The following is a 72089-nucleotide window of genomic DNA, read 5'->3' as shown; positions in this document are numbered from 1 at the left end:
ACATTCATAATACCTATACAAATACCGAGCAATATTAATTGCAGAATCTCCCGGAATCCGAGAGACCATTTACTTTCCGCATTCTTACTCACTCAGACGTATTCTAACTTGATCGTCGGAGGCAGAACTCCAACCAACTGGAGTCTCCGTGCTTTTGCAGGTACAGACGGTCAGCTACCAGTTCTGATGTTGTAACTCTCCCGCAGGATACATTAAAAACCCCGAAACAAATATAGATCAAATAAGTGATAAAAGAACATTCATCATAATTAAAAGAACACCATCATCTTCAACCTCAAAAAATAATACAGAAAGAGTTAAAAAAGAACTCCTTTGATTACAAAATCCATAAATTATGAAATTTATTAAAAAAAAAAAAAAAAAAAAAAAAACCATCTCCTTTGATTACGAAACCCACACATTATGAAATTTAATAATTTAAGAGAGAATTATCATTATGACTAACTTCATAACTATAATTATGAACTTTAAATACCCCAAAAAAAAAAAAAAAAAAAAAAAAAAAAAAAAAAAAAAAACTTAAATGTTCATTCTCATTTGATTACAAAATCCTCAAATTCACCATCATTATTATCAAAAACTTCATTCTCATATGTATTATCAACATATTTACAATTGAAATCAAGTCAAAATTCATACTATGCTGCCATTAATTCTCTGCTAAAAAATTTCTCTCTCTAAAAATTCTCTTTGTATTTTGAAATTGTAATTACATCTCTCCAAAAATATCAAATCTAATTTTGAAAACTATTAATATAGAAAATAACTAACAGATCGCTTATATTACGGAGGTAATTATTTGATATTTTTTTATTAAAAGTCAAAGAATATTGTTATTTTCAGCAGGGTGTACTATTTAAATTTCAAGTCAAGAGATTGTAAGGTATATGTGATTAAACTTTGACAATAGTTTTCTAGTAGCATATGAAAAACAAGTTTTATCATAAATTAATATGTTATTAAATCGGTATTAATTTAGTATTTTATAATATAGACATTTTTATTTATTCTTTCTAGTATTTAATTAAATAAATTTAAGGTTAAACTGATGCATTGGAATGTGTGCAAAACTTTTATTATTACGAGACGAGTGAGTAAACTAGTTTATTAATTTTCATGTAATACACTAATATCTACTCCCTCCGTTCCCTTTCATTTTTGACATTTAGAATTATGCGCTATTATTAAGAAATTGTATAAAATTGAGGTATATTAGCATAAAATCAATAAACGAAAGTACAATTTTAGTTTAAAAAAAATATTGTACATGTGGGGTAACAAAGGTAGGAAGAAAGTAGAAGGGAGAGGAGAGAGAAAGTATTAATAAGTATTTGAAAATCTTAAAATAAGACAAAAAGTTCAATTATACATGGAAAAGTAGGGATAATTGAACATTTATATGGTAAAGCAAGGGTCATTTTGTCCATAATTTATGACTTAAATAGGAAAGAAACTAAATTTAAAGAATAAAAAGGAACACCCTAAATAGAAATGTTTAAAAAAAATAAAAAGAGAACGGAAGGAGTACAATTTTTCATCGTAAGAGCAAGAAAATTTTTACAAAAAGAATTTGAAAAGAAAGTTTTAAGTTAAAATTTTATTGGACTTGTATTTGGTCAAACCCTTCAAATTTAGATGGCTAAATTCTTTGGTATAAGAGTTTGACCACAAACAAGCCCAATAATATTTCATCATAAATCCAACTAACAATAGATGGAGTACTTTATAAATATATACTAGTCACCTTTCAACTCTTTCTTCGATGTGAGACAAATTCATATGTGATGGTCTTTTAACACAATCATATATTTTTGCCTTTTTAGTATGATTTACTCTTTGAATTTAATGCTAAGAAGATTCTAGGCATGCTTGCAAAAGGATATGAAGATTTAATGATTATTCTGATGAAAATATTAGGCAGTTACTAATTCAAATGACAGATAACTATAGTAACCTTGTAATGTATAATGTATATGGTTGATAAGGAAATTAGTATGAAAAAGTACAGTAAACTTTCATAAGAGTTTGACCACTTAGAGCAACTCCAGTAGTTGGCTAATTTACCTTATTGCTTGACATGTCACATCAGATTCTCAAGCTACACCCATTTCCAGCTACAATATACTCCAATGGTTAGCTCTGGCTTTTCCTTTTTAAATGAGTCCCACTTACCAATCAACAAAACACTTGAAGCTAGTTCATTTAATTTATTGCGTTAGAACATCAATCTCCATTTTCCTTTGTTGTGGTGGGCTTCACGCATAAGCAAAGAGTAAGCCTTTTGGCTTCTTCAATTTCTGAAGCTAATTAGCTTGGTTGAGCGAATTGCTTGGTTCAGCTATAGCTTCACAATTCCCTCTAATGGTTGGCTATTAGCTCCACGTTGCAAGCTACTCTCCAATTTGCACCGTTGAAGTTGCTCTTACAAGCCCAATAATATTTTGTTATAAATCCAACTGACAATAGATGGAATACTTTAGACAAATATGTTTTGTCATCTTCAACCCCTTTTTTCAACGTGAGACAAAATTCACATGTGAATTTATTTTTAAAAGATGATAGTTTTTTTTTTGTTGATATGATTTACTTGCTCAATTGAATGCTAAGAAGAAGAATCTTAGATACATGGATAGCCATGGATAGCCATCCGAGGGACGAGTAGATATTCATGATTAAGCTCTGTTATATTCACGTTTTTTTGGTGAAATTATTATTTTTAATGAAACGAAATTATTTTTTATTGAAATTAAATTATTTTTATTAAATTGAAATTATTTTACTGATTAAAATTTATTTTATTGATTCTCTATTATATTTTTTATTTAAAGTTATTACTCATTTTTACTAAACTAAATTTATCTTTACAGATAAATATTATTTGAATAAGGTAAAGAGAAAATGACCCTATATTGACGGTCGTATTAGATAGGTAATTGCTACTTTACATGAAGGATACGTTCTTATGTTAACCCTCCAATGTATGTAATTGCAAAGTGAAAATGGTGGTGAGTACGTACTTAATAGTAAATATAACGTACGTATATTAATTTTAAAAAGACTTAAAACGTCATTAATTAATAAGTTTTAAAAGAAAGAATATTTTGATATGGTCGATTTCCACTTTAATTTTTAGATATGATCGATTTCCATTTTATCTTTAGGTAGAAAAATATTTCTTAAATATGACAGTTTTTCAATTAAAAATAAATATATGAATTATAAAAGTAATGGATAAGTCTTGATTGTGGTAGAATTTTAAGATGGGATTTCGACCTCTTACCTGTTAAAGTGGAGAAAATGAGAGGGATATTTATACAAAATGGGGGTTATGGAGCCCAGAGTTCCAGACTCCCAAACTCTAAGTCGGTCATGTAGGACGTGTGCATGAAACACATAGGTAGCACGACGAGAAAAGTGTGAGCTGCAATTGTGCACCAAGTGCATATAAAGGCTAGTTGCGTAGGGCACACAAAGTTGCCAGCCCCCTATGTGCTCAAAGACGAAGGCTTTTTCTTAACTCTAAAGTATTAGGGGTACGGTTTTAACAGGTTCAAGGAGATATTCTAAGAGTTTAGAGTAGATCGGGTCCACATAAGAGCCGTTTAGCTAGGGGTGAAACTAATGCAGTTTAAAACCGAATCAAACCGCAAATCACACCGAATTAGAAATGTGGTGCGGTTATTTTTCTAATATGGTTCGGTGCGGTTTGAGAATCCTAGAACCGAATTAATATGGTTTAGTTTCGGTTTTAAGATTTGAAAAACCAAAAACCGAAATCCAAACTAAATTATGGCCCATATCCAAATTATAGCCTAACCCAATAATAATTTCTACCTTACATATATAAAGCCAAAAAATAATAAAACTTAGTGTTTTTTTAGGTCCTAGAATGTCAACCAATGTGGGTCATGTTGGAGTGAAGACCAGTTAGATGGAGCAAAAAGGAAGAGGATAAAAAATTTCGGTGTGGTTCAATTTCTTTTGAAAAACAGAATTTAAAACGGTGTGGTTTGATTCGATTTCAATACTAATATGGTGCGGTGTGGTTTAAAAAATCCCAAAATCGAATTAATGTGGTTTGGTTTCGGTTTGGGCTATTAATCACACCGCAAACCGAACTTCCACCCCTACGTTTAGCTAGGCAAGAGAAGATAATGGTCTGATTTATCATGAGCCCATCATAAGCTCGACACAGCTCAAGAGGCACTCTAGTACCCCATGGGCTTTATTAACAAAATTTTGCACAAACCTATATCATAAACATGACAAGTCAACCCGTGTTTCGGCCCACTTATTTTTAACCAATTTACCAAAAATATGTACGGTATATAAAATAATATAGCTTACTAAATCGTAGCATGTTAAATAGGGAGTCACTTTTTGGTATCTATGGAAGCCCTCACTTTAGAAGAAATCCTATGAAGATAATTTAGGGGTTTTTTTATATCTTATATTAAAAAAAAAATCTAAGAAACCGTATTAGATTGATATATGATTTCTTATTTTTAACCTATGAAAACAGATACCTCTATTATAAGGTTTTGTATCTAAGAAATTGGATTATAGTGATATATGGTTTCTTAGTTTTCACCCACAAAATCGGATATCTCTCTTATAAGGTTTCTTTATTTAAGAAATCATATAAGTGAATTTTATGGTGTCTTAAGACTGGTTCCTTAGGCCTTTTATATGGTGTCTTAAGACTGGTTTCTTAGGCCTTTATTACAGTACTCCGTAGCTAAGTTTGCCTATAGTGGGGTTAGCCTTGCTTTAACCAGGGCTAATGGCAGTCAGATTTGCTGGTGACGGTCAATCTGCCTAGAATGGAGTTAATGACAGTTTATTCTTGCCTTGATTTTTATAGGGACATCATGCTTGCTAATTTTTCTAGGGAAGTGGGGACTAGATCCCAAATTTTTTATACTTGGCTTAGCTTGGGAGGATGTTTAACCTTTAATTCAAAATCTAAGAACGAGTGTAAGCCCTCAATTCTGGTAAGCGCTTCATTTACAATGGAGTTTCTACCTTTTCTCTAGGATAGAACAATCTGAGCTTGATTTTGACCTAAAAACGATTCTGAGACCTTAGCCTTGCATCAGGATTGAGGTTTAGAAAGCTAGACCCTATGGCTTGATGTTCAAACTTGTGTGCGCACGTACGTGTGTGTGTGCGCTCTAATACATGAAAGGATTATGCTTTGATATGGACAATGAATACCTAACTTTAGCATGGTTAGTGGGGTCAGCCTTGCTTTAACCAGGGCTAATGGCAGTCAGATTTGCTGGTGACGGTCAATCTGCCTAGAATGGAGTTAATGACAGTTTATTCTTGCCTTGATTTTCTTGCCTTGATCTTTATAGGGATAGCATGCTTGCTAATTTTTCTAGGGAAGTGGGGACTAGATCCCAAATTTTTTGTACTTGGCTTCACTTGGGAGGATGTTTAACCTTTAATTCGAAATCTAAGAACGAGTGTTAGTAAGCCCCCAATTCTGGTAAGCGCTTCAATTACAATGGAGTTTCTACCTTTTCTCTAGGATAGAACAATCTGAGCTTGATTTTGACCTAAAAATGATTCTGAGACCTTAGCCTTGCATCAGGATTGAGGTTTAGAAAGCTAGACAGGCTTGATGTTCAAACTTTTGTGCGCACGTACGTGTGTGTGCGCGCTCTAATACATGAAAGGTGAAAGGAATGGTGTCCTTCCAACAAGTGTATTATTCCGATAGAGGGTTCAGAATTATCGGAAAGCTAATTCTTTAGTAAGGTCAAGTGATCGGAATGTCTAGGTGGAGGCCGCTTCCGATCAGTAATATTAATGTTCAATTAATATAACAGCTTAATCTTGACTGAACCCTTCGGGTCGAACCCAATCGAACAACCGATCCGAGACGACGAATCAATCCAAAGGATATGATGAGTCGTCGGATTTTTACGAACAAATACGTCGGATATCGAGCTTAGAGCGTCGAGATCGAGCGTCGCAAGTCAAGTCGAATTTAGAATTTGACGAGACGCAAAATCAATCGAGTTACAAGTACGAACCTAGTCGTAGCCTCGCTTTGGCCTAGCCGTGTGAGTATTAGGCTAGGCGAGGTCCAACGCAAGCCTAGCATGCTAGGCGTGCTAGGACATGCGCGCTAGGCAAGGCCTAGCACTGCCCAGCACCATCGCATGTGCGTGTGGATGTGCTGGGAGCTTGCAGTAGGCAAGGCCTAACACTGCCCAGCACCATCGCATGTGAGTGTGGATGTGCTTGGCGCTGGCAGTAGGAAAGGCCTAGAACTGCCCAACACCATCGCACCATCGCATATGCGTATGGATGTGCTGGGCGCTGGCAGTAGGCAAGGCGTAGCACTGCACATCACCATCGCAGCATGTGCGTGTGCGTGCGTATGCGTTGCTAGCACAGCACCATCTCTGCATGTGCGTGTGCTCGTGCATCGCTAATACAAGACCAAGCAAGCAGTGCTCTAGTATGTGTGTGCGTAGCAATGCAGCGCCCAGCATGCGTGGCTCGCTAGCAGCACGCATGCTGGCAGTGGATGGGATGCTCCCTGGCTTGCCGCACTATGTGTGCTGGCTTGCTAGCATAGCCTAGGCACCAGGCGCCAGCAAGGCTGCCTTGGTAGCCAAGGCTAGCTGGCAGCCAGCTGTCCCAGCAGCATGTGGGATACGGTTTTGTGTGTGTGGGGGCCAAGGGTGGTGGTCATTGCCTTGGGCACCAAGGCTATGGTCCCCCCTTCTTGGAATGGTCCTCACCTAAACACTCTCCCTCCATTTGCCACTTGTAACTCATTGATTGCATGGTTTATTAATTTGTTTTGATTAAAATAAATTAGTAGGAAAATGCAATTCTCCCACATTGATGGGAGAAGGGAGAATCAAGTCTCCTTTCCCTATAAATACCCAAGTTTTGGGTTTGGGAAAAACCACTTGAGTAGAACTAAATGAGGCATCTCCCATTAGGTGAGAAAACCTCTAAGTTTGTAAAACTCCAAGTTTTTATTGGTCGGGTCCCGACTAACCTTCGGGACGTGGACCGTTCGGGTCAGGTTCGTGGGTACGAGCCGTTGGAGGCGTTCACACTAGTGACGCTCGAGCTTTCGAAGTAAGAGCTCGATTTGCGAGCGAAGCATGCATCGAGGGTATAACTTCTTTCACTCTTCTTTTAATTATTGCTTAATTATGTTTATGCTTGTCTTAATTGCTTTAGTTATCGGGGCGGGTCTTGGGGGTTTCCTTTCCGCGTAGTGAGGGTCACTACGAAACCCAACAAAAGGATTAATTTCTGGTTTTGCCTTTTCCAATTATTGATTAATTAAGGTGTTTTTAAGTAAGATTTAATTTCTGGTTTTGCTTTTCTAATTAGATTAGAAGCTCGTTTTAATTAATTTTAAAACTCGTATTTTTCTATCGATTTGGCTGTCGAACCCAGATTTTGCCTCAAAAATAGTGATTTTTGGGTGGAATCGACATTGTGGAACAGATTCAATCCTTTCAGCGCTGTCCAAAAGCCAAATTCGAACCAGAAACCCAAGTTTTTGGGGTTTTTTCGTTTTCAACGAAAGTTTTAAATCTTTTAAGCCTTGATTAATGCAAGCATTACAAGTTTAGATTAAATGCATTATTGCATCCCTAATCTACAACTATTTTAATTATCTTTGAGCATAATTATGGAGTTTTAATTAGTGCTTGAGTTGATATGCTATTTTTCACATAAACTTGTTTTTTCACAATTATGCAAATAAATTGCATTAATGTGTGAATGTTTGATGTGAATGTGTAATTTAAGTTCCCAAGTATGTTAAAGATCAAATCTTTAAATGTTTAATTGATTGGAACTCTAACCCTAAATTCCATATTGAACAAGTTTGGATTTTTTCATTTTGGTTGATTAAAATCCATGAAGTTCAAATACTTGTGAGTAAAATTTTGATTAATCTTTATATTGGAAGATGTAATCTTGGTATTTTACACAAGTATGAAAGTTGGAAATTTTTTTTTTTATCATTAGATGGTTAATTTTTTTTTTTCAACTCCCATTTGTCAAATCCATTATTAATTTGCATATTGGCTAAATTAATTATGGACATAGCTCTTTCAATTTTAAGCATCGAGAAAAACCTAAAATGTTCCAAAGTAATTTTGGAAAATTAAGCTTGTGTACCATTAAAAATTGAATTTAATTAAGTTGGACTTGTTTTATTTTCAATTTTGCCCTAAATTAGTTCTAAAATAAATTTAGATTAATTTTACGTCGCACGTAAATCGGGATTAAAATTCCGAGACAAATGCACGCAAAGCGAGGCAAAAACCCCAAGCGTCACCAAGGCCAGCCGGGCTTCCCAGCAGCCCGCATGTAGGCTGCCTATGGTGCGCATAGGGGTTATGCCATGGTGCTGCTGTGCAATGTGTAGCGAGGGTTGTTGCGTGCTGTTGCATGATGCTGGGTGTGTGGGCCTTAGGCTGCTAACGTGCTTGTGCTGCTGCTGGGCAGCAAGGCAGCAAGCCCCAGCCAGCCAGCCCACTACTGCCTGCTAGCTAGCAGAGCAGGCTGCGCTAGGCGTGCTTGCTAGCAACCAGCACCACACGCACAGGCCATGGGCTGCCTAGCAGCCATGGTGCACAGCCCACTAGGATGCAAGTGGGCGGTTTTGGCTTAATTTCGGGCTATGTAATTTTGCGAAAATTTTACCGTTTTAAAATTATTTATGTAATTATTTTAACGAGGTTAGACCTCGGTTTTTTCCGGCCTTTGCAAAATTTTGATTTTGACAAATTATGGGTTATGCCGACTTAATTAATCGGATTAATGCGGAATTTAGTGGGAGCTTAGTTGATTATTTAAGCCTTTTAGAAATAATGGATTAAACAACTTTGACTAGTTTTAATTAGGCGCGTTAATTGGATTAACCACCTAACTTAGTTACTAGTTTTGTGTGTTTAATTATGTATTTTGTAATTTGCATGGGCCATTCACAAATAGTGAATGGAAGATTGTCTTCAAAACAGGTTATTGAAAAGGCAACTAGTGGGGCCCGACTAGGATAGAAAATACGGACTGCGCTCCGTTATGTATTTTTGTAAATCTAAATACGGTCTGCGAACCGTTAAGTATTTTTGTACTATTAGATTAATCTTAGTCGTACTAGCTAGTTATTTTATTTTGGCCAAGATGTCTCAAGACGGCGTTTCGATGAAGACGAGCCAAGATGAAGACCCATGGAAATTGAAGATTTTAAGGGGTCATTCTAGTTGCCAAATGCATCTATTTTATGCTTTATATATATTGTGATTATATATATTTGAATGTTAGATGCATGTCTAGGATTTCAAATGTTGCGGTGATTAGTTAAGTTCACTTAAATCAACCGACATAGAAACCCTAGGTCCCTTAATAATATTGAGCTAAAATATGCCATTCCAAGAACAACACTTACCGAACTAATGCGCGTACGTGATGGACTACGCCAAAGCAAGACATCACTACTTCCCTAGGAACGTAAGGTATACTAGGTATACAAGTTGTCTTGGTTAAGGTCAACGATATCAGTAAGGAGTCCTTAGATGTTGTGGCAATGGAGATAAAATGTCACGGAAGCATTAGATGCGACGTTTTATCGAACCAAGAGTAGCTTGGAGCTCTTAGCAATTGGATTGCTTACCCTAAAATATTAAGTGTTAAGACAAGCCAAAGCATGCTTAATCACTTTCTGATTTTTGGGATCTTGGAATCGCTTTATTCTCGCCTAAAAAGGGACAATTTATAATGCGTGGATAAGACGCGTAATAAGATTGAAAGTTTACATATATGCTTTGAATTTCAAACTTATTATGATCTTGATAAATGGTTAAACTTTGCACTTATATATATTAGTAGAATTCTTAATCAAATTATATTGTTTCCATTGATTGGTAAAATAAATCTTTTGAGAATGGTTCTCAAAGAATGGAAAGGCATTTCTAAAATACAACCTCTCATAATTGACTTTTATGACTTAAGTCTGAAAGGACGGTTGGATATCATGTATTCAAAATACTAGGTAGTTTTGATAAACATGAAATATTGAGTTGAAAAACTCAAAATTGTCAATAGTTGACAACCAACATATCTTTTCATTTAATACACAAATGAGTAGGACTCATTGATGTAGCAATTCAAGTACGAATTGAAAGAAAAGATGGAACTTTGTTTCACAGCGCATTAGATGCTTAATCATGCCTAACAAAGTATAAAAGTCGAAGAACTTAAAGAAATGATTCTTAAAGTTATGAGATGATGTACTATAAGAAATATAGGAAACAAGGAACAAAGAAAAGAATGAGATTCCTTTTCTACCCTTGAGTTCATGGCCAACTTAGCAACTCGTTATCTTCACAAGTATTGGATACTACTTGAATGTTCCACTTTGAAAGTGACCTCAAACCGTTGAAGACAAGCTAAGTTATTGACTTACAAGCTTAGAATGAAGCAAGTAATGCTACATCAGTTGCAAGGTCACTTGTTTTGTTTAAAGTCCTTTTAAGCCAAGGCTGGAACAAATAATGGTTATTGTGTTCCATAATCAGCAAACGATCCGTTTACACACGGAAAGACTCACATTCAAAAGTAAAAGCAATAGTTGTTAGGTTTACTTGAATGACATGGTCGCATAAGCCATGAGTCAAGAATGCTTGATTATAAACAAACATTTCCCAACCATGAAACTCACAAAGTTCAAGTTATGAACATGATTCGTGTTCCGAACATTTTAGAAATATCACAACAACAAGAACATACTCAAGGCTCTATTCGATAGACTCTTGATAGATGATCGATTTGGAATCGTTCTAAGACAAGCAAATCTTACTTGTTGAAATCGACAAACAAAGGAGCCATTGTTCTTGGTATAGACAATTGACTCCGAAAGCTAAAAGGAATTCATTACTTCAATGTCTCACAAGAATTTGCAAGAATATGGCTATATTCATCAAATGTGAGCAAACTGGACCTCGAGTAGCTCAAATGTTCAGTAAAGTATAGAATCGACTTGGCAAGATATCAAAACATCTAGATTAGATCAAGTGATGTTTTCTTGAGCCAAGTGTGATCATATCAAACTTATGAAATTGAAATTTCATAAAGAGCTCCAAAAGAACATAGTGTGTCTTGACGGAGAACTCGATGCCATTTGGAAATGACTCGAATGATGATGGATCACATCCCTTCCTATAAAATTCTTAAAGATTTGCACAAATGACTAAATGTTACACTAAACAAAAGTGTCGAAGCTAAGAAAGGACACCATATTTAGTTATGGATAGAAATAGTTTCTAGCGTCTTTTCAAGTATATGTCTAGGGCTCTTAGCTCAATGGGAGTTCATTAACTCAGTGGGAGCTAAGTGGCTCAATAAGGGCTAAGTTAGATCGAGAAGGAGCTAACTGTTTGTTTCACAACAAACTTTTACCCGAAGACAATATACATGTCTCTTTGTAAACATTCAAGTGAGACTACGGGCATTACCTCCACAACCTAATTAAGGACATAGTATTTGTTGCTCTAAATGGTGTCTTTTTGGAAAGTAACACCTTTCCAAAATGACAAGTGGGAGGAAAATCGAACTCGGACGAAGTTCGAGAGGACGAGCAACAGTGTCAACCTGATAAAACTGACAATCAAGATGCTTTAGAAGCAGTTGATAAGATTGGTCAGAATCAAACAAACAATGTAAATGCTCAACCTATTATCCCGTATAGGTATAGAATTCACCAAAGGCTTGGATTGAATCCTATAAATTTCTATTAAGTTAGAAATAAACCTAAGACTTACAAGCATGCCATTCACCATTGGACGGTGAGGGAATAGTGTCTTGTAAACTAGCTACAACAAATCCAAATTCCGAATAATGGCTAGAAGCCATAAAATCCGAAATAGATTCCATGTTTGCAAATCATGTTTGCAACTTGATTCATTTGCATGAACGGTGACAGACCCATCAATCGCAAATAAGTTTTCGAGAAGAAAACTGACAAATGTGGAAATGCATAAGCATACAAACCTAGATTGGTTGAAAAGGATACAATTAATTCACGGTGTTGATTTTAATAAAAATCTATTCACCAATCGGAACGCTAAAGTCTTTTCGTAATTGTTCTAGCAAAATTGCGCATATGAAATATGGCTAAGTACAAAACCGCCTTCCTAAAATTGGATTTTGGAAGAGACCATGGAAATAGTCTAAGGGTTTTGTAATTCTAAATAATGCTAGATTTGAAAGCAAGCTCAAGAAATCCATTGTGGGATTAAATGAAGCATTGCATGAAGGAATTGGAATATGTATTTTCATAAAGCCAATAAAAGGTTTGGCTAATGGAGAGTCATAGAAATAAAAAAGAAGTTTAGTGGGAGCAAGAGTCAATCTTGTATGGTCCAACAAGAAGTTTGTGAACTCCATTGTGAAATGACTATCAAATGCTAAATGCTTAGATTTGAAAGGATTTTTGACAATGGATCAAGCAAAAGGCGACACTTAGTACATATGGGAATTAAGATCTATTGGATAGACTTAATGAAACGTTTAAACGAGTAAGGGAATTTACCGTGTTAAACATGAAGGACTTGAAAAGGCTTTCGACCCATGTGTATAAAGCTAAGTAAATGTTTGAACTAAGTATAAGCTGGGCAAATACTAAGTCAAACAAGAAAGACTCTGGTAGATACTTTCAACCATGTCACATAGCAAACGATTTAGCAAGACTCGGTGAAACTGGATGAGCTAAAAGTTACATGGATGGAATAACATTGGAAATAATTCTGCAATTAAAACCATCATGTACGCTATGATATGTAATCGCCAAAAACTTACATGCTTAAAGCATGAAAAGTATAAAATACCAATCAATCTAAATCTAAGAGATGAATCGTTAGATTATGGTCAAGAAAATCCAAAGTACTTTGATAAGTAAAAGGGCATGAGTTCTTGACACGCAGAAACAATTATAATTTGAGAATTGATGTTGCAAGCACATATTTAAAAAGGATTAGATCCTTAATAAGGAAGCCGTTTATAAGCACGAGCTAGAATGCATCGTGGCTTTAGAATGGTAACATGGACACGGATCCATGTATAGTGTGCGGAGATTTAAGGAAAATTTCCATAATCACAAGTGATTAGGGCCTCCCAAATCTTTGTGAGTTGTTCGGAATAAAATCCGAGCAAAGCAACATCAGAATGATTGCTAAAATATACGTTGAGAATATTATTGCCTGGAAGGCAATAATAAAAGAAAGTGTTCAATGGAAAGTTCGTTTTTGAACGTTGATTGTAGGTTGTCAAGATGAAAGATCTCAAGTCATGAAAATGAGTGGGAGCCATCACTTGGACAATAAACCCTAAATCACATATAATCCATAACACTCTCAAAATCTTGTTGTCTTATTATGAAATTATTCGATAATGAAGATGCTAAGATTTGCAAAGTAATAGTGGCTAAACCTTTGCAATAAGTGAACGACAACATTCGCAATTGCATGAAAGAAATCAAGCATATTAGATATGGGTGTGATTTCTATAAATGTTTTATGAAGAGTATTACTCTTGAAACATTTGAAGAAAGCCATTTGTCATAAGATGAAACGTTTGGAAGTTTCATAGTGGAATAAAATTTTACTAATAAAATTCCACGAACTATTTAATTGTGGTTTAGAATTAAATAATGAGTCCATTCGATTTATGGAAATATTCAAAACAGGGTATCAAGACCATGTCTTGGATAAAGAAACACCTTTAAGTGAACATTGAATATTTAAATCGAAAATTATCCCTAATCGAGGTCATCTAACTGATGGACGATTGATGACCACCAGAGATTAGTGTGTAGAATGATTTACAGCACCGTTTCTTGTGCTGGAAGGACATGATGGTCATAAATCATTTGCACAGGTGCCAGTTTGGAACTACACTGGATCGACCTATGAGAGTACTTTAAGAGATTCAAAATTGTCATAAGTACATTTCTCATTATAGCTATCGGAACTCGTTTCCTCGACCATGAGTATTGTGTAGTTTTCTTATTTGAGAACTAGTCTCTTTGATGTTGCCTAACGTCTGCCGTAACTGGGGATCACAACGAGAATACTCGGGAGATTAGGTCCTATTAGTAAGAGAAACTTACAATGCAAGACTGGGAATGTCCCCCTATTAACAATAGGGAACATGTCTTTGTTGTTTACAAGGCCACTCGAAGAGCAAGACTGTGAAAATGCATGGTCGTGCTCAGATGGATTTTAGAAATCATCTGCTTATTGACAGTCGAACTCAGAGATCGAGAAACACTTCTGAACGTAATAAGGATGATGATGAATCTTACCTTATAGTTCACGAAGAGACATTCAGCGACATAGGAAATGGGCTATACACTATATGCACACTTGTCCGGAAGGACAAGTGGGAGATTGAAAGGAATGGTGTCCTTCCAACAAGTGTATTATTCCGATAGAGGGTTCAGAATTATCGGAAAGCTAATTCTTCAGTAAGGTCAAGTGATCGGAATGTCTAGGTGGAGGCCACTTTCGATCAGTAATATTAATGTTCAATTAATATTACAGCTTAATCTTGACTAAACCCTTCGGGTTGAACCCAATCGAATAACCGATTCGAGACGACGAATCAATCCAAAGGATATAATGAGTCGTCGGAGTTTTACAAACAAAGACGTCGGATATCGAGCTTAGAGCGTCGAGATCGAGCGTCGCAAGTCAAGTCGAATTTAGAATTTGACGAGACGCAAAATCAATCGAGTTACAAGTACGAACCTAGCCGTAGCCTCGCATTGGCCTAGCCGTGTGAGTATTAGGCTAGGCGAGGTCCAACGCAAGCCTAGCATGCTAGGCGTGCTAGGACATTCGAGCTAGGCAAGGCCTAGCACTGCCCAGCACCATCGCACCATCGCATGTGCGTGTGCATGTGCTGGGCGCTGGCAGTAGGCAAGGCCTAGCACTGCCCAGCACAATCGCACCATCGCATGTGAGTGTGGATGTGCTGGGCGCTGGCAGTAGGAAAGGCCTAGCACTGCCCAGCACCATCGCACCATCGCATGTGCGTGTGGATGTGTTGGGCGCTGCAGTAGACAAGGCGTAGCACTGCACAGCACCATCGCAGCATGTGCGTGTGCGTGCGTATGCGTTGCTAGCACAGCACCATCGCTGCATGTGCGTGTGCTCGTGCATCGCTTTTACAAGACCAAGCAAGCAGTGCGCTGGTATGTGTGTGCGTAGCAATGCAGCGCCCAGCATGCGTGGCTCGATAGCAGCACGCATGCTGGCAGTGGATGGGATGCTCGCTGGCTGGCTGCACTATGTGTGCTGGCTTGCTAGCACAGCCTAGGCACCAGGCGCGAGCAAGGCTGCCTTGGCAGCCAGCTGTCCCAGCAGCATGTGGGATACGGTTTTGTGCGTGTGGGGACCAAGGGTGGTGGCCATTGCCTTGGGCACCAAGGCTATGGTCCCCCCCTCTTGGAATGGTCCTCACCTAAACACTCTCCCTCCATTTGCCACTTGTAACTCATTGATTGCATGGTTTATTAATTTGTTTTGATTAAAATAAATTAGTAGGAAAATGCAATTCTCCCACATTGATGGGAGAAGGGAGAATCAAGTCTCCTTTCCCTATAAATACCCAAGTTTTGGGTTTGGGAAAAACCACTTGAGTAGAACTAAATGAGGCATCTCCCATTAGGTGAGAAAACCTCTAAGTTCGTAAAAATCCAAGTTTTTATTGGTCGGGTCCCGACTAACCTTCGGGATTTGGACCGTTCGGGTCGGGTTCGTGTGTACGAGCCGTTGGAGGCGTTCACACTAGTGACGCTCGAGCTTTCGAAGTAAGAGCTCGATTTGCGAGCGAAGCACGCATCGAGGGTATAACTTCTTTCACTCCTCTTTTAATTATTGCTTAATTATGTTTATGCTTGTCTTAATTGCTTTAGTTATCGGGGCGGGTCTTGGGGGTTTCCTTTCCGCGTAGTGTGGGCCACTACAAAACCCAACAAAAGGATTATGCTTTGATATGGACAATGCATGAATACCTAACTTCAGCACGGTTAGATTGACTTCATTGACTCATTGAGACATCTTTGAAAACTTAGAAGAATTATGATAAATTTTTATCCCGATTGATCTGCTAATTTGGTGTTGAAATAAAAAATAATTCTTGAAATAAATAGTGCTAGCTAACTTGATACTATTTTTCAAATTGGTGTCCATTTAGTATTGGATATCGCAAAAATAAATAAAAAAAAAATCTTAGCTTTGATTTAAGTGTAAAAAAAATATAGAAAAACAAAATTAATAATAGATCAAAAGATGTTGTTGATTCTAGCTAGCCACGCCATAAGGCCATCCCATTGATCCAACAAAAGTTTATGAATTGGGATATTTTGAAAATGTGTTTTTTAGTAATCCCTCCATCCCTAAATGATTTTCCCATTTGTGATAATACATGGGAATTAAGAAAGGGAAGGAAAAAGTAGTATAAATACAAGATAATCTTTAACAAATTAAAAGAGATACTCTCCCTTAAAAAATATAGTCATTATAACTAGCTATACATTGAAAAATTCAAACATTCAAAATGAAAAAAAAAATTAAAAAAAAATAAAACTCTTAATAGTTAGCCATTAAAAAAGACAAGCTAATTAATTAGGCTATTACAAAAACTGCATATAGAAAGATTTGAATCTATGTATAGTACTTGGGCTGCTTAAACATGAACGTAAATTTAAAATATGTTATAATACGGTGAAATCTACATTTTAAGCTCACAACTAGCAATTTATTTTTCTTGTAAATAGTATTAAGTTAAAATTTTAAAACTCAAAACTTGTAATAAAGAACTCAATTCACAATCAATACAACTAAAGGGTGTAGAAACTCACTTGAGAGACATGATAGCTACAACAAAGGAGATTCCAGTGATTGATGAGTTAAGATTTATTATTTAGGTTAGATAGAAAAAACTGGAAACAAGCGTAGATCATGATAAAGTAGGTTCACCTGATGGGTGTTCCATTTGATAGTAGAATGTTATAAACCTTCCTAAGGGAAGTCTCTCAAGTTATCATGTAGACAATGTCACAAACAGCTTGAACCATAATCTGTTGTGGCACTATAAACCATAAATCGAACTTTTCCCCAAAAGTATATTGTCCCATGTCATAGTGTCTATCAAATCTCTTCCTTGTGACAATTTCATACATTTTCACCATTTGTCATAGTGTGTATAGCGTTATTATCCATGACATTACTAATATTGTCACACCAGAACCCCTTAAATACATACATTCATTCAATGACATTTGTGTTATTTTATTATTATGTGAACTAATCATACAAGTACACAATCTCGTAGACTAATTTTTTATGATTTGTGTACTTGTACTAATTATTATATTACTAATTTTTATTACATTACTAATTTACTAGTATGCATATATCAAATAACATGCAATATTATTACATTACTAATTTACTATCATGCATATATCACTGAAGTACCATAATATTTACTCCACAATTTTCACATAAGTATCAATTCACACACGAGTATGTTGTTCTCAATTTGATGATTGTTTCTAATTTAATCATCAAGTAAAGAGCAAAAATTAACCTTGGGTTAGTTATATACACGGTGCACTCAGGTGTATATAATTAACTTTTCGGGCCTGATGGGGTGAGAGGAGATAAAAGGAGAAAATTTAAATTTATAACAAAGATAAATAAAAAAAAATTATCTTAGGGTAGGGTTTTCATTTTACATTGTGGGGCTAGGGGTATTTATGTAATAACATTTATCTAGCAAACGTCCTTTAATAGCAGATAAATAAAAATATGTTTATAAAATTCGTTTGGTATCGTTGTGGTTTTCTATTTTTTTTTTTTTTTTGTTTTCAAAATTATAAAAATATATTAAAGGAATCTAAAATTAGTCAAATTTAATAAAATTATGATAATTTTAAAGGTTGTCAACTAAAAATTCAAAATACCTCTCTCCCCTAACCCACTGCATTCCTACACCTACAAGCTCGCCGGCGGCCAATTCCCCTCCTTTAGTCGTCGGCGAGCTTCCCTTAAAACATCGATTCCCTGTTGTCTCAATATTATGTATCTTCAAAGATCTGTGGGTTTTTTTTTCATCGGCATCGGCGTTTCAATTAATTTGTAAGTCCTTTTCAATAGAATTGTTCTTGCTCTGAGTCTGCATCTTTCTAGCTTCTTGGGAAGATGCTTGTTTACTAATTTGGTTTTAGCTTAGTAGTTTTTTTTTTTTGCGTAAAATTGTTTGGGTTTTTTTTAAGGGATGGGGAAAAGTTCAAGTTTAGGACCTATCTTGCTACATCACTTAGACCATTTGGGGGAGGATGACTGTGATGTTGAGGAAATGTTTGAAAAAACCAATAGCCCAGAGGAGACTATCTCGTATATGACTGCTCTAAAGGATGAAGCAAATGCCCTATTCAAATTGAAAAAATTTAGTACTGCTTTTGTGATGTATAATAAAGGTATCAAATGCTTGTGTGTTATAATATGTGCCATTAGTGATGATTCTCATATGTGTGAGGCTAACCTTGAGTTGAAAGGGTTAGCATTTAGCCTTCTTTTGAATATTGCAGCTAGTGCAATTAAGCTCAACAAGTTTAGTGAGGCCATTACTTCATGTTCCTTGATTTTGGAGTCTAATAAGAGAAATGTAAACGCATTGTTTAGAAGAGGAATAGCATTGGAGAAGGCATATGATGATTTTAAATCAGCAAAAGATTGAACCTAATAATAAGGAAATTGGGAAGGAAATGACTAGACTGGAGGAAGTTGTGTTTAGGAAACAGGATGGTAATGAGGAAAAGGTTGAGGAGAATATGCATCTTCAATATGGTGAAGATCAAGGAAGCTTAATTAATGAAAGAGATATAGATTCTGGCACTAGACTTGAAGGGTCCAAGGTGGAGAAGAATGAGGTGGAGACTTTTGTTGCTAAGCTAGAAGCTACCAAAGAAGTGCTTAATGGCAGTCAGGAGTCTTATATGAAGGATAGTGGAGTCCCCATGAAGGTGGATACTTTGAAAGGCTCGAATTGTTCAGTTTTACCTCTTGTGAGGGTAAGGTGGCTTTCGTCAACCGGAAAAAGCCATCTTCTTGTTTGAGAATCGCCCGTCCAGATTTACATAAGTTCAGGAAGGGGAAAGAGTTGTGGCTCTATCAACCACATTCTACGTCTTTGTCGAAGGTGTGTACCTTCACCCCAAAAAATATATCATGATGGAGACCCCCCACGAACATAGCTCGAGGGAAGCAGTGTTATTGAGGATGATGACACCAATAAAAAACAGTCATCGTTCGTGAATGAAATTGAAAATACCTTTGTTGATGTTGGAACTAACCATGTCCACCTGCCGCAAGAATCTATCTATATCAAGGATGAGTATCAAGTGCAGGATCTTAAAGAGAAGAATACCAGTCTGCCAATTCCTAAGAAAGAACCCGTTCAACCTCTACTAGAGTTTAAGAGTAAGTCGAGGAGGAAAAGCTCTTTCGAAGCCATAGACAAATTGTCCAGCCTTCAAAAAAGGAGAATCAGAGAAAGGACTCAAAAACAAAGCAAGATTTTGCACCCTACCCATGTCTATCCAATCATAAAATCCAATTTTCATGCAAGTATGAAGAGGAAAGGTGGTACATCATATCAATGAATCTCTCCGGCCATCCAAATAAGAAGCTTAATTTTAGTTTATATGTTTGTACTTTTGATTTTAATTATTGTAGTATTTGTACCTCGTGTAAGACTACTCAAAAGTCAAAATCTAGCAAGTCTCGCTAAAGATGAGTAGTAGTGTATTTTGGTTATTACTCCGTTGTCTAAAAAAAAAGTGTTGTCATTCCAAGTCATGGGGCTAGGGGTATTTATGTATTAACCTTTGGTCAGCAAACGTCCACCTAAGCAAAATCAGAAAGACTTTCGCAAATGGTAGTACACAGTAGCAAACATTGGATAATCTAATTCATACATACTCCGTACTATTTTCTTAAACTACATATCGTATAGAGTGTGTCAATTATTATAAACAGAGCAGTTTTTTGCCCAAGAAAAAAATTAAAAAAAATAATAAAAGGATAATGCTATATGCAATCCATAAACATTGAATATACTTCTTCTTTTTTTAAGTATTAACAACTCACAAGTAAATCAGTGCAATAAATGTTTATTTAATGTCTATTCTTTTCACTTTTAGCTTCTTATTTAAATTTATTTGTCTAGTTTGGCTTATACTTCTAGGTGGTTTTCTCTTAGACATCCTAATTAATTAGAAAACTCCATTTTACACTTGTAATGTTATAAAACACAAATTACACAATTGCATCTGAATTTGACTCGTGAAAGTGTATTATCATCTCTCATTACATTAGTTGTTCTTTAACCAAAAAAGTGTATTAAAAAACACAAATTACATTAGTTGTTCTTTCTTTAATAAAAAATATATATAATTATATAAATAAACTTTAAAAAAATAACTACTACAAAGACTCATACATCTTAAAATTTGTAATCTAGCAAAAATGGATGCACCTGAAAAGTATGAAAATCTTAGAATATATCTTTCCAGGGACCATGATATTACTCTTCAACATGAACCTCGTCCTTAACTTTCTTCACTTTCTTGGATTTTTTCTTCTTGGCCTCAATTTTTCCTTTAGAAGCCTTTTTCCTCTTTACTGGCAGTGCGTCTTCTTCATTTTGAAATTGCTCCTCATTGCTAACATGAATCTCATCTTTGTGTGGATCTGTAGCAATTGTCGTTTCTGTCCAAATATTGATCATTCCATGAATACTAGTTTATTTCAACAAATACAAACTACTACTTACTCAAAAAGGATATCTAATTATCAGGAGAAAAGCAAACTGTTTCATCAGATAAGCAAAAGGGAGAGGGACTGCATGATTAAGTTCTTTCACAAGGCTTTTAATAAAAATAAAAATAATTATAATTATAAAAATAAAAAAAAAATAAAAAAAATAAACAAACAAACAAAAACCAAAAACCAAAAACAAAACTACAGTAACAGATAAATATGTATGTAAGTTTGTGAGAAATATGTGAATCTCATGACATAATTGTGTTTTTCTTGAATTTCCTAAAGCACGTAGTAGAGATAGACATTTATGAGATACACAAAAGTGAAATTGTACTACCAATCTACCACAGACTTTGCCAAGAGGTTTTCTTTAGAAGCCTTTTTACTCTTTATTATCTATCAAACAGACCATAATTGCACATATAAAATAATCGTTTCACTTCATTACTAATCGGTTCACCAATATATTGAAAATAGGATTTAAAGGAGATTTTCTAGTGAGGCTATAGCAACGAAAGAAATGGAATAATTTATGTATCCTTATGTGAATCAATATCACTATCTCAGTATCTAGATTTGTATATATGTACAATTCTGCAATAAACCTAGAATAGATCTCTCCTCTAACAGGTCCAGGGAATTTGGACTGGGACTGGGACTGAGACTGGTTCATGACTCTTATGAGAACACTGGCTCTGACAACTATAAGACGCCAAGAAGGTTCAAGGATTCATAGCGAAGGGAGAAAAAAATGCAATGGCTCATATATAACTGGTTTAAGTGGATACTGTGTCAAAGTTGCAATGAAAATCTCATGTAATGAGTGTATGACCATTAAAAAATTAATTGATATCACGTGCAGAATTAAAGGTCAAAGAATAGAAGTACAACAGGTAAGAAAGACGTAATAATTATATATGGAAAAATAGAGAACGTAACCTTGTAACAGTTTCTTTATTTAGATGTTGAAATCAAGGTATATTTGCCTCCCATAGAAAAATTCAAGGTAGCAAAAAGAATAACAATAGCACTAAAATACATGTAAAATAATCATCTCACTTTCATGTTACGTGGTTCTCCTCAAGTTCATTAAAATTTCCCTAAAAAATACTTCGAAAGATCCATATTAAGAGGCATCAAAAGGTGGCATTGAAGAAATGAACTAACCTTCATTGGAAAAATTTGAATCAAATACCACATTGGTCAAATGTTGCTTTAAAAACACCTGCACCAGCATTACGGATGAAAAACAATGTTTCAGATATGTGGCAAAGGTGGCGATGGTTTAAACTTGAAAAAAGAATCATCGCAATGCAATACAATCAACCTGGTAAAGGTGCTACAGAAGTTCTTTCTCTATTTCACAATTTACTAGGACATGATGTGTAGTATAGCGCAGAAAAACAACTGCGTAGCTAGATGCAATCATAATTGCAACTGCTATATTAACACTTTCTTGAAAGCTAAACATTCTGGTAAGAATACTTGTGTAAGTTTGCTACATAATTATTTTCATAAAAGGCAGCAAGAAATGCAAAATATGCAAAAGAACAAGCACTATAAAAGTATCAACTTAATAAACAAACGTACTAGTCTTTTTAACATCACCACCACAGATATTCAGAAGCCCATTTGAACATTTAAGGAGCAATTAATTCAAAATTGGTGCTAAATCTGAACTATAGTTTTCAATAGGCAACATTTGATCACCATGATAAGATAATCATACTTTTTCAGGCACAAGTCAATCTAACCAACCAGCTTATGAATCCACTTATAAACTATTTACACTACTACAGTTCAAGGGGAAGACAAGGCTATTCTGATGTTGCATTTTGATTGACCACAACAAGAATATCAATTTTAAATCTCTGCCTATATACAAAATAGTACACTCCACACAGGGACAAAGTACGCACAAATTGGTTTCACAACTGCTCAAGTTGCAGTTGATCTAAAAAAAAGAAGCCCCTTCAGCATATAGCACATTCCTTTCAGACGATCCAAATCAAGTTAAAGCTTCAGAGGGCCCGGCCAATTTGTATTTACACAACTATTTCCCCAGAAATCACATGAATGACCAACATTTTCATAGTATTCTTGAAATAATAGGCTACGCAAGATGGAGAAACCATAATTTAACTTCAGTAATAGAGCATTTTTAACGCAAGACTGCTTGAGTAGCTAAAAAACAGTTGTTGTGCAAGTAAATTCAAATCTTATGAGCAATGACATCAACAGTTATACTTTGAGCTTAATTTCCCTCCAAAACACACTACATTACAGATTTTGCATTTTCGTAGGGAGGCATCAACATGTATGCATGGATTTAGGGAAATCAGATTGGAATATGGAGAAATTAAATGATCCCACTGGGAGCAATAGTTAGAAACATCGTACAGAGTTGAAAATCTGTAATGCATGAAATAAGTCACAGAAGCTCCTAAAGACAATCATTTGAATGGCAACAAAGAACTTACCGCAGAAAGAAGCTGCCTAGAATTAATATCCCAAAAGCGCACATAACTGTCCAACCCTGATTCAGAAAGGAAAGTATTATATAAGAGAAGTTCTGCAAACAGCAGTCAAAGGTCATCTTAGATTCAAAATGAGGAGGCACCTCATCCTTCGCTTTCAGCTAAATTTTTGTTATATATACATGAAAATAAAAACAGTTAACCCCACCCCCTTCACATCTAAAAGAAGATTATTAATGATAAAATTATATATATATATATATATATATATATATATATATATATATATATAAGTTAAGACATATTTTGATCAATAAATGAACAAAAATTAATCATTAAGTAATTACCACATGATGCTATGATAGAGTGCTCAGGATGTCTGGTTATGGAACGAATACTACCAGAACACTTTCCCAAGAAGCATCCCAGTAACTTCCCTGTCACAATTCAACATAATAGATAAATAAATAAATAAATAAATAAAGAAAAGATTAGTCTCCAATAAAAGCCTGTTACACTGACCAAACTTCATTGTAGTAAGACATTAACATCAGCATCAAAAACTTGAAGTCATAGATTCAAAACAAAAAGAAAAAAATTAAAGCAAAATCATATAGCTTAATTGACTACTATTAACACTTCACTTTTTGCCCTAGAATAAGAATTATGTAAAAGGGACCCCAAACAAAGAAAGAAGACAGAACGTTACGGAGAAGTTTTAATACATAAAGATCAGTGTTTAAATTCTTTTCCCATCATGTATCCCTACGATCCGGATTCCCAGTATTTGTGATTTGATAAATTACGTATCCCAGAAGTTTGTGGCTGGCTAAAGGTTAGAAGAGTAAGTAAACGACATTGATACTTACTAGAGTCTATTTTGGGAAAGGTTTGAAGGACAAGAAGCTTTGGAGCATTAAAAGTGCTTAGATTACTGCAACAGTGAACAGTGTATAAAATTTGAGGGAGAACAGAGCTTATGAAAATAAACTTGATTTCATCCAAGGAATTGGTAAATGTATACATGCTGTGATGAAAGTGAGTAAGGCTTCTTGTCCTATTAACCATCAAGTATTGTGTTCGTAGATGGAGAGAGTACAGGATGAGTGTTGTGTTTGTTCTTCATATATATATGGAAACAAAACCTATATTGGGGAACTGTTCCAACCTGACCCCCCCTCCCCCCCTCTCTCCCAATAACAGATTGCAGTGTAACTTAATAAAGGTTTCTTTTTTTTCAATCTACACCCAATTGAAAAACCAGAACTTTTAAAATCTGCCTCCAGTGAACACTAACTTTTGCACTCTAGAGCATTTCCACTATCTTGTCACATTTTTCTCAAACCAAATGAGCACTTAACACTATCTATTGGATCTTCTAGCACTCCCTTTTAATAAAATAGACAAAACAGCACTATTAAGCTAATTTAATGAAAACCCTTCACAGATTGAGAAGCATGAGTCAGCTTAAAAGTGAGCACGCAAAAAGGAGAAAGGAAGCAGAATATAAAAACCAAGAGAAATGGAGAAAGGGCAGATCCATGCTTTCAAATCACGCACATCAGTTACATTAAAAAAAATGTATGAAGAAGGAACCCACCCAGCCATTTCCAGCAATGTGCTTATACTAAAGAATTACATCAAGTTGCATTCGAACTGAAGATAAATACTCTGTACTTAATGGTTTAAATTTAAGCCAAGCCAATTCAACATTTTTATCCCACATCCAAAATCTCCATCTTAGGTGCCAAACTTCAAAGTAATGGCTCAAAAACCACATTCACTTCACACAAAATGAAACTGGGTGTTACTTGTGTAACTTCAGTGGTGTAAAGCCAGAAATTATCACCCATCTGTTTTTAGCTTTTCATTTCAGTTTCGCCCTGAGAACGGCAATTTTGCAACTATTGAAGTTTAACAGAGATCTTTTCATGTTAGACAAAAAGATTGATATTGCACTTAAGTTCTGCAAGAAGATGATTCCAATTTTCCAGCTCTATGGCATTTTTGTTTTTGTTGAACATGTTTATAGCATTTCAGATACACAGGTATGAGCAAAGAATTACCACTCAAGAAAGGATCGGCCAGATATCTATTGGGAATGTATTAGGGTGGTGTACCATACATTGATGTACAGGCAGCTTCTTATTGTGTAGTGTTGATATGTCTTGGTATTTATAATAAGTATTGCTCTCTATCAAGTGAATCTCATATTCCACTCTTTCTAGACAGTAAAATAAATGTTAAACTAATGCTATATGAGATTGCTTGGGTGTTTTGGTTTTTGTGCTATAGAATATTTTTATCATAATATCCTTTTGGATATTCACAAAAACTTCATATGCCAAAAAAAAAAATGTGGTAAACATCATGTGCCTCCAAGAGACAAGGTGGACGGGAGAAAGAGCTCGAGGCTTGATTATGGGGTATAAGGTGTGGTACGTTGGACAGGAAACGAGCCACAAAGACTAGGAATGGTGGAGCTAGGAACGGAGTTGGTGTGATTCTTGATGAGAGGTTGTTGAAAGAGGTAATCGAGGTCTTTCGGAAGAATGATAGGTTGATAGGGTGAAGTTGCTATGTGGCAAGGAGATTGTGAATGTAATTAGGGGGTGTCTGGTTCATCAAATTGGAATGAATTGGTATGGAATCTCATACTAGAGAGGTATGGATTCTAAAACTCATACTAGTCTAAAGTTGTTTGGTTTTACTGTTGGAATGGATTCTATACTTCATTAATAGAATGGATTGTGAATCTTAGGGGGAGAGGTTGGTACGGAATTCCATAGGTAGGGGGGGGAGGGGGAATTAGAACCCCTTGGGTATGAGATTCCATTACTAAAAAACTCAACCAAACAAAAAAGTTGCTGGAATAGATTCTAACTCCATTCCAATCCATTCCAAATGATCCAACCAACTGACTCCTTAGTGCTTATGCTCCCCAAGTTGGTTAAATGCAGAAGAGAAGCGACAATTTTGGGAGGATTTAGATGAGGTGGTACAGGATGTCCACCACACATAGAAATTATGTATTGGAGGTGATTAACTGGGCATGTTGGGGTGAGTCAAGATGGCTAAAGGGTGTTCATGGAGGCTTTGGGTATGGGTAGAGGGACGTAGGTGGTGAAGCTATTATGGATTTTGCCCAATCATATGATTTAATTCTAGCTAATACTTGGTTTAAGAAACGGGATTCACACTTGATAACTTTCCGAAGCGGAGCAAATGCAACGCAAATAGACTTCCTGCTCACAAGGAGCACGTATAGACAAAGTTGCTTAAACTACAAGGTCATCCAGGAGAGAGTATGGTCACCCAACATCGGCATTCGGTTATGACTATTCATTTGAAAGAAAAGGCGAAGAAAAAAGGAAGACAAGAGGAGCCAAGGATAAGATGGTGGACTATACGGAGGATCCAGACATGACTTGGTTACGAATGAAGAATTATTTCCTGAGAGTGGCCAAAGAGGTCTTAGGGGAATAAGGGGAAGAACTTCGATGTGAAAGTAGTAATTAAGCAAATAAGGGAATGCTATAAAATGTAGGAGTGAAAAAACCTTTGCAACGTATAAGGAGGCTAAGAGTAAGGCAAAGGCAGCTGTTCACCAAACGAAAGTAAAGGCTTATCATGAGGTTTATGAAAAGCTCGACTCCAAGGAGGGAGAAAAGATCATTTATAAGATGGCAAAGAGAAGACAGAGGGCAAGGAAGGATATTGGCATGGTAAAATGTGTCAAAGATAAGAACTAAATTGTCCTAGTACAAGAGGAGGACATTAAAGGTGGAAGGGGTACTTCGATGAATTGTTTAATGGAAGTAATGGAGTTTTGGTATATCAATAGAGGTGTAAAGGTGTTTATGGTGTAACTAGACCAATTCAAGATGAGGTTCCATGGTGTATGTTGTTTGCAGATGATATCGTTTTGGTGGATGAAACTAAAGGTGGGGTTAACGCGAAGTTGGTGCAATGGAGGCAAAGGTTGGAATCTAGAGGATTTAAGCTAAGTCGGAGTAAAGACTGAATATTTGGTATGACGCTTTCATGAGTGAATGTTTTAAGTATCTAGGCAAGAAAAATGGTGACATTGATCAAGAGGTGGCCCACAGGATTAAGTTGTGGTGGCTTAAATTGAGAGCAGCCACTGGAATGTTATGTGACCGAAGCATCCCCTTATAGTTGAAGGGGAAATTCTACAGGACTGCCATAAAACCAGTGTTGCTCGGGCTTCTAAGAATGAGCACATTAAAAAGATGGAGGCTACGGAAATGCGCATGTTAAGGTGGATGTGCGGGAACACTCTAAGAGATAAAATCAAAAATAAAGTTATTTGCAAGAAAATAAGGGTAAGGGTGGCAGGCATTGCAGACACACTAAGGGAAAATCGTTTGCGTTGGTTTAGGCATGTAAGACGGTGACCCGAGGGTGCACCAATTCGAAGAGTGGAAGAGTTGGATAATGGAGGGCTTAAACGAGGGAGAGTGAGACCGAAAATGACTTGGTTGAAAGAAATTAGGAAGGATATGAAGTATATGGATTTGAATGAGGATGAAGCATTGGATCGTAAGGGATGCAGGAGGAAGATTTATGTCGATGACTACATGGAATAATTAAATTTGGTTCATGTAGCTAACCCCACTTATGGGATTAAGGCTTTGATTGATTGATTGTTGTATTCAGGATTAGCAATTTTGCACTAGATTTTGCCAACTTAGTCTGGACCAACTACGTATAAGAATCACAAAGTAACATAAGCACATTCAAATAGGAATAAAAGCTCAACTATGTCCTTAAAAAAAGAGATAAACCAACATTAAGAGAAGTTTCTTAAAAAATAAAACACTAGTGACGTGATCGATTGAATAAAAGAAATTGCAATGCTAAGTACAACAACAATATGACCTACTTATCCAGATATACAATCAATCAACCAAAGACTGGCATACAAAAATGTTAGGTCAAAAAGACAAGATAATTATACTTCAAGATATTCAAATTCATTACCTGTACGAATGTCAAAAGAACCCAGATCACCAGAACCATTTCCTACATATATAGTATGTCCATCCAAATCTTCTACAACAGATTTAATAGGTGTCTCCCTAAAATCAATTGATAACACGGGCCTTCTCTGAGATGATGTATCGTAGAGGCAAACCTATCCAGACAAAGGTGAGCATAAGCTAAAATTCGGTAAACAAATAATGCAAATAAAAGGTAAACTTGCTATTATGCTTCCCTAAAATCTTCAAAATATAATTATATCTTTAGTCACTGATTAAAAATAACAGCTCTCAAATATGACAAAGAAAGAGAAGATGAAGAGAAAGAATAGAATGTTTTAATGGCTATTTGTACTTTCTGTGGAAATGGATGAAGGGAATGTTTACATCTTTCTAATGAAGCATTTTAGTGAATATGACTTATTTAACTTCCTTGTGGGCTAAGGAAGATGGGTTTTTAACAATTACTCAGTTGGAAATTCAAAAAACTGGGCTAGTTTATTATCTACTACTCCGTATTATTTTTCGAATACATCAAAACATGTTTAAAAGAAAATTAAAATTTCTATCACGTAAGGTAACCAGAGGCAAATATCTTATTGAGTTGAATAACCATCTTAAAAAGGAAAATTTAACACTTAGATCAACTTCTGAAAAAAGGCTAAAATAAGTGGATTTGATTTGCAGATTCCTGAATATGCCCAGAGATTTGATGGGTCACGTTCCGAAAGGTCCCCAATGAGAATAGGTAGTCTCCACAGGGTACAAACACTTTAAATAAATAATGGTGTATAAAAATATCCATGAAGTAATGCACTAACCATGGCCAAGAGTAAACCACTAGTGGCTGATAGAAAGTGACACTCAGACAAGCAAAGACAGTTTCACCCATATCGTGTGCTGAGTCTATGAAAAAGTTCTTGCATCCCTAGATGGGAATTACTAAAGCTACTCTCCATCTGCTCAAATATGCACCCAGACTGATCTTAGGAAAGGATATGGAGCATTGCTCATGCATCTTTACCCAGAGTAATAGAAGTTGAGACATTTCAGACCCTAAGTCAACAAAGAGAAAACCTTTTTTGAAGAAATAGTGCGGATTGCAATCTATAGCTTATGTAATTAGAAATGTGCTCAGACATGTCTACGTCAGGGGAAAAAAGACATAGGAAATTCCACATCCCCCTTACCCGCCTCCCCCCCCCCCCCACCACTCATAGGAAACTGGCTATATAAGGATCTCCCAAATCTAAGGAAGTTAATAAAACAAAGCATGGTCTTAAAAAGGACCACATTTGCCTCCATACAACTGACAACAAGAATCTCCATCAGCTAATATTACCTGGTGGTTTTTGGTACCAACCACAACCTTGCGATGATCATCGTTGCTTAGGAAGGTCAAAGATGTAAAGCAAGTTGGCGTAAAAATTCCAAGGTTATTCGCTTGGGGCTGCAAAAGCATAACAACAATAATTAGAATTTATGTTTGCTTGACAAAAGTGAAACACAACAAGGTCACATTGCAGTTATTAATTAGTAAAATTATTTAGCTTACAGATTTTGCACTCCAAATCTTACTAGTCTTCTCCAGGTCCCACATGTTAATTTCAATGCCTTTCCTAAAAAGAAACATAATAACAGAAATTAAAGCATATCATTCAACACAAAATCAGCATTATTTAAATAAAAACAGTAAAAGATCTTAATTTTTAAATTTCTTAAGAAATATAGTTCTGAATACACAAGGCTTACCCTCCAAACACAGAGTAGCCTTCATCAGCATGTACTTTGGAGCAGCAAATCTCACCAGAACCGCACACACTCCACGTTTCTGGAGTAGCAAAAGAAACAGAACCAGTGTGTGAATCAAAATCTTCAATTCTCCTCAAGCTTGCTTTCCCTTTAGTTGTACAAGAAAGCAAGGTTCACGACCTAGTTACACATAAAACATATAGAGATTAATTTAATACCACCACAGTGACCCCATTGTATCCTTTACTAACTCAGGTCAAAATTTAAAAACCAAAAAAAAACTTTTATTTTCTGATGTCATACAAAGAGAGTTAAAATGACCTACCTTGATGATGACTCTACCATCCTCTTTTTAAATAAATGCAATCCAGCAATCGGGTCATCTAATGGAGAAGTGTCATCACCATCATCACAGATTGAAAAACACAACTCTCCAGTAACCGGACTCAAAACTTCAATTTGAATAGTACAATACCGTGTACACAACGCAGCAAAAAGTATGAGCTTAAAACAGGATACGCATGATACCATTTACATTGGTGTTGACATGGGAAGCAAGCAACTTACTGCACCATTTTTCCTGGCAACTGCTAGCAACTGCAGCAATCAATAACAATATTTAGAAGATTTTTCAATTGAATAGATACAATGCAGTAGCATAATATGTACAAAATCAACAACTTTTCCTATGAAATTAAGGCATACGAGCATGTTAAACTAGACAAGAAAGTATATGACACGGCACACCCCTGGAATACAGCTCCATCCTTCCCCGTCAAACTGATGATGTAATAGGAAATTAAGGTATATGACACGGCACACCCCTGGAATACACTAATTCACAAAAACACGCACACAAAAAAGTAAGATCATAAGCAAAAATATAAACATAGGAACAGAAAACTCATACATACAGGGTTGGATTTTCGGTCATTGATAGAAGCGGCGAGGATAGCTTTAGAGGAATCAGGGTCACCCCACCTCTCTACAACCTTAGGAACTCCATCTAGCTTACTCCGAGCTTCAATTACTGAACAACAATGGCGACGATTTTGTAAGGAAATTATTCAACAAAAATTAAAAAAAATAAAAAACAAAAACACCCATGAAATGAATAAATTGTATGGTAATATTAAGCATAAATTAAAATTAAAGTTAGTACCTTTAACAAGGCCAAGTACGTCGAAAGTTAGGGCTCTTAATGGTGGGCAACCTGGGCATTCTATTGTGGTTGTTCGCGGCATTTCTGTATATGGGCAGAGGACTGCAACACATTTAGCAACCAAATTTGACTTAATTAGCAAACCTTAAATTCTTCGAGTAATTATATACAATAGTTCAATCATCTGAACCCTAAATTGAGTATACTGAAAATTAAATTAACGAAAGTGTGGAATTAAACAATTGAATATGAAATTGATATTCGATAATTAAAAGGAAGGTACCTTGTTTCAGAAGCTACTTCAATGGAGGGGAGAAAGCTCAGAAGCCGCTTCAATGGAGAATTTCAGAGTATGCTTCAATGGAGGAGAAAGAGAGGGAAGGCTGCAGCCAGGGGCGTATTTAGGGTGGGTTTAAGTGCGAACCCAATTTTTTGAAAAAAAAAATTTTTTTTTTTTTTGGAAAAATTGCTCAGAATAATTCGTACTTTTGCATCATTTGCTCAAAATAATCACAACTTTTGATTACTTTTAGAAAAATTGGCTTAAAATAATACCAACTATTAACGTGTGTGTAAAATAATACGAACTTAATTATTTGCTATCAGCGGTACCACCTTTATGAAGCGGAATAAAAAATAGGAGTAAATAAAAAAAAATAATGTCCGAATCAGCATTCTCCAGAACCTTCCTGCGCCTTATAAGGCTATCCCCCACCACAATTTCTAGTTTTTCACAAACTTCCGCGTTTTAGAGAGAGATAATCTTCTTCATTCTCATCAAATCACACAACCTCACGAATTTCGATCTATCAGTTTTTCACGGTTAGTGCTATTTCATTTTTTATTTTGATTTTGATTTGATTGTTTCAATGTACAATTGTTGTGTTCTGGATTTTCCTGGTGAATTTTATTATTAAGCATTTGCGACTTGTTTAGGGTTTGTATTTTGTGATTTTTTAATGTTAATGACTTGTTATTAGATTTGATTTTGACTGATTGTTTCAATTTAAATTCAATTGTTGTTTTTACAAATTTGCGACTCTTTTTGGGTTTGTATTTTGTGATTTTTTTTGTTTGATGTTGATGATTGATCGTTAGGTTTTATGTATATCATTCGCCCATTATATACATAAGTGGGTACCCGAAACCGAAATCGGTATCCGGTGATTCCAATTCTATGTCCTAAATTTTAGGACCTGGTTTAACAAATTCCAATTCCAGTTCCGGATTTAGGACCCTGTCCCAACCAATTCCGGGTCCGGGTCCTAAAATTTTGATCGGTTACCCAATTTGCTCACCCCTAGTAATTATTAGTAATTTGGTCATGATCATGTGGTATTATTGTTGAATGATATCATAATAACTATATTATAAAGTCTAAATTCTCATTATTGGATATCATATTAGATACCCGATAACCGTTCCTAAAATTCGGGTACCTGAAGTTCAGGTAATGGATATCATTTTTAGTGTTATTGGTTATCGGGTATCCGAACCGATAGTGTAACAGTGCGGGAACCTGTCTCATGCTCACCCCTAACAATTACTGATCATTTAAATTATGAAGTGATTACGATGTAAAGTAAGAGTTTAGATTTTGGATAAATAGATTTAAGTAGGAAAAAAAAATTGCTTATCGGATCGGATAACCGTTAATTTTAAAATGATACCCAATAACCGTACCCGATAATAAATTATCAGATCGAGTATCCGCATTGTTGTGGTTATTGAGACGGGTACCTTAATTTTCGATTCGGATTTTTGGATAATTTTGCTTAGCCCTACTTGTTAGACAATCTAATCAATATATATGGTTAGTGTTAAATACTATAGTAGTATACTAGTCATTATATTTATTACTTATTTTAATTTATATGCTGAGCTAGTCTTTATTACTTTAGTGTATGTTTTTATATTATTGTATTCACTAAAAAATACGGAGTAAAATATTCCGTATAATACAATTTGATTCTTTGTAACTATTCTCATTACTACTTACCCACATGATTTTACACTTTTCTTAATTTTTGTGAAATATTAAAAACGGACACTTAATTATGGGACGAGAGAATATAAAATTGCGTCAAATTTTTTGAAAGAAAGGGTCCATAGGAGTAACAAGAGAAACTAGACTTAGAAACACTCGAGTAAGATTATTATTCATACGATAATATACGCTTTATGTTTTCAAATAAATCGCCATACAATAATATAGCATAAAAAACCAACTTCTCACCAAACCATACAATAAGATAACATTATTAATCCTACGATAATATACGCCTTACATTATTACTCTCACCAAACCATACAATACAGCATAAAAAAAGCAGCTTCTCTAAATGCCCAACCTCTTCTTTAACTCCAAAATAAACTCATAAACCTTGTTTTGGTCAGGAAGAGCTTTAGCCACACTTTCCCTTTGGATGCACCTCTTAGCCCATTCAATGATCTTTGGGCAAGATTCTTCAATCTTGAAGTTGGTCAATGTTTCATAGGCGTGAAACCAACTATAGAATGGGATGAAAACAATATCAACAAACCCAAATTCATCTCCTCCAAAGTAAGATTTGTTCCCTAACTCTTGCTCCAATACCTTCAAGTGCTCAATGAATTCCTTCTTCGCCGCCTCTTGATCTTCGCCTTTAGTGGTCCAAACTCTCCTCCCAGTATCGTATATCTGTACAAATGTTAGTCATTTGATCAAATGTTGGACATATATCTTCATCTAACTTAACATATAAATTATTACAAAATGAACCTATTTCAACTAGCTAGAGTAGTGGTAGTGAAAATCAAACTCACCATTTTATAATTAGGTAGACTTAGTAATGTCCTACTTGTTTTTTCCATTCGAATTAATAAATACTCACTTATAAATTACCATAACTACTTTTAATCGAAATCCTTTAATTATTGATTTTAAACACATTAATTAGGTAGACCGCTTGACAAGAGACAGGCTAATAAAAATAAAAAGTTAAAATTCTTAAGAGTTACCTTCTTCTCAACAAAATCAGCCCAAAAACGAGCTTGAGCCCTACGATAAGGATCAGAAGGCAACAAAGTAGCTTTATCAGACCAAACTTCATCAATGTATTCAACAATTATAAGAGACTCACAAACCAGTTTATTATTATGAACAAGAACCGGTATCTTTTTATGAACCGGGTTCATCTTAAGTAGTAATTCACTCTTATTCTTCAAATCTTGTTCACTGTATTCATATTTCACTCATTTTTCAGCTAATGCTATCCTCACTCTCATCCCAAATGGACTTGCCCAAAATCCAACAATTGTACTACAATATTTGTTGCCATTTTTTTTTTTTTTTTTTTTTTTTTGTGGAGTAAAAGAAAGGGAGTTGTGTTTTTAATAAGGTGTTTTTGATAAAGTGGGTTTGAAGGGTATTTATAAAGGGTTTTGGAGAGTGAAGGAAAATTGTGGAGATCCTGGGTTGATGGATGATGATCCTACATTGTTGCATGTAAATTAGTTTTTCTTAATATAAAAGACAATAAAGATTTCAAACAATATTTTAATTAAATATATACTAAGTATATAAAGAGGGACAATGGTAATATAGGGGAAAAAATATAATAGTAGATTATAAATCTTATAAGAAGATTTGTCAAAAAAAATGGATAGAAAGTTTCCCATAATATATGTTTATACAGAATATTTAAAATATTACTTTATTTGATTTATATATGAAAGAATAATAATAATTAATGGTAAAGCTGGAAGAAAAATATTATAGGGATCGGGAATCAAATATCTCTAATTATGAATACTTGTGGCCTGGTAAAAAAAACAGGTAAGTAACTGGTAAAGAATAAAATTATATATGCTATGTATAATATAGGTATTTATCGTGCAATGGAAAAGTAACTGGTAAAGAATAAAACAGAAAAAAAAGTTATGTTAAATTAAGCCAACTATCTTTAGTAGTTTTCACCATTGGAAATTTTATACAGGTCATGGCATTTGTATCAAACCACATGAACTCTGTATCAAAAGCAAAGAATGAATTATAAATCTTATAAGAAGATTTGTCAAAGAAAAATGGATAGAAAGTTTCCCATAATATATGTTTATACAGAATATTTAAAATATTACTTTATTTGATTTATATATGAAAGAATAATAATAATTAATGGTAAAGCTGGAAGAAAAATATTATAGGGATCGGGAATCAAATATCTTTAATTATGAATACTTGTGGCCTGGTAAAAAAACAGGTAAGTAACTGGTAAAGAATAAAATTATATATGCTATGAATAATATAGGTATTTATCGTGCAATGAAAAAGTTACTGGTAAAGAATAAAACAGAAAAAAAAAGTTCTGTTAAATTAAGCCAACTATCTTTAGTAGTTTTCACCATTGGAAATTTTATACAGGTCATGGCATTTGTATCAAACCACATGAACTCTGTATAAAAAGCAAAGAATGAATGTAGTTGTAAAACTGCCCATACCTCTCTTTGCTCAGCAGTCATGAATGAATCAGTCATATCACTAAGCACTTCTATAATGTCATTGAAAGTCACCTTCCCATTGCCATCCGAGTCATAAACCCTGAAAATAACTGCAAAAGAGACAAGAGAATTTGTTTACTATAGCTACTCACTAAAATTTGGAGCTTACACAGGTGTCATTTAACAAATTGTTATGTTGAAAGGGGCATTAATACAAGTACCACAGAAGAGTTAATAATCATTCCTTTAAAGGATTTAAAGGAGAAGAGGGAGAGAGAATCTACAAAATAATCACACATTAAGATAAGGTGATAGTCACTGATTAACTCAATGACTGATAATCTAACCAGATTCTCAAATACTTAACTACACATCTATAAACAAAAAGGATTTATCTTTCTTTTTACTACTTTTCTTTTACTTCCTCGGTACATTTTAATTGCATCATTTGGGGTCTACAACAACTTATTTCAAAATTTGAGGTCTACTAACGTGCCACAAATTCTTGGCCTCACAGAGGCAAAGTAAATAGAAGCTGGTTCCAGGAAGCAATAATGTTAATTGAGTCTTTGGCTCTTAGCTCTTAAAGATTTATTGTCTAAAAATTTATACAAAGGGTGCCAGATTGTCACCTCAGCCATGGGTGGAAGCCATGGTATTCACTTGGTGTCATTCTATTTATGTATAATATCTTAACGATGAAAATCACTAGTCAACTTAGAAAACCCCTATGATATGTTGGCCCCACAAAATAAATCCTTCTTCTCAGAAAACAATATTTCAATCCATATGCAATCCTAAAGTAAACAAAAACAGGAAGGATACAGTCATACATCCCATCAGGTTTTTAAAATTAACTCAAAAAAACAGGATAGGTTGTTCTGCTAGCCATAATGTTGACCGGACCTTATTCCATTTACAAAGACTGAGATATTACTCAAGCAGCAGAACAATCAAAATTATGAGGTAGCACTCTTGCCTAGAAGATGAAGACAACAACTAATTGAGATAACCATTAGCAATCCCCGATAAACATAAATCTATCAGATCAAAATCGAAAACTTACGGGCAACTTTCTGCTCAATGCTTGCTTTGGCACTAAATGCAGATAAGAATGCAACAAAATCCTTAAAATTTAAACCATCAACCATCTTCAACAACCTCTGCATAAAGACACACCACGAATTCATAACATCAATTCCGCGAAAAAATCCTAATCAACAGTTAATTCAATTCATAACAGCCAACACGAGTATGATCTCAAAATCTACACACTCAATACCTGAGCTAAAGGGTTCATTGCAAACTCCGACACAGACATAAATTCATCGGATGAAATAAAACCTTTGGCAGTCCGATCAAGTTGACAAAATCTTTGATACAAAGAAACTATCTCTTGCTGATTGACTATATTAAAACAATAGCATATATCATATTTCATTGAATCATGACAAAATTTAGCATTCTACAAAATATAAGAGAAAATCAAAATAAACCCCATACACAATTTATTGCAGTGTTCTTGAACTTCTTCAATATCATATTAGGTAAGCATTGATGGAGCATTACCCATTTGCTTCCATCTCAATCTGTGATGATTAATCAAGCAAAAAAATAAAAATTAAAAACAACCCACTAATTACCATCGAAAAATTCACAGAAAAATTCTAGGATAATAAAAAATTAAGCACGCCCACTAAATTATAACAATCAAATAGATGAATTGAAACTTGAAAAGCACCCTTCAATTGAAACCCATAAAATGAAAATCGAGATTTACCAAAACAACAATTCCTTCAGGATTGTATTAAATGATAAATGAATATCGTTAAAGTTGAGGTAAAATGAGCTTGACCACTATTTTACAGAATTGGGACTTTCTAGAGAAGAATTGTAAATATGTAATAGAAAGCTTCAGTCTTGGAGAAATTGGGAAGTGCTCTGATATTTTGTTGATTGGAAATTTTTGTGGGATGATACCAAAGTTGCTGGGATATTCTGTGGTGAAATTTATGTATAGGTAGAAATTTGTATGATAAAGTATGAGGGTGATTTACCTGGATTTCAATACAGTTGACTGAGTGTAAAGATTACAGAAACGACTGGTATTAGTTCTGACCACCACCCTAACCGTCTAAACACCGACGCCTCCGATTACAGTCGATTGCTGCTCTAGAGTCCAGACTCATCGATTTACTTGTACCAAGGCTATGGTTTTAACCTTTAAGGGCCCACCTTGTTTTTGTTTGATTCGACTTATTCGAGATGATCTGATATGAACTTATTTTATCTGATTTAAATTTATGGTTTGATTTGACTAAATCAATATGTAATTTATATATTGCAAAATTTTTTTCAATATGGAATTAATCATATTTAGAGATTAAAAAATTGCACAAAAAGCGATTATGATATGAAATACCCCAAAATGTATAGCAGGCTCGTATATTATTTAAATAGAAGGCTCGTATATAGCAACCATAAGTCAACCACTCTGAGAGTGAGGGATAGCTCAGTTGGTAAGAGCTTTTCTCCCGATTCCAGGTGATCCTGGGATCGATTCTCATTCCCGCCCTAAGTGGCTCATATGAACCAAAAAAAAAGGTCGACCACTCTTTGGACAATATTATCCTTCCCTTCTTTGTCTCCTCTTCCTCTTTTTCTCGCTACCACCAATATCGCTCATTTCACCACCACCAACCACCACACTTATCTAGCTACCACAACCATCCGAACATTTTTATAACACCGAAAAACCAAGTTGGCATCATTTGATCGGCATCCACATAAGCTCGTCATTAGTGGTAGTGTCATCGATGTAAGGGTATTTTGGTACATTCATTTAATAATTGTTAGTACAATGATAAATTACATAATGTTATAAAATGATTGTAGGGTCATAAAACAATTCATTAGAAACTCTAATAAAACAGAGTGACATATAATTTTAAGAAATTTATGGTATCAATATATATTTGGAAGGGAAAATTAAATCTTTTCTAATCTTTTTTTTCTTTGAAGAAAAACCAGATCTAATTGCAACCTGTTTTGCCCAATCAATCGCTTGTTGAGTATCTCCGAAGAGACCATCATGTACAAAAATCCCACTATAATCATTTATGTCTCCACCATAGTCCTACAACAATGCCATATTATTTTTAAATACATATAATTATATAAAGATTAAATTAATACATTTAACACAAAATTAACACATAAGTAATTTCTAAATTTTTTATTTGTAAATTTCATTTATGTTCTATAGTTTACATTTGTAGGGATTATTATGCGTGCTATGTGTACCTTTTCAATCAAAATAAAAGTAGTTCTTATTTGTATAGTTCATCATTCTCAAAATTTTCAAATAATTGATTAAAGTTGAACCCCAAATTAAAGTTATTAGAATTTGATTGAAATCATTTTATAACACACTTATACAATGGAGACTTCAGTCCCATGATCAAGTTCATCAATTAGAATACCAAGAACTCATTTGACCACCACAATACCAAGAACCAATATCCACTCCACACTTCAATCCCAAGCATCCCCTCGGTTTTCACAAGGTAAGCTACCTTAGGATGATGCAAGTGTTCATAATATTTGATATGGTTTAAAATCTGTGCAAAGTTATGAATTCATGATGGCCTTTTATAGTTATGATAAGTTCATACAAATTTTCATAATAATTTATTTTTCTACGCGAATATATATTGGCAATTAGCGTTACCAATATTAATGAAAATTTGTGAAGGAAAGGGTAAACAAACCATGAATTATAATTTTCTTACAACATTATACTTCTTATATAAACCCTACTTTATAAACTTGTGACAATATTGACAATATTACTGCCTATAAAATGACCGAACAAGTCATGAGTTATATAGAGGATAATACTTCAATCTACATGAACATGACATTACCCTTCATACTCTTCATACCCCTCTTCACACAATACTAATACACAACACTGGAGCTGTATACCTACGTCCTACATGTTGAAAGATGAATGCCTTGACTAATGATCATTGCGTTATTGGTTATTATCGCAGCAGGAGACAAGGCACCAGAATATCGGTCTATTACACGTTTTGTGTCAAGATTCCAATCCATTACTCGTCTTGCGGAATTCTACCAAGACAAGTAGCCTTTCCTAGTTTTCTAAGAAATAGTGTGTTGAAGCTACATAATTCTGGATGGTTATAATATGTACTCGTCCACTTTGAGTCATTACATTATCTACTTTCTAGAACTTAGGCATTTCAAAATCATATACTTATGTTTTCAAACTCGAGTTGATTATATGTTCCTGTCAAGTGCTTTGATCAACATCCTACTAACGACAAATCTCAAGCATCAACTTGCAGCAAAGCGAACTATGAACTAGATCAATTATTGAAAGCAGTATTGACAAAAATATTACTCTAATGTGAATGCATGGCAGCCAGAGATTCCGTTCTGATTTCCACGGGTGAGTAATTTGCTTATTCACAATATACTCATCAAACTTTTCAAATACACCATATACCCCCGAGTCTAACAAAAATGCCCCATATACCCAAATGATTAACGGACGTCAATTCCGTTAGTCATTAAGGGTTAATTGTGCCACTTGACATCTCTTGATTAGTTATTTTATTTAATTTATTTAAATAATTATTAATAAAATCAAAATATTTTAAAAAAAAACCAGCCAGCTACCGCCGCCTCCCCTAAACCCAGCCACCGCCACCTCCCATGAACCTCACGCCAACACCGATGTCGGCGCAAATCCCACCTGAACCCCTGCGCCGGCGTTAGCCCGACCCAACCCCTTGAAATCGGCCCAAACCACCATCCCCGCAACACCTAAAACCCCTCCCTCCCTCGAAAAAACCTCCCTCCCCACCTGTCAGCGCTCCAAAACCCCCTCCCCCGTACCGGAGAACGCAATTCACCCCTCCCCCTACCATCTCCGCCCTTTCCCCAACTTCATCACCGCCGGCTGCAGAAAATCACCACCCCAAAACCCTAAAACTCCAAAATCGAAACCCTAATTTTGGTTTTAAGGTCTCGATTTTGGTTTTAATAAGGTTTTAGCGTGCTGGTTCAAGGGGAAAGGGGGCGTTAATGGCTGGGAGAGTGGCGAATTAAGTTCGCCGGCGTAGAAGAGGGGGTTTGGGCACCGGTGAGTGGTGATGGAGGGTTTTTCGAGGGAGGTGGTTTTCGGGTAAAGGAAGGATGGTTTAGGGGAAAGGGAGGGGCGTCGACGAGGCAAGGGGTTTTGGGGTGGCGCCGACGTTGTGGTTTGGGGCGGAGCGCCGGCGAGGGGTGGTTAGGGTGGGGGGCAGGTGGCTGGCGGGGGAGTTGTGGGTGGTTGGGTTTATTTTTTTTATTTTTTATAATTATAATTAAATAATTACTTTAATTTTTTATTGATTAAAAGAAATATAGACTAACAAATTAATGTCCTTTACTAATTTGCGCATTTGGTGACATTGTTGTTAAACTCAGGTGTATATGGTGTATTAAAAAAAATTCATAGGTATATTGTAAATTAACGAATTAAGTATTTGTTGAAATAACCATTGTTTTAATCCTCCATCAAGCGTGACCAAGGGCGTTTTGAATTCTGGTAATGGTCAATACACTTTGACTGAATCTAAGTCAACAATATTTTTTTGGATAATTTGTAAATTACCACCAAAAAAATGTACTTGTTTTTAAAATAACCAGCCATTTAATTTTTATTTTTATTTTACCACCCCTTAAATTAAATAACCGCTCAGATTACCACCCATTTCAAAATTCCGGTGGTTTTCCGTTTGTGGACCCCACCTAACGGGTGGTAATTTAAATATTTTCCCCATATTTTCAATTTTTTCCCTCGATTTTTTCTCTCTCCATCTTCCTACTTTCTTCAACCTTCTTCCTACCTTCTTCAACCTTCAATCCTACATTTTTCTCTAATTTAAGCAACAAAGCTTGGAGTAAGCATGTCATATCTAAGAACCTGATGAGCTGAAGCCAGGTGCATACTCATCAATCATGGAGAAACACCGTTTTGCAAACGACTCCTGCAAAATACCAGTTATAAGGAAAAAAAATTGAGTGCTGAAGTGGAAGTTTTGATCGTGGCATTTGGTAACAAGCAAAGTAAACCCAAGAGATGAGCAATCAAGACATCAGGTGTATGGGAGCATATTACAAATGACCAACTTAAATGGCAACACTTTGTGTCAAGAGTAAGGATTCAGGACTAGCTTGATAAGGTTGATAATATTCAAGAAATGTGTAAATGGACACCATGGGAGGCAGAGGAAGGAGCCGCACTCAACGGAAACACTTCAAGCAAAGGGGAAAGAGGAAAGAACCCTAATTTCATAACAACCCCAATTTAATTTAAGTAGGAACCCTAATCTCATAAAACCCCCAATTCAATTAAAATAGGAACCCTAATTTAAGAAAAACCCCAATCCAATTGAAGCATGAACCCTTTCTCTCTCCTCAAAACCCCTCTTTCAATTGACATTGTTGCAACCGCAATCTTCTTCTCCGGGTTGGGTTAACAGGCCGTTGATTGCAAGAGCTGAGCCAGCTACATCGCCTATGGTTGAGACGTTGGAGAAGGGAGAAAATGTAAGTTTCAGCGTGGAGAGAGAAAAAAGGCTCGAGGAAGCTGTTGTGGCGAACTCGAAGGATGTCAAAGCATTGAAATCGTTAATGGAAGCGAGAATCAAGAACAAAAAGCTGGGAGGGCTATATTAAAGAGAAAAATCGGGGGGAAAATCAATCAAAAGGGTCAAAATAGCAATTAGTAGCCGTTAGGTGAGACTCAGACGGAAAACCAACTGGATATTTGAAATGGGTGATAATCTGAGCGGTTATTTAATTTAAGGGGTGGTAAAATAAAATAAAAATTAAACGAGTCGTCATTTTGAAAATGGAAACATTTTTGGGTGGTAATTTACAAATTATCCAATTTTTTTTTTCTTTTTTCAATTAAGTAGTGTTATACTTGGACACTGACAGAAGTGAGTTCCATTCAAAACATCCATTTCTCTTCGACAAAAGTATGACCAATAAGAAGATAAAAAAACATTCATGATGCAGTAAATTAGCTAATACCACGTACAAAATAGCACTAAGTACTTGATTTCATATAATTTCATTCATTCCAATTATAAAAGAATATATATCTAGAACAGATATGGCAGCACATACTAATATCCCACAGCAAAAAGAGGCTGTACAATTTGTGGAACAATTTACAAGTTCACCGGCGATGTAAAAATTACCCCCCTTCTTTTAGTCAGCGAGACATTGCAGGAAGAAAAAATAAGTTACACAAATTTAGACTAGTTTTTATTTATTTGGAGTAATATTGTTAAAAAAATTTGTCCATGGGCAAAACAGATTTGTTGAAAGAGAAAGTAGGTAGAGAAACAGTGGATGAACATTTTTTTTGCTCACCATTAAGAGTGGTCTTAGCCAATTTTAGCCCCATCTAAGCATTTGCTCAAAGAAGGAGAGGGCCCAATAATACATCCCAAAATATGTGCCTTAATAAGGCCCGAATGACGGTGTGTGAAGGAAACGTCTTTAATTTCTTGCCCCTTTTTGTCATTCATACATACATTCATACTCTCTAGACAAACATTTTTCTTTATTTTTATAGTCACCTAAACCAAAACCCCATAAAAGAGAGGAGTGGAAAGGAGAGGAAGGTAGAAAGAAAGATATGAGAAGCTTGAAAATCAAAGGTGAAAAAACCCACAAAATCACCCAAAAAACCTCATAAACAACAACATCATACTGCTCAAACTCTCATATTCAAACGGTAGAATGTTTTGAGTAATTTCAACTCTATAATTTCATCTACAATACTAGATCTTAAGGTAAGTTTCAACGTATTTTTGTTTTTGAATCTAATTTTATTTATGGGATTATGATTGTTTTTCATTTTCATTAACATTGAAGTTATTGCAGGAAATCTATACAATTCATGGAAAGAAGAGAAGAGAAGAATCAGATTAAATCGACGGAGCCAGAATTTGTGTTACAGTGGGGGAAAAGACTTAGATGTGTTCGTGTTAAAAATCCAAATTTCTCATCAAAATCTACCGGCGGAATCCGCCAGAAAATCACATCTCGCATCGTTACCACTGACGCCGCCGGTGACCCTTCTTTCTCTCCGCTCCACCGCACAAACAACAACAATACAAGCACCAACCATAACCACAGGTAATGATACTAGATAATAATTGATTGATGGGTTTCTATCTAGTGTTTCGAAAATTTCATTAATTTGCCTTCTTATTCGGCCTTTCTTTAAGGGGTTCGGATGCGTCGGGACATCTAAAGTCGCCGGAGAAAGAAGAGAGTTATTATACGACGAGAGGGTCAACGGTTGGAGACGAGAGAGAAAATGGGAAGTCGATAATAATGGCGGAAGGAAATGGGTTTGGGATTACGGCGCAAGAAAGAGGGGGTTTGGTATGGCCGAAGTTGTTTGTAAGTTTATCAAGTAAAGAGAAGGAAGAAGATTTTCTTGCCATGAAAGGTTGTAAACTTCCTCAAAGACCTAAAAAGAGGGCTAAATTGGTTCAACGTACTTTACTTGTAAGTTATCCAATATCATTTTTTTTTCCTTTACTAATTTGTTGAATTTTCGATTAATTTTATTCTATATAAGTGGAAATGATTTTGTTTTTTTCCCGAGATTTGTGTAAATTCTTATATGTGACACACCGCAGCAGAAGTAGGCTAGCCGCCTTGTTTGTATTGGAGGTGGCGTAACCTGATTTGGTGATGATTGGTTTTATATGGTTGACGAATTTTGAAGTTTTGATTTATAAAAAAGATAATGAAGATATTATTGGTTGAATGGTTGGTTTATGAAATTTGTGAAAATAAGTTTGAGTTAGTCTGATTTGGTGGTATTTGGAATGGCAGTTGGTGAGTCCAGGAGCATGGTTGTCTGATATGTGCCAAGAGAGGTATGAAGTGAGAGAAAAGAAGACTCCCAAGAAGGTACTAATATTTATTTTATCTATTCTACCATTTTTGTGCCCTTTTGTAAATCGTTTTTTACTAGTAATGTTTCTCAACCGCGAAGTACCTTCAATTAGATGGTATGTGTGTGCAACTTTGTGCTCCACACTCGTGAATTTTGTCTGAATGAGCAAGTATTGTAGGTTTATGAACTATTGAAATAGGGAAACTCAAGCAGTCAAGTTTGTAACTGTGATATGCTTATAATACCGTGGTTTGTTTATCACGAGTGTATTTAGAGATTGAAGGACTAATAGGGTATAACATCTTTGAGATTAATTTGGAGTTGGGAATTGGAATTTGCTGCTATACAGTGCAAACTGAAACTATGTTTCCAACTACAACTAATAGGATTTTATTGGGGTTAGTTGATACTTCGATGTACTGGGACTGAAACTCGATCTTACTTTCTGATTGTAGTTTTGGATTGGGTGTTGTTATAACTACAACTATGTTACTTAATCGGGCTGCTTAGTTACAACTAATAGGGGACATTTTTTTGGGTTTGTCTATGCTTCAATGTACTGGCACTGAAACTCTGTCTCACTTTTTGATTGTACTCCGTAGTTTTGGATGATTGGTTGTTAATTTGTTATGATGTAATTTAATGATATAATCTATTTATCTCAATGCTGATTGGTTTGCTCGGTAATGAAACAGAGACCAAGAGGTTTAAAGGCTATGGGCATGGGAACGATAGACAGCGACTCGGAGTGAAACGAGCTCCTTTCGTCGACAGCTTCTGTCGTTTGCAAAAAGAAAATTAGGATTTTGTAGATCTGATTATTGCTTCTATGCAAATTGTATTTTTTTGTTCACTGATTATTCTTCCTTTAAACAAATGAATTAAGGAACAACTTCATCCATTTTGTACATATTAGTGCTTGAAAAAAATACAAGATTTTCACTAATTGGTAGTAATAGATTAATTTTTTTGCTTTATGAGTTTCAAGATTTCCAAGTTCTTTACTGCCTTGCAAGAATTTAAATATCTTTGTTCATTTAATCATCTTTTTTCTTTATATTACGTATGTGGTTAATAAAGATTTATGTAATTCAACACTTTGAAGGGAGGAAAAAATAAATAAAAAGATAGTCTATTTTGCATAATAGCCTGCCAAACAAGATTGTGACATTTTCTACAATATACGTGTGAACAAGAATCACCCTAGTTTACAAATCTAGTTTTTTGACAATTTGCAATGAATTGCAACCAACCTTATTAGAGAAACGCCTTTTAAATAAAAATTTAAAATTATGTAGCAAGTATATAGAGAGCAATTAAAAGAATTTTCTTTAGGGTATAGTTTCAACAGAAGCTTAATACTACTTTAATTGCTAAAATGTCCACTATGTGTTCAGTTCAGGCATAATTTACAATAATCGTAATCAGGATTGGATAATCTATTAGCTGCAAGCCTTCTTTCTCTATACAACGCAAACTCTGCAAATAATCTGCTGCATTTTTTTTTGTAGTACTCCTATATTTATGTTCACCTCCAATTTGAAGCAATATTTCTGTCACCACGCCTGTAATGCATATCTACAAACACGATTGGCATAGGTATAACAGAAAATAAGTAACCCAAAATATTGTGTGAGATAGTCTTACGTTATCACGTTACTAACAAAACGTACTTCGTGGTAACTTTCAAAGTTTCAAGGTTTACCATGCATTTTAATAGTTAAAGAAAGGGCGACTATAACCCTTTTTGGGGAAAATAAGGCTTTTTAAGGTTAGGTGAGTGGGGAATATGTGAAGAAAACTATTTCACATATTCACCACACACCTAACCTTAAAAAGCCTTATTTTCCCCTAGAATGAGTGGCAGAGCCACACCAAATTAATTATACACTAGCATAATTGAAACATAGTAACATTAACTAATAGCTAGCCATACTAATTAACATTACCTAAAAGCCATACTAACATTAGCTAAAAAACAAAAGCTAATTAACAAACATGAACCGGCCACAAAACTAGTAACATACATAGCTACACCTTTCCAAGATAGAATAAGGAGGTCCCCTTTAATTGTTTTGGAGCTGCACGGCTAGTTCCAAACATTCACCCCTCCAACAGTACAAGACTTGTAACTTACAGTACGTAAAGTTACCGTGAAGTTGGGTAAGAGAACCTAATGAAAACACCAAGCATGGAGGTTGATTATTAGTTCTCAACTTCAATTGTAAGCCTCGAATTTCTTGATCAGGGGTGTAAACATATGCAATGCTTATCTCGGACCCAGACATTATTCTCTCCCTCATTCTCCCTGCTGGAAATGAGTTGAGAAAAGCATTAATCTCGGTAAACAAAAGCTCATTTCTCATAATGCGTCGACTATTTAACGTGTTTGTCCCAAGTACATTCCATGCACCAACTGGAGCTCCCATTGGTACTTCTGGCAATGGTTCTTGGACGATACGAATATGAAGAATATTCATACCTTTCGGGGTTCGTTTCCAACAGTAGTAGACCTCAATGTCTACTTGACGTAGGTGCCCAATATCTAAAGCATTATAAGGAGTAAGCCTCAAGCTAGCCAAATCAGGGACTATACTTTCGAGAATACTGGCAACCCCATCAAATTGATCTGAATCTAAGATGGATTCGGCATTTTCAGTAGTAATAGTGAGCATATTTCCATCACCACAATCTAAGGAGTATTTATAATGGAAAGAAAGTGTGATTTGAAAATGTGCTTCAGCCGTAAATTCATAGAGGTAGAGCGTGCTTGCCCACCTACAATAAAAATTGATCAATGGAAGTTGCTTGTTTATAATTATTGGAGCTCTCCTAAACAGAGGGTAAGTATTGGGAATACTCTTGTAATCAAAATTCTGCAATTGGCATTTCTTCCCCTTTACTAATCTAATATGCTATTTTGTTAGGAAAGGAGTACGAAGAATCGGGCAAATGCTCTTGCAAAGAAGATCAAGTCAGCATACGGTGCGAAATCAATAGCTCGCATAATTTATGAATTGTTGAGCTTCATATAGCACTTAATAATTTATCAAAGGTTTATGCAATTTACTCTCTTGTGTGTGTTTGTGAAGAAAAAAATCCAAATAATAAGTGTATGTATGTATTTTTCTAGGAACTTGAGGCAGAGGCTGCAAGTCGGCGTGAAGATGGGAATGAGGTCACTGAAATTAATGCTTCTAGTTCAAATGTAACTGGATCATCACAAGCTAATGATGATCCAATGTATTTGAAGCTATGGGATAAGTCAAAGAGGTAAATGAGTATTTATCCAACGCACCTACACTTTGTTTTCCTTTATTGTAAAATTATGATTTTCTTACTTTTTTTAACCATTAATAGGCATAAAAATGGGAAGTTTGACGATGAGGCTGAGGTGAAGTTCAATGAATTTAGGCAGTTGCATGAGAAAGAAATTGGAGAAAAGGGGGTCGATAATCTTACTCTTGAAGAAGCTTATGTGAAGGTTCTTGGACACCGTTCGGGTTACGCCCGAGGTTTAGGCAAAGGACACCCCTTGTTGGCCCAAGGATGGAAAGATAGGAAGGGCTAAGGTAGAGCATAATATAGAACATTTGCAAAATGAAAACGTCATGCGTGCTGAATTGCTAAAGGGTAAGAAGAAACAAGCAGAGCTAGAACTTAAACTTCGGTTAGTCATGGAGAAGATTGGCATTGATGCTTGATAGAGGTACTTTTTCTGCCTGTAATGCTTAATTCTTGCAAGATTCAGGCACTTTAGAATGCATGTCTGCTGAATAACATATGCTGGTTCTTAGGATTAGTGTGTATGATGTTGAATTAAGTGTATGTTGTTAAATGTTGACTTCGGTTTGTGTATATATTGCCTCCTGTCAGTTAGATTTAAAGAACATCTTGTTTTAAATGATTTGTATAAAGTTCTGCATGACTTTGTTCCTACAGAATCGGATATTTTTATACTCTTTATGTATTTGGATCCTTCCCTTGTGTACCAAGATAAATATGTTTTTGGTCTAGTCCCTGATAAATTTACATGTATATATCCAAACCTGTACCCATTGCTTCTAGTATCTCTCTGTTCATGGCAAAAACAGGTGTTATGATTTAGCTAATACTCGTATTGCATAAGTTATTTATATAGTTCATTAATTTACAAATTATCTCTGTACTTAATAGTTGTTGCTGTCAAGCATATTTACAGGTACTTGCTGGAATGGTAGCTGGTAGCTATGACCTCTTTTGTCGCAGCAAGAGACTTGGAATGGTAGCCACATGATGACCAAAAGAAACAACCCACAGGACTTTTTTAATTGCAAATTTTTGTAGCTATGCAGCTTGTGCATACAATTTTAAATTTTAGTACTCAGGCTTAGTTATATTATATGTCGTAGCATATTTGCTATTTAGAAGCCAACACTTTTGTATTAAACTATTAATTGACAAAAGTAGAAATTATGCCTATTAATCCCTTTTTTTCTTAATGTAATCCCTCCTAGATTTAATTTTTTAAAAAACTAAAAAATGAACAAAGAGGGCGAGTTTTAATTTCGCCCATTAATTTTTAACAAACAGGGTGAATTTTGAGCAAGGAGGGCGAAATAAACTGACTTGTTTGAGCTGTTTACAAACGGCAAAAAAACTTATTGTCCTGCTTGATTCAATCAAAGAGGGCGAAAAGTTTAGCCCTCTTAGATTCTGATCAAAGAGGGCGATATTTATTGCCTTCGTTGATCTTTAACAAAGAGGGCGAAAATATGTAGTTGCCCTTTGAAACTAATACAACAATGCAAACAGGCGAGCTTGAGGGCGATTTCAAAGTCGCCCTGTAAGCTTAAAAGGACAATATTTGTATCAAAGAGGGCGATTTTAATTGCCCTCTTTGATCTTATATCTTGTAGTGCTAGTGACAGCTCTACAGTTCCCCTGGTTTTAGAGGTGATGTTAATGTACCAACTACTTGGGGGTCTTGAAGTCTTGACCCTAGCTTGGTTCTCTCCATAATGCATAATCCAAGCCGAGTTCAGTTGGACCACGTAGGCTGTGCTTATATATATATATATACAACGTCATAATTGAGAGATACTTTGATTAGTTGATTATGTGTTATTTTGCCACATATCATGTAATCTAACCACTAACTTAAAGACCACATGGAAAAATCAAAGAGAAAACCAGTTGGTGTTCAGCTGAAATTAACACTAGCATAAAGTAAAACATTATTGCACAAGCAAAGATCCGTTTGACTGAATTATGGTATAAGAAGAATGAGATATCAACTAGTTAAAAGGAATTACGGATCCTGTCAAACAATTTCAGGGCCTAATCTAACTTCAAAACTTTGAAATCACTTAGGGGTCGTTTGGTTGAAGCTTTTAGAATGGATTGGAATGGAGTTAGAGTCCATTCCATGTCTATTATTGTTTGGTTAGACATTTTAGATATAGAATTTCATACCAAGAAGGTCCTAAACTTCTAAGTGCACTCCATTCCCTAGAATCTCATACCCACCTCACCCCCTAAGATTCATAATCCATTCCTTAAAAGAAATGTAAAAACCATTCCAAAACATAAATCAAACAAGTTTAGATAAGTATGGCGTTTAGAATCCATACCTCCCTAGTATGAGATCCTCGTACCAATCCATTCCACTACAACAAACCAAACGACCCCTTACATTTTCTCTTGAAAGATGCAAGTTTTAATTGCTTGACTTCGCCGCTTGAAGCATTTCAACTATGAGTGTCTTCACATCCCTGACAAAACAAAATAGAGGTTTAGTTTCTGCCTGGTTCATTGAGTTGTTCACAATCTCGACAGATGAAGGGAATTTCCATTCACTGGCATGAACAGGTGCTAAAACTAAATACCTCCTCAGGATTATTGGAGGTTTAGAAGTACAATAAAAAAAAAAAAAAATACATTTAAAGATTGTGCAAATATTTCCTCCAGCAGTTTAAAGTTTTGGCAATTTTAACTAGCAAATGGAGCCACTTTCTTCTTTACAATTACTTTCCTTCCTAGATTTAAATATATATCCAGTGTAATTCATTATTAAACCTGAAGTATTTTCAGATAAAACCATATTCTCCTAACAATAACAATACCTGGAAGAGGAAGTATTTAAAGATCATTCAGTGACTTACTTTCTATCAGCTGCTGGTCTAGGAAATGGAATTCGAAGCTTGTAAGTTTTCTTCATATAGCTAACCTGAAACGATAGACAAATAACTGTTAGCTGCGCTCCATCTTTCAGTGAAGCATCAATTCATCAAACTTGAATTTGTGACTAGCACCAAAAAGCTAAAATCAACCCCTTTAGGTTCCTTTACAGCAGCAGTTCAATTCAACACCACAATAGACCTGACCCCTAATATGGAGTATTTACGAAATTTTCATTGAAATGAATCTCTATAACACATAATTATATGAATGCAATAGACAAGACACTTCAGATCCCTAGATATAACACATAAAACACATATTTTGTATAGCAAGCCACTCAATGCAAACTGCCATAATATAAGACAGCAAGCAAGCTGAACATTGAGTTACCTTGACATTGAAACCTAGATGATCTACATCCAGCATATAAGCAGAATCCACCTGCAAAAATATAGAAACTCAGTTCAGAATTACTGTTTGGTCGCAGACTCTCTCTCTTCAACACCCCCTTCCTTGTCTCTTCATTCCCAAGCATAGATACATCTATCAAATTATATGTTCAATGTGGCACCTAGTAATGGAATCATACACTCTTTATCTCGTAGAAGGAAAAGTACTTTAGCTGTTGGGTTGGAAAACTACGCTGGTGATTTTTTAAAAATTTTGGAAGCTTTAAAATTCAATGGCTTAAACACTCATTCTCGTATAAGTAGTAGCCTTAACAGAGCTTCCAAGGCATATGCACCAGAAAGCTTGAAAAGAAACCGACTTCACTTGTTCAGTGGGGCAATTTTTGCTCTATTCATGTGTGCACGGCTGAAAAGTATGCATGTATGTATGTCAGAACAATAATGGTGTATCAAATTACCGGTATGGTAGTCGAGTGCTTCACAATTAGCTCTGTGTCTTCTTCATGGTCCTTATTCATATGCGACTGACAAAAACAAGAGTTATCAAACAAAAAATCACAATGAATTATTACAGAAGTAATAACAGCCCCCTTGTCAGGGAAATACCGCTATTGGCTTGGAGAACTGGGATATTGGATCTGCCTTTGCTGCACTGTATTCCTCTCTGCTGAACTCTGTCAAGAAGATGAGATCAAGTTGGATGATAACATTAAACCAAAAATAGTCCCACGAAGACCAAAAGCAACACAGAACTACAATCCAAAATGACTCAAAGGCCACACAATCAAATGCACAAATTATTTAATTTAAAAAAAAAAAAAAAGGGTGAGAATGAGAAGGCCATCCCCAAAATATAAGAGAAGAAATAGAATGCAAATGACGGTATGAACAAAAATAACAAAAACATATAATAAACTATGCTAAGGCAACTGCTAGGCAATGAACCCCAGCACCACACGGCCATGCTAATCTACTAACATCTTCAAACAAAATACGTCAAACGTCTTATCAGATGGAAGAGTAGACCCGGCAAACGGGTCATTCGGGTCGGGTCAATCAATATTTGGGTCGGGTCAAGTCAATTCGAATTTCGAGTCGGGTATCAAGTCAACACTTCAAGTTGAGTTCGGGTCGGGTCAGTATTCGAGTCCAAATGTCGGGTCAAGTTTGGATTTGATGAAATTCGGGTCGGGTTGAGTTTGGGTCGGGTCAATCTTCAAGTCCAATTGTCGATTCAAGTTATGGTCGGGTCAAATTTGGGTCGGGTCATGTTTAGGTCGAAACTTTGGGTCAAGGCGTCAAGATAGTTAAATTTATTATTGTTATCGTTATAATTACTATTGTTTTTGGTTAGAAATATAAATCTAAGTATCAACATCATTGTTATTATTGCCATTATTATTACAATATTATTGTTTCATACGTATAATCACTATAATTGATTAATTAGTCAAAAATTCAAATTAGTTTAAGGGCTTGTTCTCTTCACGACTTCACCTAATAAAAATAAGTTAAAGGTCTAATAAATTCAGATAAGTACAAATTAGTATAGATAAGTTACAATAAGGTCCAATAAGTTTAATAAAGACTAATAAATTCAATAAGGTCTAACAAGTTCAATAAGTTCCAATAAGTTAAATAAGATATAATAAGTTCTAATCAAGTCTAATAATAAAGGTCCAATGAGTTCTAATAAGTTCAATCAAGTCTAATAAGTTCAATAAGGTATAATAAGTTAAATAATGTCTAATAAGTTAAAATAAGTTCATAGGTCCAATAACATGAAGAGAACACACCCTACGTAAATAGTGGAAAAAAATTTAAATGTAACACTTAAAAAAGAAGAGTAATATTAATAATAACAATAACAAGTGTTCCTAATCAAGGGGAACTCTTTATAAATTACGAATTTACGAGTACTAAATACACGCACATTACTCATGTCATGTAAGAGTATAAGACCACGTAAGAGTCTCATTCTTAACCAATTATGTTTTCTTACATTAAATAATCAAGGAAATAAACAACCTTCATATCTAGATTCTAGATAATCTTACATGTAAAGATTATGATATATAAATTAACATTGGATTTTGTCCTAACCACAAACTACTAGTAAGATATATAATATTATTATAATCAACAATTCAAATTATATTATATTATCTTCTCAAATAATAATATTGTATGATTATAAGAATTATAATTCAAAATCGTAGGATAATCTTGTACTTCAAATCTAAATTACGAAGAGTTATTTATATCATTTTCCTTAATTACTTTTACTACTAGTCTAATAGAGTAATAGGAGACTAGGAGTGGACACGAGCTAAACTGCTCGTGAACTTTTCGTAACCGATTCGATTAATCATGTGTTATAACTTGATTTGATTGATTATATATTTATTGTTACGATGTCAAACAAGCTAAAATTAAATTATTTATGTTGTCTAATGACCAAGCGCCTTAAAGTTATTGCATGCACACCATTTTATATTTATATATTGAGATATTAAGATGTAAAATTATTTTTAAGGTTGTTGATCGTTTTTTTTATAAAAACTAAAAATTTATAAAGTTACGATTGAAAAATCTAGAGGGAAATCTACCTCCATATTTAATCAAACATTTAACTTGAACACTTGATTTTTTAGTAGTGGGAAATTCTTCCCTCTAAAAGTAAAAGTAACTTCACTAAAAAATTTGTGGGAAAACTACTTCTTATACCAAATAACTTGAATGTTTGATTTAAAAATAGTGAGAAAATTTTCCCTCCAACAATAAAGTCACTAAAAATATAAGTGGGAAAACTATTATTAAAAAAAAAAATCAAAAAAATAATTAAGTGAATTAAGACCACTAAGACTCTAAGATCCTTGGACAGTTGGACGGTTAGACTTAGTCCACTACGGACTACTCCACTAGTCTACTTAGACAAAGACACTAACTCAGTAAGAACATCCAAAACGTAAATTATATACAGTAATAAATATCAACTGAAAGATACAAGTCGATTTGGTTTAGGTTATTTTCGATAAGTGTTTATTCGGGTAAAGTAATTAAGCCCTAAATCAGTTAGGTCATTTTGAGTATCGGTTAATTTTGACTCGGGTCATTTTGGGTATAGTTCGGGTCGCTTCGGGTTTCAGGTCTGTTCGGGTCAATCGATTCGGGTTAAGATCGGGTCGGGTCACTTCGGGTTTCGGGTCACTTCAGGTTGGGTCGCTTTGGGTATCATGCCAACTTCGGGTCTGGTCAATTCGGGTCGGGTCGATTCGGATATCGAGCCAAGTTTGGGTATGGGTCGGATCGGGTCAGTTTCGTGTTCGGGTCAATTTCGGGTTGACGTTTTCGAGTCATGGGTCGGGTCATTCGGGTAAGGTCTGGATTGCCTGGTCTATGGAAGAGCAAAGAAGGGTGAGAGATGAGGGAAGCAAGTATCTGAATCACCACATCAGAGTCAACAAAAAGCAGCAAAATTTGCACATATTGGCTCTACTTAAATTTTAGAATACAAGCTTTTTCACAAATGAAAGACTAAGAGTGTCAAACAGAGGAATTTAACAAACCTCCTGATCCCAATAAGGCGGTTGCCACCCCAGATACATACCGCACCACTTTTGGTTGGATCTTCAAAAATTGAAAGTCACCAAAGTCAACCTTCACACCCAAAAGGTTAGAGTTTTAGTTCATTAATAGACAATGTCACAATGAAGAAAAAGTACCCATGAAAAGCAATTGCACCCAAAAGGTATATTGGACACACCCAAAAAGCATTGGGATGTTTAGCCAAATAAGCACTGCGAACAGCTTCTCTATCTTGTTCATTGACCTAAAATAAAATTCTCTGACATGAGCTACATTCAGAAAGTAGGCTTTGTAAATTGAAAAAACTGAACATAAGAGAGATTGGGGAACCTTACAGAAACTGCATCACCATGGAGAGTTATAACTAAATCAGTCCTGTCTTCTGGATCTTTTGCCACAAGCAGAGAGCACTGTGGATTGGCTAACAGGTCCTGCAAATTCAGAAGTGAGATTATAAAAGGGACATCCAAGATATCAGAAAAGAGGTTTATGTTTGAGAGTGAAAGAAAGATTGGATGCCAGCTTTTCAATTGAAACTCGTAACCACTCATCATCAGGAGATTAACTGAAGAATAATATAAACAAATGAAGACATTGTAGACTTGTCCACAATATTTTATGTCAGGAGACAAATCATCTTGAAGCAAGCACAACAAGAAACGAATAAATGAATAAAAGGATGACACTTAGTGAGAAGATTGTATATCAAAAGCAACTTTGGGTTGAACTTATCAGGTTGCCAAGGTCTGAAAAGTCCAGTGGTAATAGCTCCACAAAATAGAACACTCCATATGCCAGCTTAGTAATTACAGCATCAAATCAAGGAAATTTATAATCCCCAATAAAATGGAGGAACAAAGAAAAATGCCAAACTGGTCTCTAAATCCCTCCACATTCCTAAACAAGGTTATGGCTGGCTACATTGGCACTGCCAAATCCTCATTTTCCTTGATATTGTGTCAATCAACCACATAAAAGGGGTGCTATTAAAAAACAGTTCTTCAAATTTTCTATGTTCATGTTGTGCTGATAGATTAATCGTCCAAACTAGGGCTTTACATAAAGGTAAAAATTTGGATAATGGACTCATTAATTCCAGATTTTATGAATTTAAACTTGCTTTGAGAGAATAACACAAACACAAAAGGTATAATAATATCTTAACAAAAGATAAAACCCTTAAGCAGTGTGGTCACCGCTGAAAATTTATCTCTTTCAGCTTTCAAGGTTATCTCATCAGAGCATTCTCAGTTTCATACAAGAGAAAGTATCATTGATGAGAAAATTCCAAAGGAACTACTACTGCATAATATAGCTGTTGAAAATTGAAATTGGAATATGTGTGCTCAGACTGCTCAGTGCTCACACGTGTTGTTCACTTTGATGAAGTAAATAGATGATAACCACCTAAGCAAGCTTGGAAGGTTACTACTCCCTTTGTCTAAAGTTGATATGGTAGCAAACCCAAGGTGGCTTGTTTAATACTATAGACCTTTTAAATGTAGTTTGAGCGTGTAAGAATACAGTTTGCTTATGAGTACATGCAACTTATAAGTGAGGAAAAGTGTCAAAAGTTTTCTTGTATATGTGTGTGCACATGTTAGTTGTTATCTCACTTGAATTGGTTCTCTCACTACCAAATGGTTTTGGGATATAGAAGGAATCTTGCTTTGAACTAGTACATCTTTTTTAACTCTCCTCACTTTTGAGCAATCCATTTTACAAATTTTGGAAAGTTACATAAACAGCAACACTCAGAAGAAGCCATAGATGCACTTCTTCAATTCTTGGGTGTTGCTTGGAATATAAGTGAACCTCATACGATTACAATGGATAGAGACATGTTTTTTTCGGACATAAGTTGGTAGAGAACCTATCGATCTATCAAATCGGATAAACAGCAAGTACAGTGACTCAGATTTTTTCCAAGTGAGGTGGAAAAAATGGTCAACTGTATCTTGAATCTTGAATCTCTCCCCTTAATTCAAAGTCAACTTGAATGTGGCTATAAATAGAATCTCTCAAGGTTGTCTAGGGTTTTATCTCAGTTAGGAATTAATATCATATGCTTGATCTATAGTTTTCAAACAGTATATATGTCATTTATCCCTGCAACGATAAAGTTTTTCCATAACTTAGGAACTACTACTAACAGAAAAAAAAGTGCCACTGAAAAGATTACTACAGAATAAAATTTAGACCATGGGAGTGTCAAGCACGAACACTGCCATACGAAACATACCTGTGTGTGAACTGCCAAGCTGCTGACTGCCAAGATTGGTGATCCGTCAACATCACAAGCAAAGTCTACCATTGATCCTGATGGATAACCATCATATTTCTGCACGATACGCAATAGATTGGAAAAATAAGCAAACAACAGGAATGATTACTCCTGAAGTTCAACCACACGCATTACTAAAATGCTCATAAATACAGATATAGTAAAAAGATTTTGAAATTCAATCACATACATGAACATTTAAACAAACATTCATCAGTTCGACTCAAAACACATCATTACATCAACAATCAACGCAATTAAATTCAAATAACAGCAATATTTAATCAAATGTAGACCTTAGAGAAGGTGGAAAGCATGCCGCGAGTAGTATTAGCAAGAACAGTTCGAATTTCTTCCGCAGGCGGAAGCCTAGCAGCCTTTTCCTGCAATCATAATCAATTTTCAAATTTTAAAAAAACAATTCGATCAAGTAAATATGATTATATGATAATAACATTTATAAAAAAAAAAAATTGTATTCAAAATTAAGGAATATTTAAATTTAAAAACCTGGTGAGATTGAATACGCTGAAGAATTTCAACATCATCAATAGCAGTTCCAGCTGCAACTGTCTGAAAACCACAACTATTCATCATCATAAAAAATAAATATAAAATAATAAAAAAAAAATTTTAAAAAAAAAAGTAAATGAAACCCTAGAAGATGCAGAGTAAAAAATGACCTGAGACGAGGAAGCCATGGAAGCGACGGCGAGAGTGCGGCGAGGAGAGAGAAAAGGAGCGGCGGAGGAAGATTTGAATACGACGGAGTTGGGAAAAGGAAGGAGGAGGAGTTTGGGGGAAAAGGTGGTTGAATTGAAGCGTGAAATCGGGAGAATTGAGCATCGTAAAGTAGTTGGTAGCTTCATCATGTTGCTCATCTTCCGGAATTTTTTTTGAAGTTTGAGTGTTTGACTAATCGGGAAACCTTTTTTTTTTTTTTTTTTTTTTTTTTTTTTTTTTTATAATTTTTGATTCTGGTTCGCTGGAAAGTTTCCCCGTTCCAGAGGTTGAGACGTGGTGTAGTGCTCATCTATTGGTTGTTTTTTTTTAGGGAATTTTGTCTATACCTACCCGCAACATAGGGTCATTTGTGAATAACTACCCATTTTTTTTATTTGTTAATAATTACCTGTAAGTTTGAAAAGGTTTTGGTAACACTACCCATTAATATTTTCCATCCAAAAAACCATTAGTAGGCCCCACATTGTACTCGTGTCATTTATTTATTGGATATAAAAAAAATAAAAAAACAGCCACCCCAACCATCGTGAAACCCTAGCCCCTACCTCCAGCCACCACCAAAAACCGGCCGACCGCCCTCCTTAACCTTCGAAAACGGCCGGCCACCAACCCTTCACCCCTACCAATCCCACGACCCTCCCTCTATCTCCTTTGACCCACGACCCACACTAGGGTCACTCGCCGCACCGCCCTCTCTCTCCTTTGACGAGCCACCCGGATTCGAACCACCCTCCCCAAACCCAGACCCAAAACTGAATCCCTCCTTACCCGAAATCGAAACCACCACCTACAATCGAAATCGAGACGGTGTTTAAAATGGTGTGCGATGGTGGGTTTCGGTGTTGTCAGAAGATAAAGAGGGAGGAGAGGCGGTGGTTGGAGAGGGTTCGTAGGTCCTGGGTTAGGGTCGCTTGCAGTGAAAGGGGGTGGCGGTGGCTGGTAGGTTTGGAGATGGTGGTGTGGGTGGCTGATTGGTGGTCAGGGGGATTCCGGCTGGCTGTTTCAGAGGTTAAGTGTGGCAGACGGCCGGTTTTGGTGGTGACGGGGGGTAGGTGCTAGGGTTTCACGGTGGTTGGGGTGGCTGGTTGGTGGCTGGGTTTTTATTTTTTTATTTTAATTTTATTTTTTTAATTTTTTTATCCAATAAATAAATGACACGTGTACAATGTGGGGCCCAGTAACGGTTTTTTGGATGGAAAACGTTAATGGGTAGTGCTACCCAAACGTTTTCAAACTTGCGGGTAGTTGTAAACAAATAAAAAAAAGGGTAGTTATTCACAAATGAGCCTATCTTCCGGGTAATTCTAGACAAATTTCCCTTTTTTTAACCTGTTAAACAAGGCTGAGGAGTAAAACATAAGAAGGGTACTAAACTTTGGACTTTGATGTAGGTTACATGGTTGGAATATTCTCTCCAGCAATTACTATCCCATAGTTTGGTGCCTAATTTGCAACATTTGATAGTTGAGTACCCAATTTGCAACAAATGTGATAGTTTAGTACTTACATTTATACTTTTTTTTTTTTTACGAGAACAAACTAAGGAATCATATTAAAGATTTGTCTGTAACAACAGATAGTAGAACTTCATGTGGGAAATCCTCCATCTAGATCAAGTCCTCCTCAAAGGATAGAGCAAGCCTTGAAATGGAAAGGGCCACTTTATTACAACCTCTAATAGCAAAGCAAAAAGAACAAGAAATAAAGGAAGAAACCAAAGCAAAAAAATCGTTCACAGTCACTTGTGTAGCTGACTTTTCCGCTGACTTAGCATGGAGAAGAGTGACCAAATTCAAGCAGTTTGATTCTAGGATTACAGCACGAAAACCCACCACATAGGCAAGCGTAAGACCAAACAAACCTGTTGCTGCCTCAGCTTGTTTAGGCTCCATGGTTGCTTTCAGCATTCTACCTGCAAACATCAACACATCACCACAATGATCCCGCACCACCATTCCCAAGCCCACCTTATCACTTCCCAGAGCTGCATCAATATTGAATTTAGTTAGTCCCATAGGAGGGAGAAACCACCGAGAGGGAGCAGTATTGTTACCAGGCACCTGGGGGGAGATCACGAGCCATAGCAGCATCATATTCACCCAATAGACTTACAGCTCGTTCACACATTCTATTAGGATCAACCTTCTTCTTATCAAAGACTCATAGGTTGCGCATATTCCAAGTTTGCCAAATAATCATCATAGCAAGCTCCCAAGCACGATAATTCTTGCAATTTTTGCCAAAAGACTCGCACCATTCAAGCAGGCTAGCCTAAGAAGAGAGAGGCGCCATAAAATACGGGCCTCCCTACGATAGAGAGCCATATGAGCAATAGATTCTGCATAGTCACCACATCTCTGACAGAGGGGGTCAACATTCATGTCACATTTCTTAAGAATGTCCATGGTAGGAATACCATTACGAACAACTCTCCACACCAAATTTTTTACTCTTGGTGGGACTTTAGCCTTCCATATTTTCATCCATAGCCCCTTATATTATCAGCATTCGAAGGTTTTGGCTCATTGCTTCTTCTCTGCCTTTCACAGTGATATGCACTCCTTACTGTAAAATCGCCATTTTTTGTATATATCCACGCAATAACATCAGGTTGCTCACTCTCTGCAAACTTAACTCTTCTAATTTCTTCCACCTCCATTTCAGACAACAAACTCTGAAGTGAATCAAGCTTCTAGCCACCTTCTTCGCGATTCTTTGAGTCAAATGGTCATGTAACATTTGCACCTTCCACAGGAGGCACTGAGATGAGACGGCCTTCAGGGAGACCAGGGATCCAATTATCCTTCCAGAAATGAATCTGTTTCCCATTAACAAGATACCACTTTGACCCCGATAACACCAACTCTCAAGCAGATAAGATTAATTTCCAAGTGAAGCTAGAGTTAGGGGGAACCTTTGCACTACAAATTTCAGTTCTTGGGAAATATTTCCCTTTGAGAATCCTCGCAGCAAGAGAGTTCGGATTTACCAGTAGCCTCCAAAATTGCTTGGCAAGCATTGCCATGTTAAAGGCTCCTAGATCTCTCAACCCGACACCACCCTCATCTTTCGATTTGCAAAGCTTGTTCCAACTTATTAACGCAAGCTTTCTTTAATCATCTTTTTGGCTCCACTAGAAGATCTTGAAGATTGAATTCATATTATTTAGCACACATTCTAGGAGCTTAAAACATTGCATATCATAAGAAGGTATAGCTTGATCCACGGATTTCAACAAGAATTCCCTCCCGGCTTTTGTCAAGTATCTTTCCTTCCACCCCTTAATCTTTTTCCAGACACTGTCTTGAATATTCCGGAAAACTACTTTCTTAAACCTACCAATTGCGATTAGTAATCCAAGATATTTTTCGTGCTCATTCACAGCCATGAAATTTAGCTTCAATTGAAGGATATTCTGCGTAGTGCTCACATTCTGGCTGAACGAGACCTCTGATTTTTCCAGATTTATTTTCTGACCCCATGCAATTTGATAAGAGATGAGAATTTCCAAGACATCTTCTACTTCTTCCTCACAAGCCCTTGTGAATAACAAACTATCGTCTGCGGAAAATAAATGAGAGATAGGTGTGACACTCCTACTGACCTTGACTCAGATCCATGGATTACTTTTTTAGCTTCAGCATCACGCAACAGGGCCGAAAGGCCTTCAGCACATATGAGAAATAAAAAAGGAGAAATGGGATCTCCTTGGCGGAGGCCTCTTCTTGGAGTGAATTTCGGAGAAGGGAATCCATTAAACAAGATCGAGTAGGAAACCGAAGAGATACACCTAAAGATCAATTCACCAAAGCCATGGTTAAACCCCAATTTCAGCATCATGCATGCCCTTCACAAAGGACCATTCAACTCGATCATATGCTTTACTCATGTTGATTTTGAGAGCCATATAACCCTTAACTCCAGTTTCTTTTTGCGGAGATAGTGAAACAACTCATAAGCAACAAGCACATTGTCTGTAATAAGCCACCCCGGGACAAAGGCACTTTGAGATTCACTAATCACATCAGGTAAGACAAGTTTAAGCCAATTAAAAAGTACCTTTGTGAGCAATTTGTATACTACATTGCAAAGACTGATCGGGCGATAATCGCGAGTGGATGTGCAGTCTTTTTTCTTCGGGATGAGAACCACATAAGTGTGGTTGATCTCATTAATAGGTGCACCAGTATTCAAAATATTCAGAATATAAGAGATCACATCCTCTCCTACCACATGCCAGTATTTTTTGTAGAAAAGAGACGGCATCCCGTTAGGATGCATCTGTGTTTAAAGCCCTGCACACCTCATCCCCTGTAAACATCGCAGAAAGCCCAACATTCATCTCATCAGTAACACAACATTGCACCTTATCGAGAACAAGCTCCATCTCAGAACTATCATTGGAGGTGAAAAGTTTCTGGAAAAAATATGTGAAAACCGCTCTAACTTCCTACTCCTTCTTGCGCAAGGTACCACCCTCATCCATAACACCCATGATAGTATTTCTAGTGCGACGTTGCTCAGCCTTCTTATGAAAAAAGGTTGTATTTTATCGCCATCTTGAAGCCAGCATTGCCTACTTCTATGTGCCCAGTGTGTTTCCTCTCTGAGTTCAAGTTCATCTATCTTGTTATCAATATCTCGCATTTCACCTAGTACCTCGGGAGTTGGAGGGGACTCCATAAGGGTCTTCATTCGCTCCTTTCTGTTAGCAATTTCCTTCGCAAAGTTATAGGCTCGAGAACTTCCCCATGAGCGCAAATTATTAGCACACACTTTAATCTTGTGTACCACATCCGCATCCTCCCCCACATTCCATGAGTCAGCAACAATATTACCACACTCGTCATCCCTGAGCCATTCCTTTTCAAACTAAAAACCTCGTTTTCTCTTTTTCTTCTTGCTGTTCACACTGAGTTGTTTTTGGATGGTTACTTTAATAGGCACATGGTCTGATTTCCTTCTCGGCAAGTGCACTACTCTAGAGCATGGGAAATTATCAAACAAAGAGTTAGACACCATTGCACGATCCAGCCACTCTTGGATATTCTCCATACCCTCTCTATTATTTGACCATGTAAATAAGTAACCCTCCATATAAAGATCTCTAAGTTTGCACCTGTCAACAACATCTCTGAATCTATCAATATACCGTTGTTGAGTTATGTTCCCCCCCCCCCGGTTTCTCATCATGACTCAAAACTCCGTTGAAATCACCAATGCACATCCACAACAGGGAGCAAGCATTACTCAGGCCAATAAGCATTCTCCAAGTATTCTCCTTTCTTCCTTCCTCAAGATACCCATATATTCCAGTCAAACGTCATTGGTCACCATCCCTAGTATTCACAATAAAATCCATATGGTTGAGAGATTGAGATTGAAGGGTCAAGTTAACCTTATCTTGCCAAAACATAGCAAGTCCCCCTCTTCTCTGTCTCCCTTCTCCCTCACAGTCAATACTTACAAAATTATTAAAATTCACCTTCCTTTTTACACTCTCCCACTCTTTGCCCTTTAACTTTGTCTCTGAGAGGAAGACAAAGTGGGGATATTCAGTTCGAATCATGCCTCTAAGCGCGTTCTCTGCAAGGGGGCTCCCCAACCCGTGTAGTTCCACGAATGGCCTATCATTGTTGTTTGCGGGGTTGCAATGCAACCTCCGCTACTTGAAAGAGATAAGACCCAGCTGCTTCACTTCTTATCTTCCCCCTTTTAGCCCCAATCACGTTCAAATCCTCACCAGAGCATTCTTCTTTAGTTGGAGATTTCCTTTTGCTACATATAATCATACAATCTAGATCAGTTTCCATCATGGCACGATGCTCACCATGTGGACTTTTCTGTGTTTCTATACTTAGGGTGGTCCCATCTCACTATGTAATTCCACCTCTAACACAGGTGATGAAAGTAATTCATTGATATTTTCCTTTTGCCTTTTCTCACCACTTTCCACATAATTTTCAACATCATTCAAAGGTTGGTCCACAAAGCTATCTATCTCGAGCACATTCACCCCTTCATTTATAGGACATAAATTAACATTCTCCAATTGTTTGGCAACTTCACCAGCGCCCTTCACCTCCTCAGCTGTAGGGCCCCTGCTTTTCTTGACAAAAAGTTGTCTAATTGATGAGTCTATTTTATATATATTTTTATTCCCCGTCCCATGGTCATATTTATGCTTATTTGAGTTCTACGGAGCTATTTTTATTACTAATATATGTTTTCTAGTGTTTTTGTTTTATTTTGTAGGATTTTGCAGATTTATGACAATTTCCGAGCTTATTGAGCCACTACGAAAATATTGGAGTTTGATCGTATATGACCGGATATTTTAAGCCCAAGACCGAGTTAGAGAAATTTAGTGCGGTGATTAAGGGCTTCATTAAGTAAAAGAGGTCCAAAATTCCCACACGAAATACGGACCAAACAAGTGAAGAAATTTAGGCTAGAGAACTCTAAAAGCCCAAGTCCAAGAGCAAAGAGGAGTGGAGAATGTCGAGGCCCAGTCACAACCCCAGCCAGGCGGGCCCGATTGGGCGAGTATGATTTCCAGATTGTATTTAGCCGGTTATTTTAGTTTTGGACTTGGATATAATTAAAAGCCCAATAGTATGGACGCTGGTAGTAGTACGCGACTTTTGGGTAGTAGGTTAGAAGTTGACCTTGATTAGAACTCCTCTTTATTATAAAAAAGGAGGCACTACGTAGGTTGGAGGGGAGATTTTCCTTAGATTAGTTTTAGTTTCTCAAGCTTATATTTTTAGTTTAGTTTTACTTTAGTTTTAATAGTATATTGCTTTTACATTAGTTTTATTATTGCTTTTATCATTTTTGTTATTATTGCTTTCTTATTAGTTTTATTATTATTGCTTTAATCATGCTTAATTTAATTGTTTAGTTTAGTTTAGTTTTAATTATGTGCGAGTAGCTTAATTCTAGGGTTCTTGGGGGATCCATAATTAATATGAAGGGATGAATTGTTTTGGTTGATTATTGATATTGCATAATAATTTTTTATTGGATTGTTTTAATTCTTTACAATTAGATTATGAATCGAGCAGATGTGATTTGATTGTAAAAGTATAACAATATTGAATTGATGAATCGAGTAGATGTTAATTTGATATTAAAGGCTATTTTCAATGGGAACTTAGATCTAGTAAATTGCGAGAGCCTGTTAGATCTATGTTGATTAATAAATTGCGAGAGCCTGTTAATCATGTTATGTTTGCAATATTAATCGTTGTTATGTTTTATCCCGGAGTATTAATTATTGGTGAACCTGTGACCCTAGGCCTTTTATTATTGATTGTTCCCTTATTTAATTATTGTTATACTATAATTTCTACAATCTTACTTGTTCCCTAATAATTTAGATTATAATAATTAATTAGGAATAGAAGAACGCTGTTTCTATGTGAATTCGACCTTACTTCCTTATCCATTTGAAGTGCTGATTACTGCATCCAATGAAGTATCCACCTTATTAACTTTCCCTGGAGAAGCCCTCAGGTTGTCACCAAAACTCCTCCTCGGGTTCTCCACATAGTGAGCCTCCTCACAATCTTTATCCCCATGTCCTAGCTTCCCACATACATAACAAAACAGCGGTAACTTCTCGTACTTCACCGCGAACTTCTCTGTGAATCCGCCCCGCATTTTAAGAGAAACTTCTTTCACTAAGGGTTTTCTCAGATCAATTAGAGTACGGATTCGAAGAGATTTACTTATTCCTATCACATCAGATTTATGAACCTTCAAGAAAATACCCCCCTTGTCACCAATTTTCCTCGCATGTGCTTCGTTGTTACACCCTATCAAAGGCAAGTCATAGATTCTGATCCAGAACGGGGGTTAAACAGGGGAATTTCCGAGGGCTTCATATCTCCAACTATGTCACTCTTCACAAGGGTATGTCGATCAAAATGCCAAGGTTGAGCGTTCAACACGTCTTCCTTGTCTTTCCAGTGATGAAACTGGAAGAAGAATATGTTCCTGTCTATGCAATTGGCTTCCATCCCGTGTTTAGGGTTCCAAATTCGCTTCATCGTATTAATTAGGGCGTACGCATTGACATGTCTATCTGTCCAGATCTTTCCCACCATCCCAAAAGCAGCTTTTGCTTCATCCTCTTCTTCTCCATCAACAACCCAATCGAGTTCCTGCTCATTCTCCTTCTCTCCAGATAATTCATTATTGGATTTCTCCGATTCGCCTTCAGAAGCCATGGTTAATGGAAAATCCAGAGAAAGAAAAAACGCGAGCAGAAAACCTTCCAAAACGAAGGTGAAACCTAGCAGGCGGCTAGACGGAACCCTCCCAAGAAACGCAACTCTAGAGGGAAAAGTTTTATGTTGAGGGAGTATACCTATATTTATACTTCACTCCAAGGTTGAGTATTGGTTTTTCGAGAGAATGAATTTGAGACATCAAAATAATGATTTAATTATACATATTGTGAGAACATAGTTTTCTATGTTAGTCTCATATAGGGGTGTACCAAAATCAATTTTCGGTTTTGAAGATATTGCCCACAATTGCGTTCGTTTTCAAGTTAATTTAAAGGTAGAAGCTTTTAAATAGGGCAACCATAGTTGGGACTTGTAGTGTGAATTTTCAAAACTTTTAGCTCGGTTCTCTTAAATTGGTTTACTGGTATATTGTTGTTGTGAAAGTTTACAAATTATAAAGAATTAAGCCAGTCAAATTTTGATCTAAAGTCTCAAATTATGTGGACGTGGTGCCCTGCCCAATTGCCCAAATGGTCCATACGTCAATGACGTAGTCTACATCAAAGAAATACTACACTGCATTTCTAGATTTTATACAATTCGTCAAGGAGTTGTGCTTGTAGAGCTGTAGAAACTTTCAAACAAGAGCCCAAATGAGCGATAGAATGATGCGGAAAAAATGATGGAAAACTGCATGAACGGCCTATAGTCCACAGGCCACAGCTACGTTTTCTTCCCAGGTAAGGATTGTTTGACAACTCTGGAGGTGTTCCCTAAGATTTCTCAGTGTAGCTTGTACCGGGGAGATCGCTAAAAATGAACATCACAATTAGGCTATATGACAAACTGACAATGACAAAAATAAAACTGCAAGTTTAGGCTTTTCAACAAATTTGCACAACCAAGTCAGTTGTCATATAGCAGTAGAAATTTAAATTTTATAACAGTTGTGGTTTTACATTCTCGCTCTGAACAAGTGTGCTGATAGCGATACATCCAATTCTCAGCAAACCAACCCTGGAAAGAACAGTTCATTAAATTGAATCTGAATAATAAACTCCTCAAACATGGTTATTGGAGCCTATATGAGAGAGCAATAATGCTGGCTTTGCCACTCAACTTGCATTCCCGGACCACAGAAGAATTGTAGCTTGATCGTGACTAACAGAATACTAAAGATCTGAAGCAAAGCTGCTCATCCTTAAATTTCAGAAGCAAAAACCAACATGGAAAGAAATAATCTTAACAGTTTCTTGCAATCATTTAAATTATGAGAAAGGTCAGTCACCCACGGAATATGAGTACAAATAATTGATGAAGAATCCCCTAAGTTGAAGAGAATTCTTAACACATTTACTCTGTATTCACAGTAATCAGAGAATTTACAAAACTATCAGAAACTTCAGAAGTTTTGCAAAACTATAACAAGATGAGCTGAAATCTTCGAAAATACTCTATAATCCATACAAAGGCACAAGGTGAAATGAACATCAACAAAACAGGATATTTGGAGTACAAGGTTAAGATGCAAGACAATTATGATATATTAACAAAGGTGATTTTCACAGCAAGATTTCAATCATTTCAGTTCACAATGTACTATACCTAATATGACAAGGAACGAAGTAGATTTTAGTAACTCATCTGATCAAGTATCTAAAAGATCATTCTTCTGCTTTATTTTATTAAAACACTAACATCCTTCACTAAGATTCTTCACTAGCATAACATTCATTATCAAACACAGCCAACTTCCAACTTCCAACTTCCATCGAATAAGCCACAATTACAAATCCGATTCCTCGTTGAAATTGACATCTGATCACAATCAATTGCCACAATATTAATCCATATACATATGTAATCATAGTTAAACTGGTTTATTTCCTTCTTTGCTAGCAACCCGAATAAATGAAATGAAACAGTCAAATTCTTACACCAAAACACTGAGACTTGGCCAAAACAATTATGATTATCACGTGAACACGAAACCTAAATTATAAATTATTTGAACAGATAGAAATTTTATTCTGAAATAAAAGTTTCATTACGTATTCTCCTTCAACCAATCAAAACTCAATATCTTGTTTATTATAATTATCTCTTTTTTTTTTTTTTTTTTTTTTTGGCAAATATTTATCTTTCTATCTAAATACAATGAAATGTCTTTTATTTGAGGATGGAGTGAGTAATTAATTTAAACAATCATTTCTATTCTAATTAGAACAAATATCAGATTAGCAAGTTAAAATGAGTGAATTCAACTTAGAGTCTATCAATAATCAACAATTACCAATACTAAACAAGTCATTTCAATATATGATTTAGTAACATTTCTATCAACAATATCATAAACAAAACAAGATATATAAGTAGTAAATACCCAACTCATTGATTCATTGAATTAGATCGGAAAATCCATTATCCATTACAATTATTTCTACAATAACAATAATCTAACAAAAAATAACGCCTACCCTACCTTAATCTTCTTTGTAAAAATTTACTATCTAACAATCACAGTTAAGGAGGATTAAAAAAAAAAAAAAAAAAAAAAACTTAGCATAAGATGGACGCGATCGAAAATCAATCAGAGTGAGAATCATAGCCAGGAGAGGAGAGAGAATCTTGAGAAGAAGAAGAATGAGAAGGGTAAAAAAGGGGATCGGAAGAATAAGGGAAGCAAAAGAAGGCAGATAAACAAAGAGAAAGACGGCGCATCTGCTGAAAAGGGAAGCAGAAGAGGAGATCTAAGACTTGATCGCTGCTAAGATGTTCGGGGTTGCAGGCTATGTATTGGCATACGCTTGCTGATACGTTTGCTACGGCTACAACCACCTGACTGTTTAGCACCATTGTGCTTGATTGATGGATTTTCTCTCTCCTCTGTTTTGGTTTTTTTTTTGTTTTTGTCTGTTTATTTGGTTTGTAATGAGGTGGTGTTGGTGTTAGATTAGTTACTTTTGGTTGGTTTTGGGAATATTGTTTGTTTGTGGCTTTTGAAGGGATTGCTTTTGGAGGAGTAGTGATAGACCGCTACCCGGTTGGGCCCATACCTAGGGCAAAATCGTAATTTCGCGCATTAGTCAAAGAAGTTATCAAGCGGTAAAAAAAATTATTCTCTCTCCTCTATACCATTTTTTCTCTATCGGAAAACCCCTCTCCTCGTGTTTTCCTCTTTCCTCTTTCTCAACGAACAGTGGTCATCGACAAGAACAACCTCACCGACATCGGAAAAAGGTTGTTGAATTTTCACCAAAATTCGGTCTTTAGGGTTTATACGATGTCAGGTAGTTATATGAACTAATTTTGAAATTGAAAGTGTAATTATGTATGTTTTCAATTAACAGATTAGGGTTGTTCTGCTTTGTTTGATAATTGCGAAATGGGGTGTGTAGGTGGTCGCAGAGGAGGTGGTGGTCGAACTGTTGGTAGAGGCGTTTTAGAAAAGGTACTTACTGTTGATTTTGAAAATGTGGGTGTATATCTTTGATTTAATTGGTAGTTAGAGGTAGGTTAAATGTAGGTGACTGGTTATGAAATTAAAATTTAAAATTTCTACATAATTGTTGGGAATATGATTAAGGAAATTAAAAATCAATTACTAGTAGTGTGGTTTGGGACTTTAATTACTCCTAATTTTGTTCTCAAAATTAGTTAATTTTGTGAAGATTAGGAGGAATGCAGATGTAGCAAATATATTAAAAGGCATGCAATTCCCAAAGATATGCAAGAAATCCGAAAAAAATGCACCTGAGAAGATCATTGATCATGAGTATGCTTGTATTCACCTACTTTTCATCATAAGCATATTTAGCTCAATGTGTATAACTCATTCACCACTTGATGTATAGAATTCTGATGTAAAAAAGTTGGTGCTTTTCATTGTAAAATAAGTTGCTGGTTATTTGAGTAGCCCAAATTTCCACCCCTTTGTTTTCAGGTGTCCTTCTATCCTCTGCCCTTGTTTGATTCTGAATCTTATACATTAACTTAGATGATTACTTTGTATTAAAAAGCTTAGAAACTTAGATAGCCAAATTGATGATGAGAGTAATATGAGGCTTTAGATAACCCGGATAGTCAGTATAATTCACTGCACTCTATAGTCCAATCTCACTATATTTCACTGACTCTTGGATTGAGTAGTTTTTTGTCATACTATTGATGTCTTTACAAGCCATTAATTATCATAATGCATCATGTCTGCATGTGTCACAAGTGCTTTTCCAATCTTTGTGTTTCGGTTTGTTATCCATTGCCTAAAGCTCTGTCAATTTCTTATCCCTTTTACCATTTCTTCTCATGTAATATCCCATAGCCAAGTTTTCTCTTTCCTACAAATGTCTAGGCAGAACTTAATATTGATTGTAAATTTTCTTCCTCTGCACTGATTTGGGCTTTTCTTATTTCTTATGTTAGAACACATTAGAGTAATACACATTATATAGAATAATGCCTTCTAATTCTCTGTGGTTCTTTTGCATGTTGATTATTCACATTATCTATCAATTCTTGTTATATTCTCTTCAATTCAAAGGACTGAACTTCTTTATAATATGTTGTATTAAGGATCTGATTGAGTCATCATCGGATAGTGATGCAAGTGACGGGTGTCGCCCTCGTAAAGTCAGTGCAGATGTGTTTAGGGTGAGTTTTACATTGTCAGTTGTTCTGGTTTATATGTGGTTATCTCCCCTTTGTGGTTTGTAATTAGCACCCTATTTTCAGCTTAGTTAATATCAACATTTTATTTTTGTGCCATTTTTGTTTTTGTAGGACAATTCTCTTAGCGAGGGTTGAAAGATGAAGGAACTCGACAAAGTAATTAAAAGATGCCAGGAGGAATTGAAAAGGGTATTTGAACTCAGTTAATTATTATTTAATGACTTGTGTGCTTTCCATGTTAATAGGTTTTCTTACAGTTTAACTTGTATGTGCAGCCTGAAAATGTTAATTGCCGAGTTGAGAGTTTTGGGGCAATAATAAACAAATTTGATGAAGATAAACAGAAGTTAGTGAAGGAAATGGGTTTTGCTGGACTGTATGCCCTTGTTGACAGGTAGCTCCCACGGGAATTATGTTATTGGCTTGTGACACGGGTGGATGTGAACTCTAGGTCTATGGTTACCGTAGATGGCAAAGAGTTTCGGTTTGGTGCTGCTTAAGCATATAAACTGTTAAGCAGACCATGTATCTTACCGGAATATCTGATGCAGTAGCTTCAGTTTGGTGCTGTTTTGAACCAGATGCTTTCTTCCCTTTCTTCTCCGTACAAGATAGGAATCGTTTTGACCTTGGCCTATGTGCTTTTTTCTTCCGGGAAATGGGATCCCCCACATGAGTAGGTAAGTCAGAAGACTTATTTGCCGATGCAACCTCGTGGTGTAAGGTAAATATCCTCTACACCAACAGCAGTACTATAACCCTCAGTCATGATATCATCACATGGCATTGCATCCTCACATGGCATGGCTACATTTGCATCATCAGTTGCTTCCGTGATGGAAGCATCAATGATTTTCTCTAAATTGGAAAGCCCTTCAACAACCATTTCAACATACTTTTCTCGCACAGAGGCTTTAAGACAAAGTCTCTCAAAACGGACCATTAGGCTATCAAACCTCTTCACTTCCTCTATTTTGGAAGGATCATGATATGCCACCTTCACTCGAGTGTGACGCCTTTGAACATCTTTACGCCAACGCCTTAGTATATACTTCGAGGGAACTTCGGTAATGTCATTCACATCATACACCTTGAATTGATGCCTACACATAATTCTGTGACACTCAAATAACTTACACTCATAAGCAGCCTCTTTGGTTTCAGTGTTGAAATGCACACTGCAAACTCTCTTCCTATCAATAGGAATCTCCTTCCT

At 35.8% G+C, this 72089-nt stretch overlaps 4 protein-coding genes and 2 pseudogenes across 4 annotated transcripts; 2 read left to right on the top strand and 4 right to left on the bottom strand.

Annotated features, from left to right (window-relative positions):
* The first annotated feature begins 18357 nt into the window (after positions 1-18357).
* Positions 18358-18819, top strand: LOC110704722 (peptidyl-prolyl cis-trans isomerase FKBP42-like). The gene has a single exon (XM_021882530.1). It carries the CDS (start codon positions 18358-18360, stop codon positions 18817-18819), a length of 462 nt encoding a protein of 153 aa, XP_021738222.1.
* A 1600-nt stretch (positions 18820-20419) lies between these two features.
* Positions 20420-32141, bottom strand: LOC110704775 (annotated as a pseudogene).
* Positions 32142-33439: 1298 nt separating this feature from the next.
* On the bottom strand, positions 33440-35086 carry LOC110704700 (probable glutathione S-transferase parA). The gene is made up of 2 exons (XM_021882514.1): positions 34301-35086; positions 33440-33980 (listed from the first exon to the last, which is right to left on the bottom strand). Exons 1-2 carry the CDS (start codon positions 34475-34477, stop codon positions 33639-33641), a joined length of 519 nt encoding a protein of 172 aa, XP_021738206.1. The 5' UTR covers positions 34478-35086; the 3' UTR covers positions 33440-33638.
* A 507-nt stretch (positions 35087-35593) lies between these two features.
* LOC110704721 lies at positions 35594-37520 on the bottom strand (annotated as a pseudogene).
* A 5822-nt stretch (positions 37521-43342) lies between these two features.
* On the top strand, positions 43343-45754 carry LOC110704774. Its single transcript, XM_021882585.1, has 5 exons — positions 43343-43659; positions 43751-44005; positions 44098-44383; positions 44717-44794; positions 45476-45754. Exons 2-5 carry the CDS (start codon positions 43767-43769, stop codon positions 45530-45532), a joined length of 660 nt encoding a protein of 219 aa, XP_021738277.1. The 5' UTR covers positions 43343-43659; positions 43751-43766; the 3' UTR covers positions 45533-45754.
* Positions 45755-45924: 170 nt separating this feature from the next.
* Positions 45925-58180, bottom strand: LOC110704773. The gene is made up of 13 exons (XM_021882584.1): positions 57908-58180; positions 57735-57797; positions 57521-57607; positions 57183-57281; positions 55276-55371; positions 55119-55184; positions 54922-55012; positions 51959-52026; positions 51811-51876; positions 51333-51383; positions 50924-50988; positions 50393-50533; positions 45925-46358 (listed from the first exon to the last, which is right to left on the bottom strand). The coding sequence occupies exons 1-12, from the start codon at positions 58103-58105 to the stop codon at positions 50479-50481; spliced, it is 1005 nt and encodes a 334-aa protein (XP_021738276.1). The 5' UTR covers positions 58106-58180; the 3' UTR covers positions 45925-46358; positions 50393-50478.
* Between the last annotated feature and the right edge of the window lie 13909 nt (positions 58181-72089).

This window comes from Chenopodium quinoa, unplaced genomic scaffold (genome assembly GCF_001683475.1).
Source record: "Chenopodium quinoa cultivar QQ74 unplaced genomic scaffold, ASM168347v1, whole genome shotgun sequence".
In the NCBI taxonomy this organism is placed as follows: Eukaryota; Viridiplantae; Streptophyta; class Magnoliopsida; order Caryophyllales; family Amaranthaceae; genus Chenopodium; species Chenopodium quinoa.
The sequence above is the reverse complement of the archived record's forward strand: the minus strand, read 5'-3'. Positions and strand labels throughout refer to the sequence as shown.

Bases quoted from the DNA above. Each gene is read 5' to 3' on its own strand.
- LOC110704773 (XM_021882584.1), bottom strand. From the start codon at position 58,105: ATGAGCAACATGATGAAGCTACCAACTACTTTACGATGCTCAATTCTC. The intron at 52,027-54,921 runs GTTTGTTAAATT...TCTTCTTGACAG, and splicing joins CGCCTTATTGGGATCAGGAG to AGTTCAGCAGAGAGGAATAC. The intron at 51,384-51,810 runs GTAATTTGATAC...ATATTTTTGCAG, and splicing joins AGCACTCGACTACCATACCG to GTGGATTCTGCTTATATGCT.
- LOC110704774 (XM_021882585.1), top strand. From the start codon at position 43,767: ATGGAAAGAAGAGAAGAGAAGAATCAGATTAAATCGACGGAGCCAGAA. The intron at 44,006-44,097 runs GTAATGATACTA...CCTTTCTTTAAG, and splicing joins AGCACCAACCATAACCACAG to GGGTTCGGATGCGTCGGGAC. The intron at 44,795-45,475 runs GTACTAATATTT...GTAATGAAACAG, and splicing joins AAAAGAAGACTCCCAAGAAG to AGACCAAGAGGTTTAAAGGC.
- LOC110704700 (XM_021882514.1), bottom strand. From the start codon at position 34,477: ATGAACCCGGTTCATAAAAAGATACCGGTTCTTGTTCATAATAATAAA. The intron at 33,981-34,300 runs GTAACTCTTAAG...ACATTTGTACAG, and splicing joins CTGATTTTGTTGAGAAGAAG to ATATACGATACTGGGAGGAG.
- LOC110704722 (XM_021882530.1), top strand. From the start codon at position 18,358: ATGGGGAAAAGTTCAAGTTTAGGACCTATCTTGCTACATCACTTAGAC.